The sequence below is a fragment of the Sminthopsis crassicaudata genome, chromosome 4 (assembly GCF_048593235.1).
Source record: "Sminthopsis crassicaudata isolate SCR6 chromosome 4, ASM4859323v1, whole genome shotgun sequence".
Taxonomy (NCBI): Eukaryota; Metazoa; Chordata; class Mammalia; order Dasyuromorphia; family Dasyuridae; genus Sminthopsis; species Sminthopsis crassicaudata.
This window is the reverse complement of record NC_133620.1, coordinates 348,526,827-348,587,835: the sequence shown is the minus strand read 5'-3', so window position 1 is coordinate 348,587,835 and position 61,009 is coordinate 348,526,827. Positions and strand designations below refer to the sequence as shown.

The following is a 61,009-nucleotide window of genomic DNA, read 5'->3' as shown; positions in this document are numbered from 1 at the left end:
TCCTATTAATAATTGACATTCTTTATAATGATCCTAATGGAAATTATTATTATTATTATTTTTTCTTCTGGGGAAAATGTCTGAGATCAGATTTAAACTCAGGTACTCCTGATTTCAGGGCTGGTCCTCTAACCACTGCCCCACCTAACTGCCCCTTCTTGTTATATTTCTTAAAGTTTACTCTTTAGATTTTCAGCAGCTAAGTTGTCTCAATCAAATTATTGACTTAAAGCAAGACAAGATCTTAGAGACCATCAATTATAAATCCATCATTTTATTTTCTATAATTCAACCTTATATTTAGCTCATATTCTCTTCCTAACACTTATCCTTCCCTCCATAGAGAAAGCAAGAAAAACAAAACTCATTACTTCTACGTATAATCAAGCAAAATAATTCCCCCCATTTACCATGTACACACACACACACACACACACACACACACACACACACACACACACACACACACACACAAATGTGCCCCAATCTATACTCTGAATCCAACTCCTTTATAAAATGGGATGGTACCATGTTTCATTGTGAGTCTTCTGGAACTGTCCTCTCTCATCAACCATGTTGACAGACTACCCAAATCAATTAATAAAGCTTCTCTATAATGTTGTAATAGCATGAATTATTTTCCAACTTTTCATTTCCCAGTGCATCAATTCATAAAGGCCTTTCAAGGTTAATCTGAAAATATTTCCTTCCTCATTTTTAACAGCACAAATAGAATCTTATCACCTGAATATAACTGATGGCTTCCCCATAAATTTTCAATTCTTGGTCAACACACACACACACACACACACACACACACACACACACACACACACACACACACACACTTGCTAGAAAGATCTTTGTACATATGGAGTCCCCCTCCCTTTTTTCCCCCATCTCTTTGGTGTATAGACTAAAGAGTAGTATTGAGGAGTCAATCAGTAGAGGGAACAGTGTGATACCTTTTACATATAGTTCCGATTTGCTTTCCAGAGTGGTTGCAACAGTTCAGAGATTTACCTACAGTGTATTAATGAGTACATTTTCTCACAGTGCATCCCCCATTTATCATTTACTCCAACATCCAGGTTTACATTCAAGGTTCCTGGGGGTGGGGGTGGGGGTTAGAAAGAGAGAAGTTATAAAAGGAAGTAGCAACTGACGTCCAAAACATGGAATTCCAGTTAGTCTGAGAAGTGAGGATTCATTTAGGAAAGCCACTTAATTCACACTGCTGACATGTGTGGAACCCCAAAGTCCCAGCAGTGCAAGTTTTGGGTTCTGTACTTCATACAGAATCAAGGATCCGGCTGCTCTTATCCGTAAGAGAGGCAACGAGAGAAAGTTACCAGTCTCGCTATTTCCTCCTCAAACGACCAAAGACAGACCTTGTAACTATGAACTAGAACTAGGACACTGTAGGATTCACCGCTGCTTGCTGTAGTTCCCCGCCGACAACAGCAAGGACTTGCAAAAGACTCGGTCTAAAGAAACACTGTGGGTTCGATTCTTCTTGCTGGCTTAATGACGGGCTTCTTGGGTAGGACAGTGAGGTCAGGACAGCTACTTCAGGAGCGCAAGCCTCAGAACTGTCTGGAAGCCAAGAGATCTGACACAGCTGCAGGAGAAACAAGGGTTTGTTGTTGCTGTTTACTTTTTACAAACATTTCCACTTTGTCTCCTTTCACTGAAAGAGCTCTAGTAAGTTAATAAAACTATTAAGCATAATTAATGATACTTGTCCTAAAGTTCCTACCACCTTCCAAGGCTGTAGCATCCCCTAATACTATTGGGGGATTTACAATAATTTACATGCATTTATGGAAATCTATTGTGTCTCTTTCCCACTTTCAATCGTACCTTCCTCTCCCTACTTTCCCTCAAGGCTCTCAGTTATGACTTTCTCGTCTTTATTCTGGTTGCACTTTAGGGCACCCTCAGTAGGAACTGGATAGACTTATCTCTACTATGTCCGGATTGGGGAACTCCACATCTAGGTTTCCTAGGATAGAAGGACATCTGGATTTTGCTAGGTTCTTAGTGTCACTGCTTGGCAAGACCGAGGCTTAGCCTTGATTAAACTTAAGCCAGTCACCAGGAAGTCTGGACCAAAGTCCAGAATTTGGTATCTTATTAACTAGTATATATAATGTTTACAATCTGGAAAGTTATCAAAAAGTCTATCTATAAAGCACTTAGTATCTTTGTGCCATGTTATGGAACTGAACCAAAGCAAATCCCAATTGGCAATGGACAAATTATGGTCTGTTCTTTCTACTTAAAACATTATTTCCTTAAATATTTCACAATTACATGTAAATTTTTTCAACATTCATTTTTTAAAATTAAATTTCAACCTTCCCACCCTTTCTCCATCTATTGAGAAGCCAAGCAAGATGACACTGATTATACATGTAAAATCATGGAAAATATATTTAGATATTAGCCATGTTGCAAAAAACACCCCCCCCAAAAAAAAACCAACCAAAAAACCCAACCAGAAAACAAACAAAAATTTTTAATTATTATTTTTATTAATTTTATAATTATAACTTTTTTGACAGTATATATGCATAGGTAATTTTTTTTACAACATTATCCCTTGTGCTCCCTTCTGTTCCAAATTTTCCCCCTCCTTCCCTCCACCCCCTCCCCTAGATGGCAGGCATTCCCATACATATTAAATATCTTATAGTATAACCTAGGTACAATATATATGTGCAGAACCGAATTTTGTTGTTGTTGTCGTTGCACAGGAAGAATTGTATTTGGAAGGTAAAAATAATCTGGGAAGAAAAACAAACAAAAAAAATAATAATAATGCTCATAGTTTACACTCATTTCCCAGTGTTCCTTTTCTGGGTGTAGCTGATTCTGACCATCATTGATCAATTGGAATTGGATTAGCTCTTCTCCATGTTGAAGATAACCACTTCCATCAGAATACATCCTCATACAGTATCACTGTTGAAGTGTATAATGATCTCCTAGTTCTGCTCGTTTCACTCAGCATCAGTTGATGTCTCTCCAAGCCTCTCTTTATTCATCCTGTTGGTCATTTCTTATAGAACAATAATATTCCATAACATTCATATACCATAATTTATCCAACCATTCCCCAGCTGATGGACATCCATTCATTTTCCAGTTTCTAGCCACTACAAAAAGGGCTGCCACAAACATTTTGGGACATAAAGGTCCCTTTCCCTTTTTTAGTATTTCCTTGGGATATAAGCCCAGTAGTAGTACGGCTGGGTCAAAGGGTATGCACATTTTGATAACTTTTTGGGCATAATTCCAGATTGCTCTCCAGAATGGTTGGATTCTTTCACAACTCCACCAACAATGCATGTGTCCCAGTTTTCCCACAGCCCCTCCAACATTCATCGTTATTAGTTCCTGTCATCTTAGCCAATCTGACAGGTGTGTAATGATATCTCAGAGTTGTCTTAATTTGCATTTCTCTGATCAATAGTGATTTGGAACACTCTTTCATATGAGTGGAAATAGTTTCAATTTCATCATCTGAAAATTGTCTGTTCATATCCTTTGACCATTTATCAATTGGAGAATGGCTTGATTTCTTATAAATTAAAGTCAATTCTCTGTATATTTTGGAGATGAAGCCTTTATCAGAACCTTTAACTGTAAAAATGTTTTCCCAATTTGTTACTTCCCTTCTAACCTTGTTTGCATTAGTTTTGTTTGTGCAGAAACTTTTTAATTTGGTGTAATCAAAATTTTCTATTTTGTGATCAATAATGGTCTCTAGTTCTCCTTTGGTCACAAATTCCTTCCTCCTCCACAAGTCTGAGCAGTAAACTATCCTATGTTCCTCTAATTTATTTATGATTTCATTCTTTATGCCTAAATCTTGGACCCATTTTGATCTTATCTTAGTATGTGGTATTAAATGTGGGTCCATGCTTAGTTAAAAATTTCTTTTAAATGTATACTTCAAAGTACATTCAGAATTTGTCAGTTTCCTCTCTGGAGGTGAATAGTATTTTTTGTTTAATCATGGGTTCTTTGGGATTGTCTTGGATCATTGTCTTGATCAGAGAAGATAATCTTTCATAATTGTTGAATATGGGATTTTCAGTCCTGATAAATCAAACTAATGTAGAAGAATATGTCAATATAATTTGTAAGGGTTTATCAGCACTGCCATTTTGAGCATGATTGTTGCTATTTCTTGAAAAAAATTGAAAAAAGAGGAATTAAAACCAAAATGAGAAATACAAAATGAAGGAATCCACTGATCAGTTTCTGAAAGAGATCTTAAAAAGAAAACTCCAAGAAATATTATAACCAAATTCCAGAGTTTCTAAGTCAGTGGGGAAAATAGTAAATGGAGTTAGAGATTATTCAAATATTGTAGAGCTACAGTCAAGCCCCCACAAGATTTAGCAACTAGCATGTTAAAGGAGTGGAGAGCATGGAATAACTTGCCCAGCAAAATTGTTTATGATATTCTAGGGGATGAGGGATGGGAGGAATACATATTTAATGAAACAAAGCACTTTCAAGCATTCCTGACTAAAAGACTAAACCTCAATAGAAAATTGGATATTCAAACACAAAATTCAAGAAAAGCATAAAAATGTAAACATGAAAGAGAAAATATTAGGAATTTAATAAAATTAAAAGTGTTTATATTCCTATTTAGGAGAATGATACATGTAACTCCTACAAAAATTTGTCATTATTAGGGCAATTAAAGTCAGTCTACATGGACAGAGGTCACTAGTGTGAATTAATTGTGTTAGAAAGAGATTTTCTTTTCTTTTTTTTTAAATAGCTTTTTGTTTACAAGATATATGCATGGGTAATTTTTCAGCATTGACAATTGCAAAATCTTTTGTTCCAATTTTTCCCCTCCTTCTCCCCACCCCTTCCCCCTGATGGCAGTTGACCAATGCCTGTTAAATATGTTAAAGTATAAGTGAAATACAATATATGTATACATATCCATACAGTTATTTTGCTGTACAAAAAGAATCTGACTTTGAAATAGTGTACAGTTAGTCTATGAAGGAAATCAGAAATGCAGGTGGAGAAAAATAGAGGGATTGGGAATTTTATGTAGTGATTCATAGTCATCTCCCAGAGTTCTTTTGCTGGGTGTAGCTGGTTCAATTCATTACTTCTTTATTGGAACTGATTTGGTTCATCTCATTGTTGAAGAGGGCCACATCCATCAAAATTGATCATCATATAGTATTGTTGTTGAAGCATATAATGATCTCCTGGTCCTGTTCATTTCACTCAGCATCAGTTCATGTAAGTCTCTCCAGGCCTTTCTGAAATCATCCTGCTGATTATTTCTTACAGAACAATAATATTCCATAATATTCATATACCACAATTTATTCAGCCATTCTCCAATTGATGGGCATCCACTCAGTTCCCAGTTCCTGGCCACTACAAAGAGGGCTGCCACAAACATTTTTGCACATACAGGTCCCTGGAAAGAGGTTTTCAAAAGTGTGTAGAGAAAGAGAAGAGGAAAATGGGTTGGAGACTGGAAACCCTTACCCTTGAAACTCACACTCATCTGAACTGGTTCAAAGATGGGAGAATACATGCCTGTGCACTCTCTCTGTCTCTGTCTCTGTTTCTGTCTCTCTTTCTCTCTCTCTATTTAGTATAGAATTCTTTCTTACCCATCAGAGGAGTAGAAGATGAAGGGGAATTAAAAATACAAAGAGAAGTGATAAGGGGAAAGGAGGACTAAGGAAGGCAGTAATCAGAAGCTAAACAGACTTTTTAGGAGTGAACAGAGACCAAGAAAGAGAGAAAGATTGTTAGGATTACTAAGTGAGAACTGAGGTTGTCTGGATAGTGACAAGGTAAGAATTCAGACTGGACAATTACAAGGTGAGAACTCAGGTTGACTTGATGGGGCAAGCTCATTGGCTGGGGTGGTTCTTCCCAGAAGCCCTTGCATTATCCCATGCCCATTCTCTGGGAGGATAAAAGACACAATATTGGGCCTGGAGAGCAGATCGGCCTGGAGAAGGATAAGAGCTGGAGGAGATTCAGAGCCAGGATTGAAGAAGAGGACTCTGCATTGCATCAGGCTTGATGGGGCTCTCTGCAGGAAGGGAAGTCACTTCTTTGGACAAGAGTTAACAGCAACTGCCTGGAGACAACGGTTCACTACAGGAAGAAGAATCTGTCTAGAGCAGATTTGAGTAGACACAGCAGATCTGCTTCCCAGAGAGCGATCCAGCAGCTTCCTGGAGACGACAGCTCGCTACACTTGGCGCCCAACGTGGGGCAAGGAACTTTTGCTTATCCTGACAAGAGGAGCTAGACCAGACCTTCGCAATTTGGCGCCCGAACAGGGACAGACACGGTCCTGATTCCAGTGGAAAAGCCTCCCATCCAGATCTCAGTCTCTCTGACCCAGAACCGTGAGTAATAAGGAAACTTTGTTAAAGATTAAGTGAGTGTGCTAATAGATAAATAAGGAATTTAACTTGTTAAGGGCTAAACCAGCAATCTCTTATAGTGAAATGGGGCAAACACCTTCTGTTCAAGGAAAATGTTTAGAGAGCATCATCAAGGTTATGAAAAGCCAAGGCTTGATTATAATTTTAGAGGAGATTACTGAACTTTTAAGAACTGTGAAGGTCATATGTCCTTCTTTTTCTCTGGAAGAAGAATTGGATCCAGATGAGTGGAAATTAGTAGGAGAGCAATTAGGTGAACAGTACAATTACCTTTGTGACATTTTACCCTTTGGTTCCAGACCAAACTCAGTTTCCAAAGATACAATTCATACCTACAATTTAATCCAAATGGCTTTAAAAAATGTTATTCTAAAGGAAGAGATGAAGGAGCAAAATGGGGAGGTGTCAACTAAACTAGGTGAAAAGGATGAATCAAATAACAATGAAGTTAAGTACAATTCTGAGCAACAGCAACAGGAGCACCTCCCATCTCGTCCCTCAATTAACCCTTCAGGGGTGGAGCAAGAAGGAGGAGAGGAAGAGGCAGAAACACAAACAGAATTGCCTGTGAAGCAGCCTAAGCCTATGACAAGATTAGAAAAAGCATTGGTTAAAGCTAAGAGAGAAGGACAGGATATAAGTGATTTTATACATGCATATCCTGTGATTGAAAATATTGACTCTGTAGGTCAAAAAAGGAGAAGATATGCACCTTTAGATTTGAATAAAATTAAAGATTTGAAAAAAGGTTGTACCCTTTATGGGGCTACATCAGCTTATGTTAAAATGTTACTAGATGGTTTGTCTTATGAAGTCCTAACCCCAAATGATTGGAAATCCATAGCAAGGATATGCCTGGAACCTGGAGAAAATTTATTATGGCTTTCGGAATTTCATGAATTATGTAAAATTCAAGTCAGATGCAATTTGGAAATAGGAGTTAACACACAATTCACTTTTGAGCACTTGGCTGGTGAAGGTCGGTATGGAGAGAATTCAGAACAGACTGATTATACCATGACAATATATGAACAAATTGCTAAGGCTGCAATAAAAGCTTGGGGTGTCCTTCCTGGACAGAAAGATCGTGGAGAGGCTTTCACTAAAATACAGCAAGGTCCCAATGAACCTTTTGCAGATTTTGTGGGACGTTTGCAAACTGCTGTCAGAAGAACTATTGGAGAAAATTCAGCTACAGAAATAATGACCAGACATCTGGCTAAGGAAAATGCCAATGAGATTTGCAAAAGAATTATATGGGGATTAGACAAAGATGCTCCTTTAGAGGAGATCATAAGACGCTGTGTTACAGTGGGAACAAATGCTTTTTACACCCGGACAATGATGAATGTGGAAAGACAGGGTCCCTCCTGGCAAGGGCCTTCTAGAGAAACTCGGCAATGTTTTCAATGTGGAAAAATTGGGCATCTAAGAGCTCAGTGTAGGTATGGAGATACAGTGAGAAGACAGGGTGAAAGAAGACCTAAAACCCCATGTCCAAAATGCAACAGAGGACTCCATTGGGCATCAGAGTGTAGAATAATTCAGGGAAATAGGATGAGGGGCCCAGGTCCAGGGCCCCAGGCAAAAAAGACTTGGGGCATGATGGCAGCTGATGTTACACCCAAAGAACCTTTAGAAGGCCAGGACTCTGATTTAATCAACCAGCAGAAAAGCAATCACATGGCAGAAAGGGATTACCTGATAAGTGAGCCAAAAGGCAATCAGATTGTAAAAATGGATTACACTTGGGGAGAATACAGGCCTTTTAAACCAACAGGGCTGTGTCCAGTGCAAACAACTCCAATGTAATTGCCAGATGATGAGAAGAGATTTAGAAAGTGGTAAATAGAAGAAAATTAGATAGGTTAACTGCCTGGGAGAGAGGGTTTGCTAGTATTTTAACAGACAGAAGAAAACAGATGAAGAAGGAATCAGATGGGTGCCAACGAGTCATATTCGCCTTGTCCATCAGAGAGAGACAGAAAAAGAGAAAGACCTCAAAATAAAGGAGAAGATCTAAGAAACATCTGACACTGAAAGAGCATGGATAATAAGAAGACTGTTAAAGAACTTTAAAAACCAGCAGGAATCATTGGACTTCCTCACACAAGATGAGACTAATGGACAATGGACTTATGGACATTTATAAATTTTCAATTTATGATTATGTTATATACTTCTAGCATGTGTTATGTTACTATGTTACTATGTGCTTATGTAATTTATGTAATTATCTGTAATACTTCCCATATTGATGGATTTATGTTTCAAGGTCATTTATGTAATTATCTGTAATACTTCCCATAAAAGATAATAGGGATAATTATATAAGATAATAAGATAATATACCATAGATATGCTTGTGAATTGGATGAACTCATGTATTAAACAGGAGACAACCCAATGGAATAGAAATCAAAATCCAGCTTAATATGTTGCTTACAAGAAACACATTTGAAATAGACATTAACAGTTAAAATATTGTTGTTTGTCTTTTGTTCTCAAAGAGAACCATGATATCAGAGTGTGATGCCATGGCATGCAAGTGCATTGGCTTTAATGAGGAAAGACTGTGCAAGGTCATCTGCCTCAGTTGTTCATGTAGAGTCATCTGGGTGCAATGGCCAGATATAAATCAGGAAGACAGAAGATACTCCTGGATCAGTGATAGACTTGGTACTTTTTAAGATAAGATCTTACCCAGGTCTCAGTTTCTCTGGGTTACATCCATTCAGTGATTAAAACTAGGTAGCAAAGAATAGCTTCTTTCACATAGTCTCACACACACACACACACACACACAACACACACACACACACACCACACACACTCCAAATAAATAGAAATAAATCTGCAGGAGAAGACCTTAGGGTTTCTGACCAAAGCAATTTCCAATTAGGGCTTTATACTAGTGACCTATTTTTAACCAATCAATTACAGGCAGAGTGTTTAGGTTTAAGGCATGGTCCTTAGAAAGAAATCTAGTCAATAATCCAAGATATCTTAAAAGGGTTTAGTAATAATTTTTTTTAAAGAACATCCTTAGTAAATAAGGAATTGGAGCACAGTCTACATATATTTCAGCTGAAGTGAAGAAGCCAAGAACAGCACTCATGATCTCAGACAAAACAAAATTTTAAAAGCAACTAATTAAGGAGATAATCAAGGAAACTACATTTTTCTAAAAGGTACTATATACAAGAAAGTACTGGCAATACTAAACATATATACACTGACTAGAAGAGCATCCAAATTCTTTTTAAAAATATATTGCATATCTATTTATATATTAAAAACAATTTTAAGCATTTTGTAAAATTTTGAGTTCCAAATTCTGCTCCTCCTTTCTGTCCCCTTCCTGAGACAGTAAGCAATCAGATATAGCTTATCCATGTATAATCATATTAAACATTTCCATATTAGTTATTTGTACAAGAAGACTCAAATAAAGGAAAAAGAAAGTGAAAAATAGCATACTTCAATATTCAATTCAAACAATATTAGTTTTCTGGAGGGGGATAGTTAATCCTTTGGGGTTGCCTGGGATCATTGTATTGCTGAGAATAACTAAGTCAGTCACCAGTCTCCGTGGAACAATATTGCTATTACTATATACACCATTTTCCTGGTTCTGTTCACTTTATTCTGCATGAGTTCATGTAAAATTTTTCCATATTTTTCTCAAATCATTTGTTTCAGCGCAATAATATTCCATTACATTCCCCTTTGATTTCCAATTCTTAGCCATCCCAGAAAGAAATGCTATAAATGTTTGTATATATAGGGCCTCCCCCCCATTTTTTGGATGTTTTGGGATATAGAATATTAACAGAATTTTAAAGGTAGTCTGGATAGGACCAATCTAGTCAATAAATCCCAAGATATCTTAAGAGGGTTTAGTAATCAAAAAAAAAAAAAAAAAAAAAAAATTTTTTTAAAGAACATCCTTACGTAAAATAAGGAATTGGAGCAGAATCTACCATATATTTCAGCTGAAGTGAGAAAGCCAAGAGTAGCACTCATGATCTCAGACAAAACAAAATTTTAAAAGCGACTAACTTAAGGAGATAATCAAGGAAACTACGAATGATTTAGCGCCAGGTGCCCCTCGAGCATGCGCTGCGCTCCGGGTGAGAGGCGGCCCCCCTTCGAGGCCGCTCTCCAGCCCCCGGCGCGAACGACTCTCCGCACCGAGCCCCGACCCCTGAGGCTCCCCCGCCGGAGCGAGGGGAGGGAGCGCGGAGGCCCGGCTATCCGTGGCCCACCGAGGCTCCTCGGCGCTGCGGTATCGTCACACTTAGGGGGGATTCTGACTTAGAGGCGTTCAGTCATAATCCCACAGATGGTAGCTTCGCCCCTTGGCTCCTCAGCCAAGCACATACACCAAATGTCTGTACCTGGGATAATAGCAGAGGACAAAAACAGAGCAGGCTAGAAATAGGGGAATCAAGTATCAGTTTATTTAATTTGAGAATGAGGAAGCAGTCGACTGATCTTTGAAACTCTCCTAAGATGGAAAAGTTCAACATGCTGGAATGAAGGTATTATATGATACATACATCACAAGTGGGAAAAAGGAGTGGGGGTGTATATTATAACACAATCATTTCCAGGACCTGAATAGTTTCTCACAAGCCAACTAATATGGAAATATATAGGTATTTTCAAGTCTTTGTGAAAGGTTCTTGAATTGTTTCAAGCCTTAGGAGTTATTTCCTGGTGACCACAAGACCAGAGTTTTGTGACAGAAACAGATCCTACAATCTTTGATTCATTTCGTTTAACTTTGATAGGCACAGTACAAGCACAGGAATATCAGAGTGATTGATAATTGAGCAGTCCTAGAACTGTATTTCCATATAGAGACAAAGACTTAGAGAAAGGACACATCAGCTGATTGAGTTAGTTGTACAAAACAAGGTATTGATTGAGATGCTGAAATCACTCTCCCCAAAAAAGAAGTGGGTAAAATATAACTCATTGCAAGCACTGAGTGGCATGCTTAATGAGTCAATTAATATTAACTTCTCTTCTCCAAAGGAGGAGTTTTCTGCCATTTTTGAACATGGGTTATCAGGGGGGTTAAGAGGAGGAACATGTCAAAGAGGAGCATTCAATGGGAGGATCAAGAAATCTGTTGACTTCCTCATCCCTAGCCAATTAAGGCAACAAGGGAGGGGCCTTGTATTTCTAGAATGGAAATAAAAGACTCATTCAGACATCTATAAGGGACTTCCCCTGAGTGGATCATCCTTTCCTTGTAAGGACCCTAAATAAACCAATTTAATACATTCTAGAGTCCTTTTTATCTTTGTAGCTTATTTCTAATAATAACTTGAAGCTACATTGTGAGTTTCAGACTCCAAAGCCAGAATCTGCTGGTGAAATCATAGCCTTGTAAAACATATTTCATATTGATTAAGATGAAAATCATAATTATCTTCACAAGATGAACAGACAGGTTTGGAGGAAGAAAGCAAAACTATAAGTCTTAAGAGCAAAATGCTTTAAAGCATTATTGATTAGAGAAATACAAATTGACTTTTGAGACATTATCTCACACCTATCAGATTGGTTAAAATGATGGAAAGGGAAAAGGCCAAATGATGGAGGAGATGTTGAAAAATTAAGACACTAATTTTGTTGTTGGAATTATGAACTGATCCAACCAACGTGGAAAGCAATCTAGAATTATGCCCAAAGAGTTATAAATACTCACCTATAGGGGGCAGCTAGGTGGTGCAGTGGACAGAGCACCAGCCTTGAATTCAGGAGGACCAGAGTTCAAATTTGATCTCAGACACTTAACACTTCCTAGCTGTTTGACCCTGGGCAAGTCACTTAACCCCAGTCTCAGAAAAAAAGAAAAAATAAATAAATACTTACATATAAGTTATAAATACTCAACTACAAAGAAACTATAAATAAGATGCTATATATCTCCAGAGAGAAAACTGATAAACAGAACTATGTGTGGCATAAATTTACATAGATACACATTTGTATCTAATAGTGGTCTTCCCTACTGTGGAATGATTAAGGGAGAGAGAAAAAAAATTAAAAGTGCACAGGAGAGAACAAAAGAAAACTCAGGAGACCCAGAAAAGCAATGGTATTTATTATTATATCATTTCTCGGGAAAAAAAAAAAAAACTAGACTGTGAAATGGAAATTCATGGATTTATAGTGAATCTTCTATTTGTGTTGTGCTATATAAATGGAATTTATATTGTTTTTTAATTTAATTTTGAAATGTTTTTAAATAGCTAATTATCTTAATAAATACAGAATCTACTTCTTCCCTCCCTCCCCACAGAAAAAGAGAGCTCAAAAAATGAGGGAAAAAAACCACTAAGAAGGATGCAGCCAGAAGTCATTCTTTCTTCAATCATTGCGGTAGATTTCTCCACTTAGCAATTTCTTCAACCCATCCTGGGTCAAGAGATTGCAATGTAGAGAGCTCAGCCAGTAGACGCCTTTCACGATCCATCTCTTCTTGGGTTCCTGTGAAAGGAGCCATGGCTATGTCCGGTATTGATTGTGGCCAGCTACCAGAGTTCATATTGGAGTTAGCTGAAGAGAAACTAGACCAGTCCCCTGGAAGGTCCACAACATCCTGTCTGGAGTCAAAAGGTCTAGTTGGTGGACAAATGGAGGGATTCATGCCATCTGTGGCTAGAGGCTGGAGATTGTTGCTGCCATGAATGGCACCACAGGCAAAGTCTGTAAGCTCCCTAGGGACTTGAGGAAGGAACCCAGGAGTCACGGGTATTTCATCTATAACTTGACAAGCACCTTCTCCTTGGCCTGCTATGGAAACACTAGATGCATTTTCAGTAGAGATCCTAGGGGTAGAAAATTCTAAAGATGTCAGACACCTGGAAGAAAGAGGAGAGAGGAAAGTCAGTGTAATTAGCAATAATACATTTTCCCAATATTCTATTTCTTATTTCCAAATGTGCTTTTTATCTAGTAAGTACACTCCTTTTACCCACAGCCTCAGCACACGAAGTCCTGGAGAAAACAGGACAGAAACATCATCCAGAATACCAGAGCCGGGTACACAAAGAAGGCAAATTAGTAAAAAGGATCTAAGTCTCTTAGTTCTTCTTTCAATAAACTTTCTCCAAGAAAAGGAAAAGGGAATCCATGAGTGAAATCTTTTTTTCCCCAAATTTATAGCTATCTTCTATGAGGACTGAAGATATGAACTCTTTCTTTGAGATACTGAGTGTTTTTCAAACAAGTCACCTCAATTTCCTTTCTGGACATACCCATTTGGGACATCTTGCTAAATCACTTTGATCTAACTACCTCACATCCTCTATACTAGCTAGACCAGGAGAAATTCTCCTGGGTTAAGGGTTCCATAAACTTGTAACCTTAAATTTGGAGAGATCCACCAGTGGAGTGGGAACAGGTGTTTTAGCTTCCTCTAAGACTGAATTTCAAGTTCATTTGGCTAAGAGGAAAGATAAAAAGACCCAGACAGTGAAATATCTGGGACTTGGGAGGGAAAAAAGGCAGTGAGAATGAAATAGGAAAAATGGGAAATAGAGAGAGAAAAGTGTGGGAAGGGGGAAGAGGAAAGGAAAAGAGATGAAAGACTTTATGATTAAGGTAAAGAAAGTGGATGGTTGGACTAGGTACCCAAAAAAGGACATCCAAACCTCAACATCATTATGGCTCACGCCCTCAGCTTCCTTCCACATATTCTTACCCAGCATGCTGTTTTCTGCGTTTCCCTCTTGAGCACATTCCATCCTCGGAATCATGAGGAGAGAAACCTCTCTTCTTTGAGCCTTCTTCACTCTGTCCACAATTATTAGAATATGACGGCAGGTTACAGACCCAGAATTCTTGTTCAAGTTGCTTCTCTTCTTCAGTACTAGTACATGGACTAGGGTCCATGGGCCTTGTGGGTATAGAATGGAACCAATTTCCATTGCTTCTGGTGGAATTAGATGAGGAAGATAGAGGCCAGTTTTCCTGAAGGACCACACGGCCTTGTAGGAGGTTGTGTTGGATGGGAGGTGGGTAAGTGAAGGGTGAAAAGCCATGCTCCATGGCATTCATGGCCAAAGGCATGAGATTACTAGTGCTGGGAGTGGAGTCATAAGCATAGCTTGGGAGTGGCTGAGCAGACTGAGCCAAAAGCCCAGGACTCAGTGGTACCTTTTCATTATCTTGAGAAGAACCTTCTCCTAGTTCCTTTGAAGAATCATTAAAATCATTTTCAGGGGAGTTTGTGGTCCTGGCAGTGGATCCTTTTGATGCAAGATACCTTGAAGAAAAAGAAGATGAAAGGAAAATTGAATCTGCAAAATAAGAATACATTTTTTCAGAATTCCCATCCCATCATCCAAATTTCAGGCCTGCTTTCTATATGAGCAGTTTACTCCTCTCTGCCCATAGTCTCACAATAGAGTACTGGAAGAAATTAGAAGATAGGAGAGATTGGGTCAGGCTAAATGTGCACCAAAAGCAATACTTGGAATCTAGGGGACAAGAAGGGGAAAAACAAACATGGAGCTGAGCCCCTTTACTACTTACTGATTTGCCAGGTTTCCAAAATAGTACTTTTCTCTAAAGCCTTTAGCAAAAGGATTGTGCTTAATTTTGAGTTGAGAGACCTAGAAAGAAGAGAAAAAGTCAGTAAGAACCATTTTCCCTTTTGGAAACCGAGCTACCTAGTGGAAAATGCAAGGACTTAATCTTTATCTCAGCTCCAATTCACTGGGTGACCTTAGGGAGACTACTCACTGTCTTCATTTGTGAAATGGGAGAGAGAACTGTGACCATTTGAAGTACTCAACATCAGCCGAACCAGCTGGATCCACTTGCACTTAACGCTAACTCTGCCCACCTTTGTCCCAATGACTACTTAGATGAGAGTTTCTTTACCCAGATTTTAGAGGGCTTTTAGACTTGGAAGGAAACAAAATTTTAATTTTATTTTCTATCTTCATGATGAATTTGAGCCTCTCCTTATATTAGGAATTTGGAAATTCGTTCCTCTGAGGAGAAGACTTCACCTGTCTCCATAAATTGTTGATAACACACACAAGTTAAGAGCTCATCATTTAGAAAGAAAGACCCTCTAGCTAATCCTTCTTTGTAGATTTTGGCTTGCTCCTTGTGGGATGTAAACTTCTGGGAAGGGACAGGTAGGTGAATACTCTTATTTTTCTCTATGTATCCCTAGAGCCCCGCACGTGTTTGATGACTGATCACCTCTCTCAACAACAAATGACTGTTGACTGATCAATCATCTCCCTCCATGCTATCTCTCTACCCAGCCCAAATCAGATGTTCCACTAAGAATGATTCTCACCTTAATATTTTGATATGCAGTTACAGCAATGAACTCTGTTTCTGGAAACGTGAAGTTATGGCTGAAGGAAGGAGCTGATGTTTCATGTGCTCCATCATTCACTTCTTCAATACAAAGCCTCGGTTGATATTTGTGGAGGGAGTGCAATAAAATCATCTGTAAAGAAGTCGGAAAATAAGAGGTGAGATAGGTATCTTTTCTTTTTCTACCTACCTGGTCTCTACTAGTAATACCTGGGAAGGTGGAGACAGAACAAGTGTTATCTAAGATCTTCTTCTAGGATCCATAGAAATTATAGATCCTATAGAATAGGGAGGATGTTCTGCCAATTCCTGAAAGTATGAGCAATGGAAATCCCATGCTTCCTTGATGACCTGCTCTAAGCTCTTACTCCTACCCTCCTGCCACTGGAAAGTTCTCTAAATCTAGTTTCAGCATGCTTTCCTCCTTATTTTTTATTTTTTTACTTTTTGTGTTGAGGGACTTGGCAAGGCTTGAAAGGGGAGCACAATGGAGAGCTTACCTTTTTCCATTTATTGATAGTTTCTTTGCTGTTAGTCATTTTGAGTTTGTCAAATTTGATCTCTTTCTTCATCCAGTGAGCCCCAGTGTTGGGAGAGTCTGGGTGGATATACAGATGATTCCCTGTAGAAATATGAGGTCTCTAAATATTTTTGTTCAATTAAAAAAGTTTTGCAATTTCATTGACTTCTTTTGGAAATGATCCAAGCAGAGAGATATCCAAGTCAAAGGGCTGCATGGGTCACATAATTTGTTATGTATAATGCCAAATATTTTACAAAATAATTGTATCTATTCACAGGTTCACCAATAATAATGTACAACAATGTAACTATTTTATGAGTCTAACTTAGTCCTTTTTTCTCATCTCTGCCTCTCTGATAACTGTGAGGTAGAACCCAGAACTGCTGAAATTTGCACTTCAATAATTCATAGTGAATCAGAGCACTTTTCCCCACATGCTTCAAGTTTTGCTGGAGAACTGCCTTATTCATATACTTAGAATATTTATTAATGTGCAGTGCATAAAATTGTTTATGGGAACTCTTTATAGGAACAGAAAGACTGAAAAGTGAAGAATTCATTAAGACTGTTTCAGTGTGGTGGAATATGCCATTTTGTAGTCAGAAGCAAGACAATGAATGATTTTAAAAGTGCTGGAACACTATACTACTTGCTGCAATCAAACTAGCAGAAGCAGAGAACTGATTCACAAGTTAATTACTAATTTTATATTTTAAAAATCTTGAAGACTTTAGTAAATTGATGGAAAAAGAAATGTTCAGTAGCAGGAGAAAATTGTATTCAATAACTACATTCAAGAAAGTTAAACAATATTAAAAACTCTTATCTATACCATGACTATCAATGATTCCAGAAAAAGGGCCAATCCCTTTGCTGACAATCCCTCTGTAGATATAGGGTGGAAAATGAGCCATGCAATTGAGTCTAGCCAATGAAAGGATTGGTTTTGCTTTAACAATGTATGTTGGTGAGAACTAGAGACCATTATTGATGACAATAGAACATTTTGATTACACCAAATAAAAAGTTTCTGCACAAACAAAACCAATGCAAACAAGATTAGAAGGGAAGTAACAAATTAGGAAAACATTTTTACAGTTAAAGGTTCTGATAAAGGCCTCATCTCCAAAATATACAAAGAATTGACTTTAATTTGTAAGAAATCAAGCCATTCTCCAATTGATAAATGGTCAAAGGATATGAACATACAATTTTCAGATGATGAAATTGAAACTATTTCCACTCATATGAAAGAGTGTTCCAAATCACTATTGATCAGAGAAATGCAAATTAAGACAACTCTGAGATATCATTACACACCTGTCAGATTGGCTAAGATGACAGGAACAAATAACGATGAATGTTGGAGGGGCTGTGGGAAAACTGGGACACTGATGCATTGTTGGTGGAGTTGTGAAAGAATCCAACCATTCTGGAGAACAATCTGGAATTATGCCCAAAAAGTTATCAAAATGTGCATACCCTTTGACCCAGCCGAACTACTACTGGGCCTATATCCCAAGGAAATACTAAAGAAGGGAAAGGGACCTGTATGTGTCAAAATGTTTGTGGCAGCCCTTTTTGTAGTGGCTAGAAACTGGAAAATGAATGGATGTCCATCAATTGGGTAAATTATGGTATATGAATGTTATGGAATATTATTGTTCTGTAAGAAATGACCTACAGGAGGAATACAGAGAGGCTTGGAGAGACTTACATGGACTGATGCTGAGTGAAATGAGCAGAACCAGGAGATCATTATACCCTTCAACAATGATACTGTATGAGGATTTATTCTGATGGAAGTGGATACCTTCAACATGGAGAAGAGCTAATCCAATTCCAATTGATCAATGATGGACAGAATCAGCTACACCCAGAAAAGGAACACTGGGAAATGAGTATAAACTGTGAGCACTGTTTTGTTTTGTTTTGTTTTGTTTTTCTTCCCAGATTATTTTTAGCTTCCGAATACAATCCTTCCTTTGCAACAACAACAAAATTCAGTTCTGCACATATATATTGTACCTAGGATATACTATAAGATATTTAATATGTATGGGAATGCCTGCCATCTAGGGGAGGGGGTGGAGGGAAGGAGGGGAAAAATTTGGAACAGAAGGGAGTATAAGGGATAATGTTGTAAAAAAAAAAAATTACCTATGAATATGTACTGTCAAAGAAAATGTTATAATTATAAAAATTAATTTAAAAATTTTAAAAAAAAACAATGTATGTTGGTTATGAGAAATTGTCTTTTTCCCCCCCTATTCAGTGGGGTGACAGTGGGATATTTTCTTTCCAAAAATAATTTTCTGTTCATTAAGACAACAATGGGAAATGGAAAGGCAGGAGGTTAAAAAATGTGAAAAGCTGCATGCATTTTCAGACAAGCTTACTGTATTACGTTAGTTTTGCTCCATTGTTTAATTTTGTTACTAGAGACCTCTCACAGAATAGGAAGAAATAAATAGGATTGTAATATCAAAAACACAATAGATCAATAAATGTTTTTTAAAAGTATAAAAAAGGTAGGTTTGGTTGTCAAGGCTAGGGCCCCGAAGACTCCTGACAGGGGACAAACCCATCAAGTGACACAGGTGAGGAAATGTAGCTTTTTTCTGTGGGGCTTACAAAATGATGTGGAAAGAAGGACCAATAAGTGCTAAAAGCTTTACAAAGAGCATCTAATCTAATCTTCCCACACACCTGGTTCATAGATAGTATTGTTCTGAAGTTAATTGACTTGTTCAATAACAAGAAAATATTGATAAGTCTAGGAAGAGAAATTCCTGGGACTTGGGGAAAAGAAAAAAGGAAAGGATAGCCAGAAAAGAAGAGAAAAGTGGATGTGATGTGGGAAGAAGGACCAATGTAGGAAAAGTAATAAAGTACAGCACAGGTAAAGAAAGGATAATTTGATTTTCTTAGGGGACTCACAAAAGGGTACCTCAATATCAGAAAGTCTGACTAACTCCATCCCCAGCACACTCTTCGAAGGCTGGCAAATTTTTCCCTACCTGGCATGTTGTTCTCTGCTTTTTCACAATGAGACCACTTGCCATATTGAAAACTCCAGTGGTGTTGATCAACCGGCAATATTTCCAGAAATATCCTGTAACGAGCAACGGGGTTCATCCCATGGATTCTGTAAACCAGTAAAGGGAACATCCGTCTGCAAAGAAAAGAAGAAACAGTGAGAAAAAACTTAATTGCTGAACCCACATCCCAGCAAGCTTCTAGGACAGAAAAGGCTAGGCCGTTCTCTGTCTTAGGTACAGCCTTTTTATTTTTATTTTTTAATATTTTTATTTTAGGGGCACACTGGATAGAGCACCTGCCCTAGAGTCAGGAGGACCTCACCTCAAATCTGGTTTCAGACACTTAACAATCACTACTAGCTGTGTGACTCTGGGCAAGTCACTTAATCTCAATTGCCTCTCAAAAGGGGAGAAAAATGTTTTATTTGTTTTGGTCCTTGAAGTCGGAAACCTTAGAAGTGTGAACTCCGAGCTCCACCCTGAGTTCAATTTTTTTTTCCCTGAGGCAATTGGAGTTACGTGACTTGCCGGGAGTCACTCGGCTAGGAAGTGTTAAATGTCACCTACCTGGCCTAGTTCAATGATCTTTTTACTCTTTATCAAGCAAGAGTCTAGTAAATTCGAGTTTTCCAAAGGAAATGGCCCATAGAAGTCCCGCTCATATCGTTCTATAGCTTAAGGCACCGAATTGTCATAAACCATTACTTGGAAAGCAATCATTGGTTGGTTTGGGGCAGCTATAGGTGCTAAAAGAAGGCAAGAGTTTTCTGGGAGAATTTGAATGAAACTGAAGGAAAGGAAGCTCAATCTCGGTTCTCCAGCTCCAGGGGACCTACGAGGCAAAGTGCCCACCTTCACTTACCTTCCCGGCTTGCTAATGATCATTTCCGTCTGCTCCCGGTGAAACTGAAGCCACAGGGAATGGTTGTGGAGGACCACTCCCAGTTTTCCTGAGGTACAAGTGTGGCTGGCGTCGTCGGAGGTATCTGGGGGGCTCTGAAGGTGGTTGAGGTCCGCCGTCGAGTCAGCGCCCCCACAGCCCTGGGCTGCCTGCAAGCGGAAGGCCTTCATTGCGACCCTGGGGATGAACGGGTTGAAAAGATATTTCTCTCACCGCCAAGGGACTGACTTTCACTCACTGACTTTCTCCGGTGGAGGCCTCCTTTTATATCAACTCCATAATTATTAGAGGCCCCGCCCTTGAATTCCCACCTCAGGTCTTTCTTCTGAGATGGTGTTTTTTACTTTTCTTTCTTTTTTTGGCCTTCAGGATATACCCAACCTGCTCATACTGCTAATAAAAGACATCTTGCCCTGATTTATTTATTTATCTGTTTATTGCTGAGGCAATTGGGGTTAAGTGACTGTCCCAGGGTCACACAGCTAGGAAGTGTTAAGCGTCTGAGGTCACATTCGAACTCAGGTCTTCCTGAATTCAGGGTTGGTGCTCTATCCACTGCATCACCTAACTGCCCTTTACTCTGATCTAAATGAAAAGAAATATATTTTAAGTTTTCTTCAAGACGAATAATGTTTGCAATGTTTTGTTTTGTTTTGTTTTAACTTGTCTTCTCTTGACACAACACATATCCTCAGTCCCTAAATCCAAAGAAATGTTTCTTCCATACTTTCCTAGCCTAAGAAGTGTAAACTCACACTTTTTTTCCAACACTCATTTTTGTAAGATTTCGAGTTCCAAATTTTTTTCTTCCTCCCTCCCTTGCCTCCTCCCTACCCAAGACAGTGGGCAATCTGATGTAGCTTATACATGTTTATTTATTTGTGAAAGAAAAATCAGAACAAAAGGAAAAATCAAGAGAAACAAAAAACAACCAAAGCAAAACTGTATGTTTTTCTCTGCATTTAGTCTTCATAATTCTTTTTCTGCAGATGGATGGTATTTTCCATTCCAAATCTATTGGAATTGTCTTGGATGGCTGAGAAGAGGCAAGTCTATCATAGTTGATAATCACACAATGTTGCTGTTACTGTGTACAGTGTTCTCCTGGTTCCACTCACCTCAACATCAGTTCATACAAGTTCAGGTTTTTCTGAACTTTGTACAGCACAATAATATCCATTACATCTAATTACCACAACTTATTCAGCCATTCCCCCAACTGATCACCTCCATTTCCAATTCCTTGAAACCATAAAAAAAAGAGCAGCTACTAACATTTTTGTTCATGTGAGTCCTTTTCACTTTTCTATGATCTGTTTGGGATATAGACCCAGTGGTGGCACTTCTGGATTCAAGAGTTTGCACAGTTTGGTAGCCCTTTGGGCATAGTTCCAAAGTGCCCTTCTGAATGGTTGGATGAGTTCACATCTCCACCAACAATGCATTAGTGTTCCAGTTTCCCCACATTCCCTCCAACATCTATCATTATCTTTTCCTGTACTTTTAGTCAACCTAATATAAGCCTGCCCTTCCCATGATATTTCTCTGTTATACTTCACAATATTTACTCTTGAAATTTTCAGCAGGTGGTGTCTCAATAGAATCATTGCCTTTGAACAAGACAGTATCTTAGAGATTATCGGTTACAAATCCTTCATTTTATTTTCTCTAGTTTTAATTTATATTCAGCTCACATTCTCTCCCTGACACCTATCCTCTCCCATATCAAGAAAGCAAGAAACACAAAACTCTTTAACTCCTTATTTGCCCTGTACACACACACACACACACGTTTCTCAATTTGCATTCTACTTGCCCAATTGATGAACTCTCCATTACTTCCCATTTCTTTGCCACCACAAAAAGAACTAGAAATGTTTTCATTAATTAAATTGTTTAAGTTAAAGTTCATGCAGTTTTCATCCATCTTTTCGATGTTGTCCTAATTTGTTTTCCTGAATACTTGGACTACTTCAGAGATCTATCTAAAGCACTTGTTTTTCTACAATGATTTCCCCTATTTTAAAATTTCAACAGATTGGAGACATACATTCCAGGTAGGTGTTTCTGAGTGAGTAAGAAATGAGAAAACGATCTTTAGTCTTTTCCACTGTGTTCGACTTTTGGTGAGCTCTTAGCCAAAATACTGGAATAGTTTGTCATTTTCTTTTTCTTTTCTTAAAATCAAAATACTCATTCATAGAGCATTAGAACAAAGGTCACAACAACCTTCTGAAATAGACTCAATTGTTACCTCTCTTTAAAATCAATTTTTACCACTGAGGAAACTGAAGCTCAAAAAAGTGAAGATATTTGCAATCAAAGAGTCAGTGTGAATAGGTACTCAACCATATGTTTTCTTTTCTTTTTTTAATGTTGGAGGTGCTACAATTTTTTTTATTGATAGGTTTTTATTTTCAAAATATATACATAGATATTTTTTCAACATTAACCCTTGCAAAACCCTGTGTTCTCATTTTTCTCTCCCTTCCTACCACCCCACTCCCTCAGTCAGCAAGTGATCCAACATATATTAAACATGTTCAATTCCTCTATACACATTTCTTTTCTTTTTTTATAAAGCTTTTTATTTTTCAAAATATCTGCATGGACAATTCTTCAACCTGAGCATTAAAAAACCCTCTGTTCCAATCTCCTCTCCTTACCCCCATGACCTCCTTTAGATGGGAAGTAGTCCAATATATGTTAAATATGGTAGAAATATATGTTAAATCCAATATATGCATACATATGTCTACAATGATTGTGCCACACAAGAAAAAAAAAGAAAAGCAAAATAAAATTCAAGCAAACAACAATAAAAACAGTGAAAAATGCCATGTTGTAAACCTCCCTCATTTCCCATAGTCCTCTCTCTGGGTATCTATACAAATTTCCACAAATATGCTGCAAAAGAAGGATCAGATCAAAAAGGAAAAAAAATGAGAAAGAAAACAACATGCAAGCAAACAATAAAGAGTGAAAATATTATGTTGTGGTCCCCATTCAATTCCCAAGATATCTCTGGGTGCAGATAGCTTCTTCATCACAAGACTATTGGGACTGGTGTGAATCACCTCATTGTTGACAAGAGCCATGTCCATCAGAATTATTAACATATCTTGCGATTGCCACGTATAATAATCTGATTCTGCTCACTTCACTCAGCATCAGTTAATGTAAGTCTCTCCAGACCTCTCTGAAGACCTGCTGAAAATTTCTTATGGAACAATATTCCATAACATTCATGTCCCATAACTTGTTCCGTCATTCTCCAACTGATAGGCATCCACTCAGTTTCCAGTTTCTTGCCACTACAAAGAGGGCTGCCACAAACTTTTTTTCATGAGTGGGTCCTTCTTTTATGATCTCTTTAGGATACAATCCCAGTAGAAACACAGCTGCATCAAAAAACTGTAGGCACAGTTTGGCCATAGTTCCAAATTGCTCTCCAGAACGACTGAATCAATTCGTTTGTCATTTTCTTTTTTTTTTTTTTTTTTTTTTTTTTTTTTTTTTTTTTTTTTGCTCATTTGACAGATGAGGGAACTGAAGCAGTCACACGACTAATAAGTGTCAGAGGGTGAATTGGAATTTGGTTCTTCCTGATTCCAGGCCGGAGCTCTCTCCACAGTTGCCCTGAGAAATGTATTAGAGAAGAAGAAATTTTAAAGAGAGGTAACAATTGAGACCCAAGATGTGGAATCCCAGTTAGTTTCAGCAGCGAAGATTTCGGCTCCGGGAAGCGACCTTTCTGACTCTTCCAACACTAAGGTAGAAGAACCCCGAATTCCCAGACGCCCCGAGTTTGGACTCTATCCTTCAGGCAGCCCCGATGGATAAGCCACTGTCCCCGAGTTGGATCAGGAGAGATTGACAGAAAGAGAGACAGAGACAGAGAGACAAAGACCGACAGAGACAAAGAGAGACACACACAGACACAGAGAGACAGAAAGAGCACGCACGCACGCACCCACGCACCCATTCAATCTCGTCTTAAAGACCAAAAGCAGAGTTATCTCCGATACTATTGACCTGAGCTACTTGCTCCTTGCCCGAGCAAAGGCGGAAAGCTTCCAGGGCTCAAGTTCTCCGCCTGCAGCTCAATAGCATCTGCTCTGAAAGCAATACCAACGGACCTCCATCCTTCCGTGCTTCGTAACCAGGACCGCGTCGTTAAGGCGAGAGAGGTGCAGGACCGCTGCTTCTACCAATGCTAGCCCCGGAACCGGCTGCACTGAGGAGTATTTGACAGCAACTGCGAAGCATCTGGGACACGGTAAACGACTTCCATTCCAACTCCGAGAGTTGCAATGAGCTACGGGGCGTCCATTCAGCACCCAACCTGGGCCGTTTCCACACTTCTTTACCTAGCTCCAGTCCAGGGAAGGAAGCAGAAAGCCCAGAGCGCGACGTATTCACTCCGGGGCAGCTGCCTTCGGAACAGTCGGGAGCCGCCCGGGCGCTGCCAGAACGGTGAGTAAGAATCTCCCTGGAACTCTCGGGTCCTTCCCGGCCTGGAGCCAAATATTCGAAGACATGCATTGTGAAAGCTTCCTCCAAAAAGCAGAAAATAGTCTTCCATAACCATTCCCCCGGGCGTAAATTTTATCCTGAACACACAGGAATGACCATTAACAATTAGGGCTGATACTGGAGATCTCCGGGATCTTCGCAATCGCTTTTCCTTTTCTTGTGTTGCTCAGGTTCCCTGGAAGTTGGAGGTGACGTGAATCGCTTGGCGGCTCTTTTAGGGCGAGCTGTTCTGGGCAGCTGTGTGGGCTCTCAAGAACTTATTGATGATTTAAAAAAAAAAAAAACAAAAAAACAAAAACAAACAAAAAAAAAAAAAAAAAAAAAAAAAAAAAACTAAGCACTTGTTCCTGACAACTTTGTGCCTGAGTTTTTTGACCACTGTGAAAAACGATAGCTTGGAGCCTTTCCTTTGGGAAACTGGAATTCCCTGGACAATTGACATACGTGGTTGAAGTGAATCAGTGTTGGGTGGGGGTTAGCGTCCTCAAATCTTAAATCCCAATTCTGCAGGGCAGAGGTGTCACAGGTTTAAGTAGGGCCGGAAACAATGTATTTTCACTTTCTCGGGAATGATCACCTCTAGCTAGAGAAAATGAAATGAGATGACTTCTCGCTTGCTGGGGATTTGAATTGAATTAATTTACGAAAATATCCAATGGGACTGGTCCCGCCAGATTTTTTATTTTATTTTATTTTATTTTTGGACGGAGAAGGATCCCAATGGCAGCGTGAACTGAGGCTGCAATTTAAGCACAGGGGATGAGGGGAGAACAGGCACAGAAAGTTCACAGCTAAGAGTAAAATAGGTGTAGAGAGGCACATGGGGTGAGAACAGAGTTTGGAAAGGTGAAGGTGGGGAGTACGATGGGGAGGGGGAAAGGCAAAGACAATCACTTTTGTAACTATGGATTAGAGTTGGGAGTACTTGAGCAGCGTGGACCAGATGGAGATGGATGGGTTCTGGGAAAGTGAGAGTGGGAATGGGAAAAAGTTTAAGGTCTCATTTTAATACGTGGGGCGGGGGAACACACTAACTCTTACTTGTGTCACTTCAGGGTTAGTTTATTAACATCCTCAGATCATTTCAAAGCTGTCCTCTCAAAGTTATTTGTGAATCTGGTAGTCTGGCTTCAAATATCTGGAAATTGTCTGAGGTTAGCTTACCGCAGGACCAAAAATCCTGACAGCAGAATTTAGATGTTCTGTCTTGATAACATATTACCAGGATGGGACTTTGTTGTTGTTGTTAATATGTGATACAATGTGTAAAATATTCTACTTTGATCTTCAGGAGGTTTGTATGTAACTTCTAGATTCACCTTTGCAATCTTACTTTCTGCTATTGCAGTTTTATATTGGCCACTTATAAACTTACTACCCTGACCAGAAGGAGGGTGGGCAGAGGGAGTGGAGGGACCAGAACAAGATACAAGTTTTACATAGAAGGTTAGTTTTCTCTGGACAGTTAGGTGGTACTCTATCCATTGATAGAATGCTAGGGCTGCAATCAGGAAAACTCATTTTTGTGAGTTCATATTTAGGATCAGACCCTTAACTAGCTGTGTGACTCTGGGCAAACGGCATAACCTTGTTTGCCTCAGTTTCTTCTTTTGTAAAATGAGGTGAAGTGAATAGCAAACCTCTCCAACCAAGAAAACCCTAAATGGGGTCACAAAGAGTCTGACATGATTCAACATAAAATTATTTTTTTTCTAGGTGAAAGTATTTGTTAAATTACAGAGAGCATTCCTTAGCTGTTGGTGGATAATTTTGTCTCCGTGAAGGTTTATATGTGCATGTTTGTCTGCTTGTATATTCCTTGTTGATCTGTTTAAGGGGAAGAGTAGAGATCTAAATTTGAACCCTACTTCTGTCACATGATCTGTGTTACACTGGGAAACACTCATATCACATATTCACTCTTCCTCTTCTGCAAACTGAAGGGATTTACTTAAAGGATTTCTAAAGTCCTTTCACCCTCACATTCAACCCTCTTCTCACCACGCTAAGGAATTTACATAGAGAGAAGTGAGTGAATTGTGACTCATGTGATTCTGAGGGAGGCAAAAACTAAAAAGAGTCCTTAATGCTCACTATTTTGAGAAGAAAATTTCTGTGTTTTGTGGAGAATGTTGGGGTAGAATTAGGAACTGATAGCTCTAATCTGCAAAATAGTCATTGAGGGGTAGCAATGGTAGAAACACAATATGCTGAGGATGAGGGAGAAGACAGAAAGACAGAGAGATTGTATGTGTGAGAAAGAGAGAAAATGAGAGAGAGAGAGAGAGAGAGAGAGAGAGAGAGAGAGAGAGAGAGAGAGAGAGAGAGAGAGAGAGAGAGAGAGAACTGAAAACTGAGTTCACACAATATGATAATCCTGGTTAACTCCCAGTGAATTTACAGAAACTGAGCATACTCCATAGCCCCCTCCCTTCCATTTCCCCTGCAGCTCATTTTAAAATATTTATTTATTTATTTTTATTGAAGCTTTTTAATTTCGACACATATGCAAGGATAATTTTTCAACACTGACCGTTGCAAAACCTTGTGTTCCAATTTCCCCCTTCCCCGCCACCCTCTCCCCTAGATGGCAAATAATTCAATATATGTTAAACATGGTAAAATATGTGTAAATCCAATATGTGCATCTTTATGCAATTATCTTGTGCAGATCATTGTTGTTCTTTATTAAAGTTTCTTATTTTTCAAAACATACACATGGACAATTCTTCAACATTAGCCCTTGCAAAACCTTGTGCTCCAATTTCCCTCCTCCTTCCCTCACCCCTTCCCTAGATAGCAAGTAGTCAGGTAAACAAGCAAGTAGTCAGTATGAGAGGTAAACAAATGGAGAGTACAAGTCCAGGATTCATGCCATTTGTGCCTAAGAGATGAAGGTTGTTGCTGCCATGAAAGGCTTCACAAATAGAGTCCACTGGAATCATTGAAAAAAATGAAAACACACCTAAGACTATATTATAAAGCAGGGGTCATCAAAATCATTTGTTAGTGGCTAAAAAATAGAGAAGTTGATCAGTGGAATAAGTTAAATTCACAAGACACAGTAGTCAATGACTATAGTAATTTAATGTTTGACAAACCCAAAGAACCCAGCTTTTTGGATAAAAACTCACTATCTGACAAAAATTGCTGGGAAAATTGGAAATTAGTATAGCAGAAACTAGGCACTAACCCACATCTAACACTCTATACAAAGATAAGGTCGGAATGGGTTAATGATTTAGACAAAAAGAGCTAGCAAATTAGAAGCACCACCTAACTACCTAACTGCAGTCTTTTTCCTTTGCTACACTGCTTCTACTGGAGAAAATCAGGCTCAGAAAATTCCCTCAAATTGTTATAAGCAGCTAATGATAAAGCAAATTAGAAGAACAAAGGATAATCTAACTCAGATCTATAGGGAAGGAAGGAATGTATGGCCAAAGAAGAACTAGAGTACATTATGGAATACAAAATGGATAATTTTGGTTGTATTAAGTTAAAAAGTTTTTGTACAAACAAAACCAATGCAGATAAGATTGGAAAGGAAACAATAAACTGGGGGGGGGGGGGAAATTTTACATCCAAGGATTCTGATAAAGGCTTCATTTCTAAAATATATAGAGAAATCACTCAAATTTATAAGAATACAAGACATTCTTCAATTGATAAATGATCAAAGGAAATGAACAGTTTTCAGATGAAGAAATTAAAACCATTTCTAGTCATATGAAAAAATCATATTTTCATCAGAAAATTTCAAAGTAAGACAACTCTAAGATACCACTACACACCTCTTAGATAGGCAAAGATGGCAGGAAAAGATAATGATGAATGTTGGAGGAAATGAGGGAAAGCTGGGAAACTAATACATTATTGATGGAATTGTGAACTGATGCAAATATTCTGGAGAACAATATAGGACTATACCCAAAAAGCTATCAAACTGGGCTTATCTTTTGATCCAGCAGTATCTACTGGATCCGAATCCCAAAGAAATCATATAGGAGGGAAAGGGACCCACATATGCAAAAATGTTTGTAGCAGCCCTTTTTCTAGTGGCAAGGGACTAGAAACTGAATGGATGCCTATCAGTTGGAGAATGGCTGAATTCTTATGGTATAAGAATGTAAAGAAATATTATTGTTCTATAAGAAATGATCAGCAGCCTGATTTCAGAAAGGCCTGGAGAGAACTTTCGTGAACTGAAGTTAAGTGAAATGAGTAGAATAAAAATTTAAAAAAAATAAAACCACTGTATACAGCAACTTCAAGATAATACAATAATCAACAATGAGGTCTTATGATGAAGAGAGCCATCTGCATTCAGAGAGAGGACTGTGGGGACTGAATGTGGATCATAATATAGTATTTTCACTTTTTTTCTGTTGTTTGCTTGCTTTTTGTTTTCTTTCTCCTTTTCTTCCCTTTTTGATCTGATATTTTTGTTCAGTCTGATAATTTAGGAAATATAAATAGAAGATTGCACTTATTTAACATATATTGGATTACTTGCTGTCTCGGGGAAGAGATGGGAGAAGAGAAGGAGAAAATAAACTTGGAACGCAAGATTTTGCAAAGGTGCATGTTGAAAACTATAAATGTATATGTTTTGAAAATAAAAAGTTTTAAAAATTAAATGGGGGGAAGGAAAGAAATGTACATGATAACTTTAGTTTAAAAGGAATAGCAAGTTAGACTTAATAAATCTGCATTTTCATATGAAAAAAACAAACAAACAAGTAGAGTTTATAGGCTTCTTGAAGACTTGAGGAAGAAACCCAGGAAGCAGGGACATTTTCTTCAACCCACCCTGTGTCATTAGAATTTGATGTGGAGCTTTAGGTCAGGAGTTACCCTTTAGGTTTCATTTCCAGGGTCCAGTGAAAAACATCCATAGACAACCAGAGGTGTTGATTGGAGTCAGGCTCCATTGTTCATTTTGGGCTAAAATGTGGAAGAAGTGAACTAATCACTTGGAGTGTCGATAGCATCCTATCTGGAGCCAAAGGCTCTGGTTGCCTAGTCCTCGCAAATGTCCCCTTTACCTTAACTATAAAATTATCCCTTCTCTTTTCCTCTCCCTTTCTTCTCTCCACTATCTGGTTTTCCCATTACATTCTCACATTCTTACTTTTTTCATTTCTGAAATCCAACATCTTTTTCTGTCTGGGCCTGTCCATATTTTCCTTTTAGGAAAATAGTATATAGCCTTAGAGAAAGCTGAGGCATCTCCTCTTACTGAAGCTTCCTTGATGGACATTTCCAGTTTTAAAAAAGCAAGTTGATAAAGCTTGATAAAATTAAGGTGAATTCCCCTTGTTGAGGCTTCTCCTGGCATATAGGATAAGGGGAAATAGGGCAGATGGCAAAATATCTCAGCCAGGTAGCTATGGAATGTTTTCAATATATTCCCACTTTCACTTCCCAGCTAAGGGGTACAGCTTGATGGATAGAATGCCAGGATAGAAAGTCAGGAAACTTCATCTTTCTGAGTTCAAATCTAGCCCCAGACACTTCCAACTTGTGTGACTTTGAAGAAGTCACTTAACTCTGTTTCCCTCAGTTTCTTCAACTGTAAAATGAGCTGCAGAAGGAAATAGCAAACTACTCCAGTGTTTTTGCCAAGAAAAATCCAGATGCAGACATAGAGTCAGAAAAACTGAAATGATTGAACAGCAGTCACATTCCAAAAAGGAAACTGAGATGACTTGTCCAAAAATGCTCAATACTTCAGAATAAATGAAGATTGGTCTTCCTTAAAGGATAGCTCTGAATTTCCAAAGTGAAGATTGCTCTGCACTGGCTGGATCCTATTTCCTTTTCCTGCAGAAAGCTAAGATACACAATTATTAGTGAGGTAGATAAGAAGCAGATCTGGAAATGTGAAAAGCAATACTGATACAGTGTAAATTGTAATTACATTATTATACAATATTATATTATTATACAATAATTACATTATTTTCTCTTTTCTTTTTAAGGTATCTGACATCTTTATAGTCCTGTGCTCTGGTAGTCTCCCTGAAATGCTAGTGATTATACATACAGTAGGATTAGGAAAAAGTGCTTGTCAAGATATTCATATCTGCTGGGATCTTTTCCTAGGCTTCCCAGAGAGTCCATGGACTATACCCTGTCACTCCACTCATGGAGACTCCAGTTAATCTAAGGAGTGAAGATTCGATTAGGGAAGCCATCTACATTACACTGCCAACATGAATGGAACCCCAAAGTCCCAGCAGCCCACGCTTTGGGCTCCATACTTCATACAGAACCAAAGATCCTGCTGCTTTTATCCTCACTAGTCCCTCCCCAAATGACCAAAGACAGACTGAGCAATCATCTATTGCTCATCTAAGGTTACAGCTACTGGCAGGGAAGTGTCCTGGCAATGCAGCTTGGACTAGGAGGAAACTGGAGAATTCACTGGTACTCTGTGTAGTTCACCAGCAGCCGCAAATTGCTTTATTGTAACTTCTCCTCAGTTTACCAGCAATGGGTGGAAATATTCAGTTCCCTAAATGACATTTACAAAATATTATATATAATGTATATAACATAACTGTTTTCAAACATTTTCACAAGCTTTAATTATTCAGTTTATATTCAGGTTACTGGATGATGAGGCAAATTTCAATTCTACAATTTCAAGAAAGAATCCATTATTTATATTAGTCTTTACTTAGTTTTGTGGACATAACTGGTAGGATTTTTCTTTCCCAAGCCATTGTAGCTCTCAGAGTTTAGTGGGAAACTCCTCTCTTCAAATGAAAATTCAGATAAAATATAGTCTGTCACAAAAATGGGTAGAAATAACACACATACCACTTTAAAATATTTAAAATTGTTAACATTTTTACATTTTTGGTTTGTGAGGTTTTCTAATTCTAATTAGATGTTCTGTTCTTGATTCACACAAACCTTTTTTCTTTCTGTGAGCTAGGAAGAGGTTAAGTACCAGTTTTTTAGTTCAAAGTGCAGTTCAATTGAACCAAGATAAGGTGGAAATGGGTTCATGATCTAGACATAAAGAATAATACTATAAACAAATTAGAAGAACACAAGATAATTTACCTCCCAGGTTTGTGGAGGAGGAAGGAATATGTAGCCAAAGAAGAACTAGAGATCGTGATTGATTATAAAACAGATAATTTTTATTTTATTAAGTTAAAAAGTTTTTGTACAAACAAAACTAATGCAGACAAGATTAGAAAGGAAGCAATAAACTGGGAAAACATTTTTACATCCAAAGGATCTGATGAAAGCCTCATTTCTAAAATATAGAGAGCACTGACTCAAATTTATAATAATTCAAGCCATTCTCCAAATGATAAGTGATCAAAGGATATGAAGAGACAATTTTTCAGATTCAGAAATTGAAACTATTTGTAACCACACGAAAAGGTGCTCCAAATCACTATTGATCAGAGAAATGCAAATCAAGACAACGCTGACATATCACTATACACCTGCCAGATTGGCTAAGATGATAGGAAATGATAATAACAAATGTTGGAGGGGATGTGGGATTCATACATTCTTGGTGGAACTGTGAATGGATCCAACCATTCTGGAGAGCAATTTGGAACTATGCCCAAAAAATTATCAAACTGTGCATACCCTTTTACCCAGCAGTGTTACTACTGGGCTTATATCCCAAAGAGATCTTAAAGGAGGGAAAGGGACCCGTATGTGCAAAAATGTTTGTGGCTGCCCTCTGTGTACTGGCAAGAAACTGGAAACTGAGTGGATACCCATCAATTAGAGAATGACTGAACAAGTTATGGGATATGAATGTTATGGAATATTATTGTTCTATAATAAATTTCAGCAGCATGATTTATTTTTTTTATTAATTTTTATAATTATAACATTTTCTTTGACAGTACATACCCATAGGTAATTTTTTTAAACAACATTATCCCTTGTACTCCCTTCTGTTCCGAGTTTTTCCCCTCCTTCCCTCCACCCCCTCCCTTGGATGGCAGGCATTCCCATACATATTAAATATCTTATAGTATATCGTAGGTACAATATATATGTGCAGAACTGCATTTTGTTGTTGTTGTTGTTGTTGCAAAGGAAGGATTGTATTCGCAAGGTAAAAATAATCTGGGAATAGAAACAAAACAAAACAAAACAAAACAAAACAAAACAAAACAAAACAAAACAAAACAAAAACCAATGCTCTCAGTTTACACTCATTTCCCAGTGTTCCTTTTCTGGGTGTAGCTGATTCTGTCCATCATTGATCAATTGGAATTAGATTAGCTCTTCTCTATGTTGAAGATATCCTACATCCTCATACAGTATCATTGTTGAAGGGTATAATGATCTCCTGGTTCTGCTCATTTCACTCAGCATCAGTCCATGTAAGTCTCTCCAAGCCTCTCTGTACTCCTCCTGTTGGTCATTTCTTACAGAACAATAATATTCCATAACATTCATATACCATAATTTACCCAACCATTCTCCAATTGATGGACATCCATTCGTTTTCCAGTTTCTAGCCACTATGAAAAGGACTGCCACAAACATTTTGGCACATAAAGGTCCCTTTCCCTTCTTTAGTATTTCCTTGGGATATAAGCCCAGTAGTAGCACTGCTGGGTCAAAGGGTATGCACATTTTGATAACTTTTTGGGCATAGTTCTAGATTGCTCTCCAGAATGGTTGGATTCTTTCACAACTCCACCAACAATGCATCAGTGTCCCAGTTTTCCCACAGCCCCTCCAACATTCATCGTTATTTGTTCCTGTCATCTTAGCCAATCTGACAGGTGTGACAATCTCAGAGTTGTCTTAATTTGCATTTCTCTGATCAATAGTGATTTGGAACACTCTTTCATATGAGTGGAAATAGTTTCAATTTCATCATCTGAAAATTGTCTGTTTATATCCTTTGACCATTTATCAATTGGAGAATGGCTTGATTTCTTATAAATTAAAGTCAATTCTCTGTATATTTTGGAGGTGAGGCCTTTATCAGAACCTTTAACTGTAAAAATGTTTTCCCAATTTGTTACTTCCCTTCTAACCTTGTTTGCATTAGTTTTGTTTGTGCAGAAACTTTTTAATTTGGTGTAATCAAAATTTTCTATTTTGTGATCAATAATGGTCTTTAGTTCTCCCTTGGACACAAACTCCTTCCTCCTCCACAAGTCTGAGAGGTAAACCATCCCATGTTCCTCCAATTTATTTATGATTTCGTTCTTTATGCCTAAATCTTGGACCCATTTTGATCTTATCTTAGTATGTGGTGTTAAATGTGGGTCCATGCCTAGTTTCTGCCATACTAATTTCCAGTTTTCCCAGCAGTTTTTGTCAAATAATGAATTCTTATCCCAAGATTTGGGATCTTTGGGTTTATCAAACACTAGATTGCTAGTCTATTTCTTAGCCAATACCAAATGGATTTGGTGACTGTTTTTTTCTTTCTTTTTTCTTTCTTTCTTTCTTTTTTTTGGCTGGGGTTAAGTGACTTGCCCAGGGTCACACAGCTAGGAAGTGTTAAGTGTCTGAGACCAGATTTGAACTCAGGTCCTCCTGAATTCAAGGCTGGTGCTCTATCCATTGGGCCACCTAGCTGCCCCCTCAGCAGCATGATTTCAGAGAGGCCTGGAGAGACCTACATGAACTGATGCAAAGGGAAATGAGCAGGACCAGGAGATCATTATACACGGCAACAAGACTATATGATGATCAATTCTGAGGGATGTGGCTCTTTTCCAAATTGAGATGAATTCAAACCAGTTCCACTTGTGCAGTGATGAAGACAACCATCTGGATCTAGAGAGAGAACCATGGGAACACAGGGTGGCCCACAGCATAACATTCTTACTCTCTCTGTTATTAGTTGCTTGCATTTTGTTTCTTTTTTCTCAGTTTTTCTTTTTCTTCCTTCTTGATCTGATTTTTCTTGTGCAACTGGATGGCTGTGTGAATATGTATACATATATTGGATCTGGAATGTATTTCAGCATATTTGGCATATATTGGACTGCCTGCCAGGTGGGGAAGGGGATGGAGGAAGAAGGGGAAAATTTGCGCCATGGGATTATGTAGAGGTCAATGTTGGAAAAATTATCCATGCATATGCTTTGTGAATAAAAAGCTTTAAAAATAATAATAATTTGCAAAATATCACACACAAAAAAGAAAGTTTAATTGACCCTCACACTGGTCTCCTGAATCATTCAAATGCAGCCTGATTTGCTCTTAGAGTTTTTAGAGGAAACTGCTTTTCTGTTTCCAGTAGTTCTCAAATTCTCAAATTTCTTCATATTCATTATTCTGATCCAACCCTTCCCCTACACATATTTACTTAACTCTACTCTTTTCACTGAGAATTTTTCTCTATCTCTCTCTCCTCCCCCCATCTTTGCAATCAGGGAGGGAGTGAGGTGATGGGATGTGGAGAGAGGAAAAAACTTTCCTTTCTTCTCAGCCTTAAAACAACAAAATTTTAACTTTATCAATTCCTTTCACAATCAATCTTTCTTGTCACTTGCTTTTAAAACTTTTAACACATAAAATAAAATTTAATAAACTCTACAGCTACAACTTCAATTATCTAACCTCATTTTTGTAGATCCAAGTTGGCCAGTGTGAGATCCACAAAAAACAATTAGGCTTTTCATATATATGCATATGTATGTAAACATATATATACCTATATTCAGTGTGCTGTAGTGGTGTAATCAATCATACTGAGGTATTTAAGGGAGTCTCAGACCCAGAAGACCCTCTTAGCCATAGCTCTCAGCCACAGACACAGAAAAGACTTCAGGCTCCAGACTTCAGAAGCCAGACTCCATCTTTGACCAGCCTTGTGGTGGTTGTCCTGCCTCTTTCACTCCTCCACTAAGACCAAGGATTCAGGGGCTGATCCTGAGGTCCTCCAGAGCTAGTCCAGGTATTACAGTTGTGAAATATGAATTCCCCATTAAGGGAGGAAGCTGAGACTTCTTTCAGTTTCCATGCATAGAAAAATTTTCAGACAGATATTCATCAGAGGAAATAAGGAAAAAAGATTGGAATTACCACAGATCTCCCCCAAAAAGAATATTTGTAAGGAGATAAACCAACAGGGATGTTAATAATCATAAAGCATGATATGATCTCCATATCATCTCATAAAATGTAGCCATCTTTTAATGAATATCATCAAAAAAGGGAAATGATTGAACACTTAATGAAGTAGGGACCTTGAGGATTGATTCCAAAGCATCCTCAAGTAAAGCCTCAATGAAAAACAAACCTTTCACCAAAATTCAACAAGAATTCCTAAAAGAAAAGAAATAAGTGTAAGTGCTCTTTAGAACCATTAAAATAGGTTTTTAAGTGAAATGAAGGGGAAATAAAGGGAAAATTGGAAAAGAAATGAGAGTTATGGAAGGAAAAAATGGAAAAGGATTGTATAGTTTGACATAAAATATACTGAACCTTGCTAAATAAAGCAACAAAGTCTAAAAAGTAGAATTAACCAATAGAACCTATGAGACTTGTGAAAAATTAAAACAAAGTAAAAAACCTGAAAAAGAAAAGAAAACAGATTATGACATAGTACTACTCAAATCGGCCACTGTGGCATCAACCATCAATGCTCTTACAAACATGTATGCTTTTTTCATGATCTGGCTTATATCAGAGCCCAGACCAGAGGACCCTCTTGGATGAGAAAGAGATTTGAGCTTGGGCTCTGGATCATGATATACACTGGTGTTTCTATCTCCTATGACAATAGTGTCAACTTCTCATAAAAAGTTCATCATTGCTGAGTGAAATGAGCAGAACCAGAAGATCACTGTACACTTCAACAACAATACTGTATGAAGATGTATTCTGATGGAAGGGGATATCTTCAACATAAAGAAGATCCAACTCACTTCTAGGTGATCAATGATGGACAGAAACAACTATACCCAGAGAAGGAACACTGGGAATTGAATGTAAAGTATTAGCACTACTGTCTATCTACCCAGGTTACTTATACCTTCGGAATCCAATACTTAACATGCAACAAGAAAATTGGATTTACACACATATATTGTATCTAGGTTATACTGTAACACATGTAGAATGTATGGGATTGCCTGTCATCTAGGGGAAGGAGTAGAGGGAGGGAGGGGAAAATTTGGAAAAATGAACACAATGGATAATGTTATAAAAAATTACTCATGCATATATACTGTCAAAAAATTTATAATTATAAAATTAATAAAAAAAGTAAAAAAAAAAAGTTCATCATTAATTCCTACATAAGGATCCTTATGGGCTATGATCTGACTTAGGCAACAACATATTAATTTATTTATGTTCATTTGTATTTTAATTTATTTGGTGAAATATCTCCCATTTTAAATGTTACATGTTAAATAATTACATATTACTAACAATTACATTTTAATGTAAAAGTCACATTTGAATAGGTGGCAATGTGGGAATGAGAATTGGTTCTGGATGCTTGGGGTTCATGTTCTTGAACTTTTTTTATCCATTCCTTTCCTTTTTAATATACAAAGTGGAGAGTATGACCACAGAAGTTGGAATCAAGGCCAACTAATAGAGCATCTATGCCCTGACATGGAAAGAGAGATTTTTGGGAGAGACATTCAGAACTCTAATCCAGACAAAGGACTCCTCCAAGAGCAATGCCAGGATGGGAACTTGGAGGGACTAATACTATGTTTGTTTTTTCTTTCTTAGAATTTTTCCCTTTTGATTTGTCTTGCACAAAATGACAAATATTTTCATATTTCCATATCATTTTTAAAAGAATTGCATATATTTAACCTATATCAGATTACTTGCTGTCTTGGGGAAGAGAGAGGTAAATGGGGGAGAGAAAAATTTGGAACACAAAGTCTTACAAAAATAAAAATTGAAAATTATCTTTACATGTATTTGGAAAATAAAATACTATTAAAAATCTTTCTTTTTGTCTTTTACAGAAATTTTAGTTTGACTAGGGAAAGTGTTTGGGTCAACAACCTAGGAATCATGAACATCCCATAGTTGCCTTGGCCAGTTACCACTCCTGTTCATAATGGATAGCCATCACAATCCATTTTGGAGAGGTTTTGGTGGCAGCTCTGGATTCTACAGATAGAAGGCACCTTGATGATGCATGATGGGAAAAAATAGATGTAATTAAAGGTAACATAGTCTGCAAAATTATAATCCACTTACCACCAGCTTGAGATGTTCAGGCCAGTATCTTTTCTTGCCACTTCCCAACTCCTACTCACCTACCTCTCTACCTATAGCCTGAGCACACAGTCTTGAAAACAAGTAGAAGTAAGATCTGGGTGAACTCTTGGAACCCAGAGGATAAAAAGTGGGAAATATTAAAAAAAAAAAAAAGAAAGAAAGAAAGAAAAAAGAAAAAGAAAAAGAAAAAAGCAAGAAAGTAAGCAAGAAAGAAAGAAAGAAAGAAAGAAAGAAAGAAAGAAAGAAAGAAAGAAAGAAAGAAAGAAAGAAAGAAAGAAAGAAAGAAAAAGAAAGAAAGAAAGAGCTAACCCCTATGAATACTTAGTTAGCCTTTATCCAGGCTGCCAGCTTTCTCTAATAAATAAAGAATAGTTAAACCAATCACAATAAATGTCAGTTTCAATATTCATTGAATTTCAGAAAGGACAGATAAAGCTTTTTCTCCCAGGTAAATTTTCTGATAAAGATAATCTGTCCTTGGATTGCATATATTTAAATTTATGGATATAAAATAATGTATCTTTTCCAAAGCTCCAACCTACAATCCTGATTACAGTTGTAATGAATCCTTTTAAGTATATTCCTTTGATCCAATGAAATGAAAGTCATTACATATATTTTATTTCTCAGGTGAAAGTGCTGTAATTTTGTTGCTTTTCTCCAAATGAAGTTTATTAATCAATAAAAATGAAAAAAAAATTACATCTTTATAACCTATCCTTTATCCCCCTAGGAGAATATATATCAGGAGTTCTCAAACTACAGCCCTCGGGCCATATGCAGCCTGCTGAGGACATTTATTGGGCCTGCCAGGTTGTAGCAAATGGGGTGAGGGGCGGAGACAGAGTGTGAGTTTTTGTTTTTACTATAGTCAGGCCCTCCAACAGTCTGAGGGACAGTGAACTGGCCCCCTATTTAAAAAGTTTGAGAACCACATATATATATCATCTTTATGTGATCCAGAAAGATGTGATACTTTCTAGGCTTAATTTGATACATGAATATATAACTACTAACTCATGGAATAAGGAGATAGAAAGTATAAGAACTGATTTTCCCAAGTCAGCCAATTAGAACATTGACAGCTACTGGTCACAAATTCAGAACAGCATTATAACAGATCAGAGAGTTGATTGTTTATTTTAAAAGTAAAATTCATTATAAGATATTGGTAGTTCTCTTGCCACAGTCAGAGAAATTTGTCATACACAAGGAAAGACATTTGTTTAAAAAAAAAAAAAATCAGGTCTTTTCTCTCAGGTCTAACCTTAATGGCACAATCAAAACTACCATAAGTATAATAGATGAAATCTTCCTTGTTTCTGTTTGATTTTAGGTAAAAGCCATAGATATTTTTTGGAACAGGCAATCATGTAACAGAGTTATATTTCTGAGCCAAGTTTAAATCATACACATAGGAAGCATTTCTGTTTAGGAAAAAAAAAATAGCACAGTGAGAAAACTAAGCAAAGAGGATCCTGCCATCATGTAAGACTTTTTTCCCAACCTTTCAGGCATTCATATCCCTCTGTAGTGTGTTTTACAGATCAGACTCCCTTTGAACAGCTCATGTCATTTCTCATGAACATAGGATTACTGGATTAACAATAATCAAATCATTATACCTAAAAAAATAATTATACCTGATTTCCAGATTTATGGCTAATCATATCATGATTCTATCCCACATAACAATTTCTCTGCTTCTTATAGTTTAAAGCAAAATACAAGTTTTTTTTTTTCTTCCATGTAGAAATAAGTTAAATATATTTTAACAAGTTAAACATATATTGGATTACTTGCCATCTAGGGGAGTGGGGGGGGAAGAGGGAGAAATTTAGAACACAAGGTTTTGCAGGGGTCAGTGTTGAAAAATTATCCATATGTTTTGAAAATAAAAAGCTTTAACAAAAAAGAAATAAGTTAAATAGTAAATAATAATAAATACAAATATTTACCTTTAATATTTATACATAAAAGACATTTTTAAAGCATTCAGTCACCATTTTGCTTCCCCTTCTCCTAATTTAAATACATTCTGGTATAAAAATCTTCGGAGATTGAGTTAGTACCCTGGATACCTTAGAATCAGCCAGAGTCAGGATCAGCAAAAGTCCTTGATCTTTATTCTTGGTTGAAATGAGAGGAATGGACACAGGAATCCCCACACCTCCTTTCTCTCTCTACTGCAAAAAGTCACTCCCACTTGTCTTACTCCACCCTCTGATCCCTCTCACAACTCTCTGTCTATACCCACAGGTCAAGCCAGCACAGGATAGTTGGGCAGGGCCATTCTCCAGGCATGTATTAATAGAGTACTGTCCAATTGGTAATTAGCCTCAAGTGCTTGGCTATTCAAGTGCATCTCAGTTTCAGCCCTTTACAAAAATCAATCGTTAGAATTTTTTTTTTTAAATCACATTTCAGCGTGTCACATATACAGTTGAAACACAGAAAAATTCTGGCTATTGTAACCCTCAAAGCTAACAAATGTCAATCAATTTGTTTTTTCCCTGAGGCTGGGGTTAAGTGACTTGCCCAGGGTCACACAGCTAAGAAGTGTCTGAGACCAAATTTGAACTCTGGTCCTCCTGAATTCAAGGCTTGTGCTCTGTCCACTGGGCCACCTAGCTGCCCCTCAACCAAATTTTTAAATTTAAAATTTTTATTTACAGTTCCTAATTATCTTCCTTCCCCCCACTTGAGAAAGTAATATGCTGTTGTTCATCCTTCATTCTCAAAGAGGACCATTGACATCATGCTGTTGAAATCTTGACTTTCAAGTGAATTGGATTTAAGTGAAGCCAACTTTCACAAAGTCATCAGGCTCACATTCTCCTTCAAAGTTATCAAAGTCCAATGGCAAGGCAAAAGTCAAAATGATTGGCAATGGCCCAGGATACAAATTATAAATATGGGGTGCATTTATGATGATGAAGTCATGCAAAAGATTTTCACATTAGCCATGTTGGGGGAGAGCAAGAAAAATAAATAAAGAAAAAAATTCTCAATTTTCAGGCTCAGAGTTCAATTCTCTCTTTGGAAGTGGATAGAATTTATCACCAAGAGAACTTTGGAATTATTATGGATCATTGTGTTGATCAACAAAGCTAAGTCTTATCTAGTTATTATCATAACACTATTGTTTTTACTGTGTAAAACGTTTCTCCTAGTTCAGAAACAGTTTTACAACAGTTCATACAAGTCTTCCCAAGTTTTCTGAAACCTCTCCTTTTATCATTCCTTATAGAACAATAATATCCCATCCCAATCTTATACCACAACTTGTTCAGACTTTTCTTAATATGGGCATTTTCTCAATTTCTCATTCCTTGCCACCACAAAAAAAAAAGAGCTATTATAAAGATTTTCATACATATGTATCCTTTCTGATCTGCTTGGAGGTCCATATCTACTAGAGGTATTATTGGGTCACAATTTTAAAGCCCTTTGAGTTTAATTCCAAGTGATTCTCCAGCATAATTGGATCAGTTTACAGTTCCAACAAGAGTACATTAGTGCACATATTTTTGCAGTCTCCTCTAGAATTTATCATTTTCCTTTTCTGTCTTGTTAGCCAATCTGATGGTTGTGAGGTGATATCTTAGTGTTGCTTTAATTTACATTTCCCTTATCAATGGTGATTTAGAGGTGTTTTTTGTTTGTTTGTTTTGTTTTTTTCCTGAGGCAACTGGGTTTAATTGACTTGCCCAGGGTCATACTGCTAGGAAGTGTTAAGTGTCAGAGATAAGATTTGAACTCAGTTCCTCCTGAATTCAGGGCTGGTGCCATCTATCCCCCCTCCCCCCAGAGTTTTGTTTTTTTTTTAAACATGCCTATAGATAGTTTTGATTTCTTCCTTTTTCTTCTCTTTTCTTTTCTTTTCTTTTCTTTTCTTTTCTTTTCTTTTCTTTTCTTTTCTTTTCTTTTCTTTTCTTTTCTTTTCTTTTCTTTTCTTTTCTTTTCTTTTCTTTTCGAAAGCTGCCTATCCTTTGACCATGGGTCAATTGGGGAATGATTTTTACTCTTATAAATTTGACTCAATTCTTTATATATTTGAGAAATGAGACTTTCATTAGAGGAATTTATGTAATTTTTCCCTTCTTAGTTTTCAGCTTTCCTTCTAAACTTGATTGCATTTGGTTTTGTTTGTGCAAAACCATTTTTAATTAATATCATCCAAATTGCCCATTTTGTATTCTGTAAGGCTCTCTCTATTCTATTTGGTTATTGTGATGTTCTCTTCTCTAAATTGTAATGTTCTCTGGGAGCAGATTTCTTGGGGGGCTTCTGGGAGCAGCCTTAGTTTTTTTCAGTTCAATAATCACCTCAAATGCAGCCAGTCCAGATTGTTTCTTCTCTCCTTCAAAGTATTGAATCTTTTCCTGGGGCCCAATTAGCTTTAATAGAGGCCTATCTCTCTCCTTGGTTCCCAGAACTCTTGCCCACTAGTCCTTTGTCTCTGCCAGTTTCAGCCTCTCCTCTTCCCAGTGTCCCCAGCCAGTACAAAGGTGGAAATTGGAATGAATCTGACTCCAACTTCCAGAGAGTGGGCTTGTGGGCTTCTTCTTATCTATGCTCTCTAAAGATGTGAACTCTACTGTATGAACTAATGTGTGAATTCTCTTAAAGGTGTGAACTCTAATGTGTGAACTCTTTTAAAAGTGTGAACTCTAAAGGTGTGAACTAAAGATATAAGTATTGTCTCCATCAATACCAGTGACTTAGCACCTTGTTTCAAGTTCTGGCCCATAACAGGTGATAAAATTTTCCCTTCCCTATAGATCTGATAAGTAAAAATTTCCATCTTCCCCTAATTGTACCCTCTATGTGTAAATCATGTATCTGTTTGGACCTTATCTTTATATGTGATGTGAAGTGTTGGTCTATACTTAGTTTCTGCCAAACTGCTTTCCAGTTTCCCCAGTAATTTTTGCCAAATAATGAGTTCTTGTTCTAAAACTTTAAGTTTATCAAACACCAGATTATCATGGCTACTTTCTACTAAGTATTGTGTAGCTAAACTATTCCATTGATACACTACTGTTTTAGCCAACCCCAGGCTGCTTTTATGATGACTGCTTTGTAATACATTTTGAAATTTGGCACTACCAGACTGTTTTGATAATTATGGTTTTGAGTGTAGTTTGATATCTGTTACTGATAAACTACCTTTCTTTACTGTTTCTTTGACTCCCTTGATATTCTTAACATTTTGTTCTTCCAGATGAATTTTCTTATGTTTTCTAGTTCTATAAAATAATTTTCTGGTATTTCAATTAGGATGACCCTGAAAAAGTAAATTAATTCACGTGTTGTCATTTTGGTTCAGACTACCCATGAGCAAATAATACTTTTCTATTTGTTTAAGTCTACTGTGTGTGTGTGTGTGTGTGTGTAAAGAGTGTTTTATAATTGTGTTGGTATAGTTTCTGTGTGTGAATTGGTAGGTACATCCCAGAGAATTTTATACTGTTTGCAGTTATTTAAATGGAATTTCTCTTTCTATCTTCTGCTGTTATGCTTTATTTTAAACATATATCAATGTTTAATAATCTATATTGGTTTATTATATATTGTACACCTTTATAAAGTTGTTCATTGTTTCAATTAATTTTTAAAATTATTCTCTTGATTTACTTGAACCGATGCTAACTGAAATGAGCAGAACTAGGAGATCATCATACATGGTAACAACAAGATTATACAATGATCAATTCTGATGGACATGGCTCTTTTCAACAATGAGATGATTCAAACCAGTTCCATTTGTTTAGTGATGAAGAGGGCCATCTATAACCAGAAAGAAGATTGTGGGAACTGAGCATGGTTGACAACATGGCAGATTCACTCTTTTTTTTTTTTGCTGTTTGATTGCATTTTATTTTGCTTCCCATTTTTTCTTCTGGTTTGATTTGACTTTTGCTGTGCAGCAAGATAATTGTATATATATGTATGCATATATTGGATTTAACATATTTTTCTACCATGTTTAACATATATTGGACTACTTGCCATCTAGGGAAGGGGTGAGGGAAGGAGGAGGGAAATTGGAGCACAAGGTTTTGCAAGGGCTAATGTTGAAGAATTGTCCATGTGTATGTTTTGAAAAATAAGAAGCTTTAATAAAGAACAACAATGATCTGCACAAGATAATTGCAAAAAGATGCATATATTGGATTTACACATATTTTACCATGTTTAACATATATTGGATTATTTACCATCTAGGGGAGAGGGTGGCGGGGAAGGGGGAAATTGGAACACAAGGTTTTGCAAGGGTCAATGTTGAAAAATTATCCTTGCATATGTGTCGAAATTAAAAAGCTTCAATAAAAATAAATAAATAAATATTTTAAAATGAGCTGCAGGGGAAATGGAAGGGAGGGGACTATGGAGTATGCTCAGTTTCTGTAAATTCACTGGGAGTTAACCAGGATTATCATATTGTGTGAACTCAGTTTTGAGTTCTCTCTCTCTCTCTCTCTCTCTCTCTTTCTCTCTCTCTCTCTCTCTCTCTCTCTCTCTCTCTCTCTCTCTCTCTCTCTCTCTCTCTCTCTCTCTCATTTTCTCTCTTTCTCACACATACAATCTCTCTGTCTTTCTGTCTTCTCCCTCATCCTCAGCATATTGTGTTTCTACCATTGCTACCCCTCAATGACTATTTTGCAGATTAGAGCTATCAGTTCCTAATTCTACCCCAACATTCTCCACAAAACACAGAAATTTTCTTCTCAAAATAGTGAGCATTAAGGACTCTTTTTAGTTTTTGCCTCCCTCAGAATCACATGAGTCACAATTCACTCACTTCTCTCTATGTAAATTCCTTAGCGTGGTGAGAAGAGGGTTGAATGTGAGGGTGAAAGGACTTTAGAAATCCTTTAAGTAAATCCCTTCAGTTTGCAGAAGAGGAAGAGTGAATATGTGATATGAGTGTTTCCCAGTGTAACACAGATCATGTGACAGAAGTAGGGTTCAAATTTAGATCTCTACTCTTCCCCTTAAACAGATCAACAAGGAATATACAAGCAGACAAACATGCACATATAAACCTTCACGGAGACAAAATTATCCACCAACAGCTAAGGAATGCTCTCTGTAATTTAACAAATACTTTCACCTAGAAAAAAAATAATTTTATGTTGAATCATGTCAGACTCTTTGTGACCCCATTTAGGGTTTTCTTGGTTGGAGAGGTTTGCTATTCACTTCACCTCATTTTACAAAAGAAGAAACTGAGGCAAACAAGGTTATGCCGTTTGCCCAGAGTCACACAGCTAGTTAAGGGTCTGATCCTAAATATGAACTCACAAAAATGAGTTTTCCTGATTGCAGCCCTAGCATTCTATCAATGGATAGAGTACCACCTAACTGTCCAGAGAAAACTAACCTTCTATGTAAAACTTGTATCTTGTTCTGGTCCCTCCACTCCCTCTGCCCACCCTCCTTCTGGTCAGGGTAGTAAGTTTATAAGTGGCCAATATAAAACTGCAATAGCAGAAAGTAAGATTGCAAAGGTGAATCTAGAAGTTACATACAAACCTCCTGAAGATCAAAGTAGAATATTTTACACATTGTATCACATATTAACAACAACAACAAAGTCCCATCCTGGTAATATGTTATCAAGACAGAACATCTAAATTCTGCTGTCAGGATTTTTGGTCCTGCGGTAAGCTAACCTCAGACAATTTCCAGATATTTGAAGCCAGACTACCAGATTCACAAATAACTTTGAGAGGACAGCTTTGAAATGATCTGAGGATGTTAATAAACTAACCCTGAAGTGACACAAGTAAGAGTTAGTGTGTTCCCCCGCCCCACGTATTAAAATGAGACCTTAAACTTTTTCCCATTCCCACTCTCACTTTCCCAGAACCCATCCATCTCCATCTGGTCCACGCTGCTCAAGTACTCCCAACTCTAATCCATAGTTACAAAAGTGATTGTCTTTGCCTTTCCCCCTCCCCATCGTACTCCCCACCTTCACCTTTCCAAACTCTGTTCTCACCCCATGTGCCTCTCTACACCTATTTTACTCTTAGCTGTGAACTTTCTGTGCCTGTTCTCCCCTCATCCCCTGTGCTTAAATTGCAGCCTCAGTTCACGCTGCCATTGGGATCCTTCTCCGTCCAAAAATAAAATAAAATAAAATAAAAAATCTGGCGGGACCAGTCCCATTGGATATTTTCGTAAATTAATTCAATTCAAATCCCCAGCAAGCGAGAAGTCATCTCATTTCATTTTCTCTAGCTAGAGGTGATCATTCCCGAGAAAGTGAAAATACATTGTTTCCGGCCCTACTTAAACCTGTGACACCTCTGCCCTGCAGAATTGGGATTTAAGATTTGAGGACGCTAACCCCCACCCAACACTGATTCACTTCAACCACGTATGTCAATTGTCCAGGGAATTCCAGTTTCCCAAAGGAAAGGCTCCAAGCTATCGTTTTTCACAGTGGTCAAAAAACTCAGGCACAAAGTTGTCAGGAACAAGTGTAGTTTTTTTTGTTGTTTTTTTGTTTTTTTTTTTTTGTTTTTTTGTTTTTTAATCATCAATAAGTTCTTGAGAGCCCACACAGCTGCCCAGAACAGCTCGCCCTAAAAGAGCCGCCAAGCGATTCACGTCACCTCCAACTTCCAGGGAACCTGAGCAACACAAGAAAAGGAAAAGCGATTGCGAAGATCCCGGAGATCTCCAGTATCAGCCCTAATTGTTAATGGTCATTCCTGTGTGTTCAGGATAAAATTTACGCCCGGGGGAATGGTTATGGAAGACTATTTTCTGCTTTTTGGAGGAAGCTTTCACAATGCATGTCTTCGAATATTTGGCTCCAGGCCGGGAAGGACCCGAGAGTTCCAGGGAGATTCTTACTCACCGTTCTGGCAGCGCCCGGGCGGCTCCCGACTGTTCCGAAGGCAGCTGCCCCGGAGTGAATACGTCGCGCTCTGGGCTTTCTGCTTCCTTCCCTGGACTGGAGCTAGGTAAAGAAGTGTGGAAACGGCCCAGGTTGGGTGCTGAATGGACGCCCCGTAGCTCATTGCAACTCTCGGAGTTGGAATGGAAGTCGTTTACCGTGTCCCAGATGCTTCGCAGTTGCTGTCAAATACTCCTCAGTGCAGCCGGTTCCGGGGCTAGCATTGGTAGAAGCAGCGGTCCTGCACCTCTCTCGCCTTAACGACGCGGTCCTGGTTACGAAGCACGGAAGGATGGAGGTCCGTTGGTATTGCTTTCAGAGCAGATGCTATTGAGCTGCAGGCGGAGAACTTGAGCCCTGGAAGCTTTCCGCCTTTGCTCGGGCAAGGAGCAAGTAGCTCAGGTCAATAGTATCGGAGATAACTCTGCTTTTGGTCTTTAAGACGAGATTGAATGGGTGCGTGGGTGCGTGCGTGCGTGCTCTTTCTGTCTCTCTGTGTCTGTGTGTGTCTCTCTTTGTCTCTGTCGGTCTTTGTCTCTCTGTCTCTGTCTCTCTTTCTGTCAATCTCTCCTGATCCAACTCGGGGACAGTGGCTTATCCATCGGGGCTGCCTGAAGGATAGAGTCCAAACTCGGGGCGTCTGGGAATTCGGGGTTCTTCTACCTTAGTGTTGGAAGAGTCAGAAAGGTCGCTTCCCGGAGCCGAAATCTTCGCTGCTGAAACTAACTGGGATTCCACATCTTGGGTCTCAATTGTTACCTCTCTTTAAAATTTCTTCTTCTCTAATACATTTCTCAGGGCAACTGTGGAGAGAGCTCCGGCCTGGAATCAGGAAGAACCAAATTCCAATTCACCCTCTGACACTTATTAGTCGTGTGACTGCTTCAGTTCCCTCATCTGTCAAATGAGCAAAAAAAAAAAAAAAAAAAAAAAAAAAAAAAAAAAAAAAAAAAAAAAAGAAAATGACAAACGAATTGATTCAGTCGTTCTGGAGAGCAATTTGGAACTATGGCCAAACTGTGCCTACAGTTTTTTGATGCAGCTGTGTTTCTACTGGGATTGTATCCTAAAGAGATCATAAAAGAAGGACCCACTCATGAAAAAAAGTTTGTGGCAGCCCTCTTTGTAGTGGCAAGAAACTGGAAACTGAGTGGATGCCTATCAGTTGGAGAATGACGGAACAAGTTATGGGACATGAATGTTATGGAATATTGTTCCATAAGAAATTTTCAGCAGGTCTTCAGAGAGGTCTGGAGAGACTTACATTAACTGATGCTGAGTGAAGTGAGCAGAATCAGATTATTATACGTGGCAATCGCAAGATATGTTAATAATTCTGATGGACATGGCTCTTGTCAACAATGAGGTGATTCACACCAGTCCCAATAGTCTTGTGATGAAGAAGCTATCTGCACCCAGAGATATCTTGGGAATTGAATGGGGACCACAACATAATATTTTCACTCTTTATTGTTTGCTTGCATGTTGTTTTCTTTCTCATTTTTTTTCCTTTTTGATCTGATCCTTCTTTTGCAGCATATTTGTGGAAATTTGTATAGATACCCAGAGAGAGGACTATGGGAAATGAGGGAGGTTTACAACATGGCATTTTTCACTGTTTTTATTGTTGTTTGCTTGAATTTTATTTTGCTTTTCTTTTTTTTTCTTGTGTGGCACAATCATTGTAGACATATGTATGCATATATTGGATTTAACATATATTTCTACCATATTTAACATATATTGGACTACTTCCCATCTAAAGGAGGTCATGGGGGTAAGGAGAGGAGATTGGAACAGAGGGTTTTTTAATGCTCAGGTTGAAGAATTGTCCATGCAGATATTTTGAAAAATAAAAAGCTTTATAAAAAAAGAAAAGAAATGTGTATAGAGGAATTGAACATGTTTAATATATGTTGGATCACTTGCTGACTGAGGGAGTGGGGTGGTAGGAAGGGAGAGAAAAATGAGAACACAGGGTTTTGCAAGGGTTAATGTTGAAAAAATATCTATGTATATATTTTGAAAATAAAAACCTATCAATAAAAAAAATTGTAGCACCTCCAACATTAAAAAAAGAAAAGAAAACATATGGTTGAGTACCTATTCACACTGACTCTTTGATTGCAAATATCTTCACTTTTTTGAGCTTCAGTTTCCTCAGTGGTAAAAATTGATTTTAAAGAGAGGTAACAATTGAGTCTATTTCAGAAGGTTGTTGTGACCTTTGTTCTAATGCTCTATGAATGAGTATTTTGATTTTAAGAAAAGAAAAAGAAAATGACAAACTATTCCAGTATTTTGGCTAAGAGCTCACCAAAAGTCGAACACAGTGGAAAAGACTAAAGATCGTTTTCTCATTTCTTACTCACTCAGAAACACCTACCTGGAATGTATGTCTCCAATCTGTTGAAATTTTAAAATAGGGGAAATCATTGTAGAAAAACAAGTGCTTTAGATAGATCTCTGAAGTAGTCCAAGTATTCAGGAAAACAAATTAGGACAACATCGAAAAGATGGATGAAAACTGCATGAACTTTAACTTAAACAATTTAATTAAATTAATGAAAACATTTCTAGCTGTTCTTTTTGTGGTGGCAAAGAAATGGGAAGTAATGGAGAGTTCATCAATTGGGCAAGTAGAATGCAAATTGAGAAACGTGTGTGTGTGTGTGTGTGTGTGTGTACAGGGCAAATAAGGAGTTAAAGAGTTTTGTGTTTCTTGCTTTCTTGATATGGGAGAGGATAGGTGTCAGGGAGAGAATGTGAGCTGAATATAAATTAAAACTAGAGAAAATAAAATGAAGGATTTGTAACCGATAATCTCTAAGATACTGTCTTGTTCAAAGGCAATGATTCTATTGAGACACCACCTGCTGAAAATTTCAAGAGTAAATATTGTGAAGTATAACAGAGAAATATCATGGGAAGGGCAGGCTTATATTAGGTTGACTAAAAGTACAGGAAAAGATAATGATAGATGTTGGAGGGAATGTGGGGAAACTGGAACACTAATGCATTGTTGGTGGAGATGTGAACTCATCCAACCATTCAGAAGGGCACTTTGGAACTATGCCCAAAGGGCTACCAAACTGTGCAAACTCTTGAATCCAGAAGTGCCACCACTGGGTCTATATCCCAAACAGATCATAGAAAAGTGAAAAGGACTCACATGAACAAAAATGTTAGTTGCTGCTCTTTTTTTTATGGTTTCAAGGAATTGGAAATGGAGGTAATCAGTTGGGGGAATGGCTGAATAAGTTGTGGTAATTAGATGTAATGGATATTATTGTGCTGTACAAAGTTCAGAAAAACCTGAACTTGTATGAACTGATGTTGAGGTGAGTGGAACCAGGAGAACACTGTACACAGTAACAGCAACATTGTGTGATTATCAATTATGATAGACTTGGCTCTTCTCAGCCATCCAAGACTATTCCAATAGATTTGGAATGGAAAATACCATCCATCTGCAGAAAAAGAACTATGAAGACTAAATGCAGAGAAAAACATACAGTTTTGCTTTGGTTGTTTTTTGTTTCTCTTGATTTTTCCTTTTGTTCTGATTTTTCTTTCACAATATGACTAATATGCTTAAAACAAATGAACATGTATAAGCTACATCAGATTGCCCACTGTCTTGGGTAGGGAGGAGGTAAGGGAGGGAGGAAGAAAAAAATTTGGAACTCGAAATCTTACAAAAATGAGTGTTGAAAAAAAAACCACTATCATGTAATAGAGGAAAAACCACTGTTAAGAGAAAAATTTAAAAAGAAAAAAAAAAGATGTGTGAGTTTAAACTTCTTAGCCTAGGAAAGTATGGAAGAAACATTTCTTTGGATTTAGGGACTGAGGATATGTGTTGTGTCAAGAGAAGCCAAGTTAAAAAAAACAAAGCAAAACAAAAACAAAACAAACAAACAACAACAACAACAAAAAAAAAAAAAACACTGCAAACATTATTCGTCTTGAAGAAAACTTAAAATATATTTCTTTTCATTTAGATCAGAGTAAAGGGCAGCTAGGTGATGCAGTGGATAGAGCATCAGCCCTGAATTCAGGAAGACCTGAGTTCCAATGTGACCTCAGACGCTTAACACTTCTTAGCTGTGTAACCCTGGGCAAGTCACTTAACCCCAATTGCCTCAGCAATAAACAGATAAATAAATAAATCAGGGCAAGATGTCTTTTATTAGCAGTATGAGCAGGTTGGGTATAGCCTGAAGGCCAAAAAAAAGAAAGAAAAGTAAAGAACACCATCTCAGAAGGAAGCCCTGAGTTGGGAATTCAAGGGCGGGGCCTCGAATAATTATGGAGTTGATATAAAAGGAGGCCTCCACCCGCGAAAGGTTGAGATTGAAAGTCAGTCCCGTGGCCATGAGAGAAATACCTTTTTAACCCGCTCATCCCCAGGGTCGCAATGAAGGCCTTCCGCTTGCAGGCAACCCAGGGCTGTGGGGGCGCTGACTCGACGGCGGACCTCAACCACCTTCAGAGCCCCCCAGATACCTCCAACGATGCCAGCCACACTTGTACCTCAGGAAAACTGGGAGTGGTCCTCCACAACCATTCCCTGTGGCTCCAGTTTCACCGGGAGCAGACGGAAATGATCATTAGCAAGCCGGGAAGGTAAGTGAAGGTGGGCACTTGTCCCCCTGGAGCTGGAGAACCGAGATTGAGCTTCCTTTCCTTCAGTTTCATTCAAATTCCCCAGAAGCCGGGGCCTCCCAGAAACCTCTTGCCTTCTTTTAGCACCTATAGCTGCCTCAAACCAACCAATGATTGCTTTCCAAGTAATGGTTTATGACAATTTGGTGCCTTAAGCTATAGGACGATATGAGCGGGACTTCTATGGGCCATTTCCTTTGGGAAACTCGAATTTACTAGACTCTCGCTTGATAAAGAGGAAAAAGATGATTGAACGAGGCCAGGTAGGTGACATTTAACACTTCCTAGCTGAGTGATTCCCGGCAAGTCACTTAACTCCAATTGCCTCAGGGGAAAAAAAAAAAAAAAAAAGATTGAACTCAGAGTAGAGCTCGGAGTTCACACTTCTAAGGTTTCCGACTTCAAGGACCAAAACAAATAAAACATTTCCCCCCCCTTTTGAGAGGCAATTGGGATTAAGTGACTTGCCCAGAGTCACACAGCTAGTAGTGATTGTTAAGTGTCTGAAACCAGATTTGAGGTGAGGTCCTCCTGACTCTAGGGCTGGTGCTCTATCCAGTGTGCCCCTAAAATAAAAATATTAAAAAATAAAAATAAAAAGGCTGTACCTAAGACAGAGAACGGCCTGGCCTTTTCTGTCCTAGAAGCTTGCTGGGATGTGGGTTCAGCAATTAAGTTTTTTCTCACTGTTTCTTCTTTTCTTTGCAGACGGATGTTCCCTTTACTGGTTTACAGAATCCATGGGATGAACCCCGTTGCTCGTTACAGGATATTTCTGGAAATATTGCCGGTTGATCAATACCACTGGAGTTTTCAATATGGCAAGTGGTCTCATTGTGAAAAAGCAGAGAACAACATGCCAGGTAGGGAAAAATTTGCCAGCCTTCGAAGAGTGTGCTGGGGATGGAGTTAGTCAGACTTTCTGATATTCAGGTGCCCTTTTGTGAGTCCCCTAAGAAAATCAAATTATCCTTTCTTCACCTGTGCTGTACTTTTCCTACATTGGTCCTTCTTCCCACACCACATCCACTTTTCTTTTTCTTTTCCCCAAGTCCCAGGATTTTCTCTTCCTACTTGTATCAATGCTTTCTTCCTATGGAACAAGTCAATTAACTTCAGAACAATACTATCTATCAACCAGGTGTGTGGGAAGATTAGATTAGATGCTCTTTGTAAAGCTTTTAGCAAAGTGCCCAGGATAAAGCACTTATTGGTCCTTCTGTCCACATCATTTTGTAAGCCCCACAGAAACCAGCTACACCTGAGTCACTTGATGGGTTTGTCCACTATCAGGAGTCTTCAGTGTCCTAGCCCTAGAAAACCAAACCTACCTTTTTTATACTTTTAAAAAACATTTATTGATCTATTGTGTTTTTGATATTACAATCCTATTTATTTCTTCCTATTCTGTGAGAGGTCTCTAGTAACAAAATTAAACAATGAAGCAAAACTAACGTAATACAGTAAGCTTGTCTGAAAATTCATGCAGCTTTTCACATTTTTTAGCCTGCTGCCTCTCCGTTTTCCATTGCTGTCTTAATGAACAGAAAATTATTTTTGGAAAGATAATATCCCACTGTCACCCCACAGAGTGGGGGGGGGGGAAGACAATTTCTCATAAACAACATACATTGGTAAGACTCAACATACATTGGCTAGACTCAATTGCATGGCTCATTTTCCACCCTTTATCTACAGAGGGATTGTCAGCAGAGGGATTGGTCTTTCTTCTGGAATCATTGGTAGTCATGGTCATGGTATAGACAAGAGCTTTTAGTATTGTTTGACTTTCTTGAGAGTAGTTATTGAATACAATTTTCTCCTGCTACTGAGCCTTTCTTTTTCCATCAATTTACTAAAGTCTTCAAGATTTTTAAAATATAAAATTAGTAATTAACTTGTGAATCAGTTCTCTGCTTCTGCTAGTTTGATTGCAGCAAGTAGTATAGTGTTCCAGCACTTTTAAAATCATTCATTGTCTTGCTTCTAACTACAAAATGGCATATTCCACCACACTGAAACAGTCTTAATGAATTCTTCACTTTTCAGTCTTTCTGTTCCTATAAAGAGTTCCCATAAACAATTTTATGCACTGCACATTAATAAATATTCTAAGTATATGAATAAGGCAGTTCTCCAGCAAAACTTGAAGCATGTGGGGAAAAGTGCTCTGATTCACTATGAATTATTGAAGTGCAAATTTCAGCAGTTCTGGGTTCTACCTCACAGTTATCAGAGAGGCAGAGATGAGAAAAAAGGACTAAGTTAGACTCATAAAATAGTTACATTGTTGTACATTATTATTGGTGAACCTGTGAATAGATACAATTATTTTGTAAAATATTTGGCATTATACATAACAAATTATGTGACCCATGCAGCCCTTTGACTTGGATATCTCTCTGCTTGGATCATTTCCAAAAGAAGTCAATGAAATTGCAAAACTTTTTTAATTGAACAAAAATATTTAGAGACCTCATATTTCTACAGGGAATCATCTGTATATCCACCCAGACTCTCCCAACACTGGGGCTCACTGGATGAAGAAAGAGATCAAATTTGACAAACTCAAAATGACTAACAGCAAAGAAACTATCAATAAATGGAAAAAGGTAAGCTCTCCATTGTGCTCCCCTTTCAAGCCTTGCCAAGTCCCTCAACACAAAAAGTAAAAAAATAAAAAATAAGGAGGAAAGCATGCTGAAACTAGATTTAGAGAACTTTCCAGTGGCAGGAGGGTAGGAGTAAGAGCTTAGAGCAGGTCATCAAGGAAGCATGGGATTTCCATTGCTCATACTTTCAGGAATTGGCAGAACATCCTCCCTATTCTATAGGATCTATAATTTCTATGGATCCTAAAAGAAGATCTTAGATAACACTTGTTCTGTCTCCACCTTCCCAGGTATTACTAGTAGAGACCAGGTAGTTAGAAAAGGAAAAGATACCTATCTCACCTCTTATTTTCCGACTTCTTTACAGATGATTTTATTGCACTCCCTCCACAAATATCAACCGAGGCTTTGTATTGAAGAAGTGAATGATGGAGCACATGAAACATCAGCTCCTTCCTTCAGCCATAATTTCACATTTCCAGAAACAGAGTTCATTGCTGTAACTGCATATCAAAATATTAAGGTGAGAATCATTCTTAGTGGAACATCTGATTTGGGCTGGGTAGAGAGATAGCATGGAGGGAGATGATTGATCAGTCAATTTGTTGAGAGAGGTGATCAGTCATCAAACACGTGCGGGGCTCTAGGGATACATAGAGAAAAATAAGAGTATTCACCCACCTGTCCCTTCCCAGAAGTTTACATCCCACAAGGAGCAAGCCAAAATCTACAAAGAAGGATTAGCTAGAGGGTCTTTCTTTCTAAATGATGAGCTCTTAACTTGTGTGTGTTATCAACAATTTATGAAGACAGGTGAAGTCTTCTCCTCAGAGGAACGAATTTCCAAATTCCTAATATAAGGAGAGGCTCAAATTCATCATGAAAATAGAAAATAAAGTTGAAATTTTGTTTCCTTCCAAGTCTAAAAGCCCTCTAAAATCTGGGTAAAGAAACTCTCATCTAAGTAGTCACTGGGACAAAGGTGGGCAGAGTTAGCGTTAAGTGCAAGAGGATCCAGCTGGTTCGGCTGATGTTGAGTACTTCAAATGGTCACAGTTCTCTCTCCCATTTCACAAATGAAGACAGTGAGTGGTCTCCCTAAGGTCACCCAGTGAATTGGAGCTGAGATAAAGATTAAGTCCTTGCATTTTCCACTAGGTAGCTCGGTTTCCAAAAGGGAAAATGGTTCTTACTGACTTTTTCTCTTCTTTCTAGGTCTCCCAACTCAAAATTAAGCACAATCCTTTTGCTAAAGGCTTTAGAGAAAAGTGCGATTTGGGAAACCTGGTAAATCAGTAAGTAGTAAAGGGGCTCAGCTCCATGTTTGTTTTTACCCTTCTTGTCCCCTAGATTCCAAGTATTGCTTTTGGTGCGCATTTAGCCTGACCCAATCTCTCCTATCTTCTAATTTCTTCCAGTACTCTATTGTGAGACTATGGGCAGAGAGGAGTAAACTGCTCATATAGAAAGCAGGCCTGAAATTTGGATGATGGGATGGGAATTCTGAAAAAATGTATTCTTATTCTGCAGATTCAATTTTCCTTTCATCTTCTTTTTCTTCAAGGTATCTTGCATCAAAAGGATCCACTGCCAGGACCACAAACTCCCCTGAAAATGATTTTAATGATTCTTCAAAGGAACTAGGAGAAGGTTCTTCTCAAGATAATGAAAAGGTACCACTGAGTCCTGGGCTTTTAGCTCAGTTTGCTCAGCCACTCCCAAGCTATGCTTATGACTCCACTCCCAGCACTAGTAATCTCATGCCTTTGGGCATGAATGCCATGGAGCATGGCTTTCCACCCTTCACTTCCCCACCCCCCATCCAACACAACCTCCTACAAGGCCGTGTGGTCCCTCAGGAAAACTAGCTTCTATCTTCCTCATCTAATTCCACCAGAAGCAGTGGAAATAGGCTCCATTCTATACCCACAAGGCCCCTGGACCCTATCACTAGTACTGAAGAAGAGAAGCAACTTGAACAAGAATTCTGGGTCTATAACCTGCCATCATATTCTAATAATTGTGGACAGAGTGAAGAAGGCTCAAAGAAGAGAGGTTTCTCTCCTCATGATTCCGAGGATGGAATGTGCTCAGGAGGGAAGCACAGAAAACAACATACTGGGTAAGAATATGTGGAAGGAAGCTGAGGGCATGAGCTATAATTATGTTGAGGTTTGGATGTCCTTTTTTTGGGTACCTAGTCCAACCATCCACTTTCTTTACCTTAATCATAAAGTCTTTTATCTCTTTTCCTTTCCTGCTTTTCCCCTCCCCACACATACACACACTTTTCTCTCTCAATTTCCCATCTTTCCTATTCCATTCTTACTGCTTTTTCCCTCCCAAGTCCCAGATAGTTCTCTGTCAGGGCTTATCTATTTTTTCCTCTTAGCCTAGTGCCAAATGAACTTAAAGTTCAGTCTTAGAAAAAGCTAAGAGAATTTAAGTTAATTTAAGGATACAAGTTAATGTCGGAGAATCCACGTAGTATAGTAGATGTGAGGTAGGGAGAGCAAGGTGATTTGGTAAGATTTCCCAAATGGTTTCCAAACTGAGGTGACTTGTCCAAAAAAACACTCAGTACCTCAAAGACAGAGTTCATATCTTCAGTCCTCACAGAAGATAGCTATAAATTTGAAAAAAAAAAAAAAAAAAAAAAAAAGATTTCACTCACTGGTTCCCTTTTCCTTTTCTTGGAGAAAGTTTATTGATGGAAGAACTAAAGAGACTTTGATCCTTTTTACTGATTTCCCTTCTTTGTGTACCAGGTTCTGGTATGCTGGATGATGTTTCTCTCCTGTTTTCTTCAGGACTTTGTGTGCTGAGGCTGTGGGTAAAAGGAGTGTACTTACTAGATAAGAAGCAGATCTGGAAATAAGAAATAGAATATTGGGAAAATGTATTATTGCTAATTACACTGACTTTCCTCTCTTTTCTTTCTTCCAGGTGTCTGACATCTTTAGAATCCTCTATCCCTAGGATCTCCACTGAAAATGCATCTAGTGTTTCCATAGCAGGCCAAGGAGAAGGTGCTTGTCAAGTTATGGATGAAATGCCCGTGACTCCTGGGTTCCTTCCTCAAGTCCCTAGGGAGCTTACAGACTTTGCCTATGGTGCCATTCATGGCAGCAACAATCTCCAGCCTTTAGCCACAGATGGCATGAATCCTGGACTTCTACCCTCCATTTGTCCACCAACCAGACCTTTTGACTCCAGACAGGATATTGTAGACCTTACAGAGGACTAGTGTAGTTTATCTTCATCTGACTCCAACATGAACTCTGGCAGCTAGCTACCATCAATACCCCCTTATGACCATAGTCCCTTTTATGGGGACCCAAGAAGAGATGAATTGTGAAAGGCGTCTACTGGCCTATCTCTCTACATTGCAATCTCTTGACCCAGGATGGGTTGAATAAATTGCTAAGTGGAGAAATCTACCCCAATGAATGAAGAAAGAATGACTCCTGGCTGGATCTTTCTCAGTGATTTTTTTCCTCATTTTTTGAGCTCTCTTTTTCTGTGGGGAGGGAGGGAAGTAAGTAGATTTTTATTCATTAGGGTAACTCCCTATTTTAAAACATTTTAAACTATTTTAAAATAAATCATTCTCTTGGAGCAGATCTCTTGGGGAGCTTCTTGCTTATATGCTACTCACCAATCATTTCATCACTAAGAAACCATTATTTGTTGTAGGATTAAATTAATGTTAAATTAGATTTAACCATTGTCTCTTCAATTCCACTCAGTACCTTGTTCAAGTTCTGGCCCATAACATCTCCTTGTAGGGTCAGATCAGTCATACTGAACCATGCTAAATTAAATAATTATTGTCTCTATCCCATTCCAGTGACTTGGCACCTTTTAAAAATCCTAACAGTTTACTTTTTTTTTTTTTTTTTTTTTTGAGAAATGATGTAGTAATAAATACCATTGCTTTTCTGGGTCTCCTGAGATTTCTTTTGTTCTTTCCTGTGCATTTTTAATTTTTTTCTCTTACTCTTAATCACTCCACAATATGGAAGGCCACCATTAGATGCAAATGTTGCCTATGTAAATTTATACCATGCACACTTCTGTTTATCAATTTTCTCTCTGGAGATATATAGCATCTTCCTTTATAGTTTTTTTGTAGTTGAGTATTTATAATTTATATGTGAATATAACTCTTTGGGCATAATTCCAGATTGCTTTCCAAAATGGTTGGATCAGTTCATAGTTCCCCAACAAAATTAGTGTCTCATTTTTCCTACAACTCCACCATTTGGCATTTTCCCTTTCGGTCATTTTAGCCAATCTGATAGGTGTGAGATAATGTCTCAAAGGTCAATTGATTTGCATTTGTCTAACCTATCTATCTCGTTTAAATGTTTTAAAGCATTTTGCTCTTAAGACTTATAGTTTTGCTTTCTTCCTCCAAACCTGTCTGTTCATCTTGTGAAGATAATTATGATTTTCATATTAATCAATATGAAATATGCAAAGAATAGACTAATAATTTAGATTTTTACAGAGCTATGATTTCACCAGTAGATTCTGGCTTTGGAGTCTGAAATTCACAATGTAGCTTCAAATTATTATTAGAAATAAGCTACAAAGATAAAAAGGACTCTAGAATGTATTAAGTTGGTTTATTTAGGGTCCTTACAAGGAAAGGATGATCCACTCAGGGGAAGTCCCTTATAGATGTCTGAATGAGTCTTTTATTTCCAATCTAGAAATACAAGGCCCCTCCCTTGTTGCCTTAATTGGCTAGGGATGAGGAAGTCAACAGATTTCTTGGTCCTCCCATTGAATGCTCCTCTTTGACATGTTCCTCCTCTTAACCCCCCTGATAACCCATGTTCAAAAATGGCAGAAAACTCCTCCTTTGTAGAAGAGAAGTTAATATTAATTGACTCATTAAACATGCCACTCAGTGCTTGCAATGAGTTATATTTTACCCACTTCTTTTTTTGGGGGGTGATTTCAGCATCTTGATCAATACCTTGTTTTGTACAACTAACTCAATCAGCTAATGTGTCCTTTCTCTAAATCTTTGTCTCTATATGGAAATACAGTTCTAGGACTGCTCAATTATCAATCACTCTGATATTCCTGTGCTTGTACTGTGCCTATCAAAGTTAAACGAAATGAATCAAAGATTGTAGGATCTGTTTCTGTCACAAAACTCTGGTCTTGTGGTCACCAGGAAATGACTCCTAAGGCTTGAAACAATCAACTCAAGAACCTTTCACAAAGGACTTGAAAGTACCTATATTTTTCTATACTAGTTGGCTTGTTGTGAGAAACCATTCAGCTCCTGGAAATGATTGTGTTATAATATACATCCCCCCTCCTTTTTCTCACTTGTGATGTATGTATCATATAATACCTTCATTCCAGCATGTTGAACTTTCCGTCTTAGGAGAGTTTCAAAGATCAGTCGACTGCTTCCTCATTCTCAAATTAAATAAACTGCTACTTGATTCCCCTATTTTTAGCCTGCTGTTTTTGTCCCCTGCTATTATCCCAGATCAGAGACTGATCCTGTCCAGTCTAACTTTAAAATCCTGTTAATGTTTTATATCCCAAAGACATCCAAAAAAGTGGGGGGGAGGCCCTATATACACAAACATTTGTAGCATTTCTTTCTGGGATGGCTAAGAATTGGAAATCAAAGGGGAATGTAATAGGATATTATTGTGCTGAAATAAATAATTTGAGAAAAATATGGAAAAATTTTATATGAACTCATGCAGAAATGAAGTGAACAGAAATAGGAGAATGGTGTACCTAGTAATAGCAATATTGTTCCATCAAGACTGGTGACTGACTTAGTTATTCTCAGCAATACAATGATCCCAGGCAGTTCCAAAGGATTAACTATCCCCCTCCAGAAAACTAATATTGTTTGAATGCAGGCTGAAGTATGCCACTTTTCACTTTCTTTATCCTTTATTTGAGTCTTCTTGTACACATAACTAATATGGAAATGTTTTATATGATTATACATTTACATGATTATATCTGTTTGCTTATTGTCTCAAGAAAGGGACACAAAGAAGGAGGAGTAGAATTTGGAAATCAAAACTACAAAATGCTTAAAATTTGTTTTTAATATGTAAATAAGTAAAAATACAATATATTTTTAAAAGAATCTGGATGCTATTCTAGTCAGTACATATATATTTAGTATTGCCAATACTTTGTTGTATATAGTGCCTTTTAGAAAAATGTAGTTTCCTTGATTATCTTATTAATTTAGTCACTTTTAAATTTTGTTTTGTTTGAGATCATGAGTGCTACGCTTGGCTTTCTTACTTCAGTTGAAACATATGATAGATTGTGCTCCAGTTCCTTATTTTACCTAAAAATGCTTATATATATATATATATATATATATATATATATATATATTTTTAATTACTAAATCCTCTCAAGATATCTTGGGATTTAAAGAACATGCCTTAAACCTAAAACACTCTGCATGTCATTGATTGGTTAAAAATAGATCTTAGTTCAAGCCCAAAATTGGAAATTGTTTTGGTCGGAAATCCTAAGGGTCTTCTCCTCCCAGATTTATTTCTATTTATTTAGGTGTGTGTATATGTGTGTGCCAGCACAGGTATGTGAGACTATATGAAAGAAGCTATTCTTTGCCTCATTGCTACCTAGTTTTAGTCACTAAATGGGTGTGACCCAGAGAAACTGAGACCTGGGAAAGACCTTTTCTTAAAAAGGACCAAGTCTATCACTGATCCAGGACTATCTTCAGTTTTCCTAATCTATATCT

At 37.9% G+C, this 61,009-nt stretch overlaps 3 protein-coding genes across 5 annotated transcripts; 1 reads left to right on the top strand and 2 right to left on the bottom strand.

The window, feature by feature from the left end:
- Nucleotides 1-12,561: 12,561 nt before the first annotated feature.
- LOC141541338 (uncharacterized) lies at nucleotides 12,562-15,251 on the bottom strand. Its single transcript, XM_074265480.1, has 5 exons — nucleotides 15,228-15,251; nucleotides 15,018-15,097; nucleotides 14,640-14,748; nucleotides 14,185-14,276; nucleotides 12,562-13,342 (listed from the first exon to the last, which is right to left on the bottom strand). Exons 1-5 carry the CDS (start codon nucleotides 15,234-15,236, stop codon nucleotides 12,853-12,855), a joined length of 780 nt encoding a protein of 259 aa, XP_074121581.1. The 5' UTR covers nucleotides 15,237-15,251; the 3' UTR covers nucleotides 12,562-12,852.
- A 496-nt stretch (nucleotides 15,252-15,747) lies between these two features.
- Nucleotides 15,748-24,831, bottom strand: LOC141540806 (T-box transcription factor TBX21-like). Its single transcript, XM_074264759.1, has 6 exons — nucleotides 24,657-24,831; nucleotides 24,418-24,544; nucleotides 20,248-20,463; nucleotides 19,365-19,519; nucleotides 16,322-16,443; nucleotides 15,748-15,954 (listed from the first exon to the last, which is right to left on the bottom strand). The coding sequence occupies exons 1-6, from the start codon at nucleotides 24,829-24,831 to the stop codon at nucleotides 15,748-15,750; spliced, it is 1,002 nt and encodes a 333-aa protein (XP_074120860.1).
- A 26,469-nt stretch (nucleotides 24,832-51,300) lies between these two features.
- LOC141541336 (T-box transcription factor TBX21-like) lies at nucleotides 51,301-58,194 on the top strand. Of its 3 annotated transcripts, XM_074265477.1 has the most exons (8): nucleotides 51,310-51,583; nucleotides 52,331-52,485; nucleotides 54,113-54,234; nucleotides 54,602-54,757; nucleotides 55,450-55,529; nucleotides 55,799-55,907; nucleotides 56,265-56,356; nucleotides 57,181-58,194. In XM_074265477.1, the coding sequence occupies exons 1-8, from the start codon at nucleotides 51,375-51,377 to the stop codon at nucleotides 57,479-57,481; spliced, it is 1,224 nt and encodes a 407-aa protein (XP_074121578.1). In that variant the 5' UTR covers nucleotides 51,310-51,374; the 3' UTR covers nucleotides 57,482-58,194. The 3 variants fall into 3 exon arrangements, with proteins under 3 accessions (XP_074121580.1, XP_074121579.1, XP_074121578.1); XM_074265479.1 differs by lacking the exons at nucleotides 56,265-56,356; nucleotides 57,181-58,194 and adding an exon at nucleotides 56,135-56,258 and having other exon boundaries at nucleotides 51,301-51,583; XM_074265478.1 differs by lacking the exons at nucleotides 56,265-56,356; nucleotides 57,181-58,194 and adding an exon at nucleotides 56,132-56,258 and having other exon boundaries at nucleotides 51,301-51,583.
- The last annotated feature ends 2,815 nt before the right edge of the window (nucleotides 58,195-61,009 follow it).

Bases quoted from the DNA above. Each gene is read 5' to 3' on its own strand.
- LOC141541338 (XM_074265480.1), bottom strand. The intron at 14,277-14,639 runs GTACCACTGAGT...AATTGTGGACAG, and splicing joins CTTCTCAAGATAATGAAAAG to AGTGAAGAAGGCTCAAAGAA. The intron at 13,343-14,184 runs GTAAGAATATGT...TCTTTCTTCCAG, and splicing joins CGCAGAAAACAGCATGCTGG to GTGTCTGACATCTTTAGAAT.
- LOC141540806 (XM_074264759.1), bottom strand. From the start codon at position 24,831: ATGCATGTCTTCGAATATTTGGCTCCAGGCCGGGAAGGACCCGAGAGT. The intron at 20,464-24,417 runs GTATTGCTTTCA...GTTCATCCCCAG, and splicing joins GGAAGGATGGAGGTCCGTTG to GGTCGCAATGAAGGCCTTCC. The intron at 16,444-19,364 runs GTAGGGAAAAAT...ATATTTCTACAG, and splicing joins AGCAGAGAACAACATGCCAG to GGAATCATCTGTATATCCAC.
- LOC141541336 (XM_074265477.1), top strand. From the start codon at position 51,375: ATGAAGGCCTTCCGCTTGCAGGCAACCCAGGGCTGTGGGGGCGCTGAC. The intron at 54,235-54,601 runs GTAAGCTCTCCA...ACTTCTTTACAG, and splicing joins CTATCAATAAATGGAAAAAG to ATGATTTTATTGCACTCCCT. The intron at 55,530-55,798 runs GTAAGTAGTAAA...TTTTTCTTCAAG, and splicing joins TTGGGAAACCTGGTAAATCA to GTATCTTGCATCAAAAGGAT.